Below are 72,089 nucleotides of genomic sequence, written 5' to 3' on the forward strand. Positions count from 1 at the left end.
ATCGGGCTGTTGGGAAGACTCGGTGCGATGACTCCTGGAGTGGCTTGTTCCTTCTTCGTGAGAACCGGAGGTAGATGTCTCCCGAGGCCGTTTTTCAGACCTGCGAGCTGGACTAGCTTCCTCACGGTTATCACGAACGGTATTACGGGTAGTATGTGATCTGGTATGCATTTTTTTGGGGTGGAAAAAGGGTCAAAAATTCGCTTTATCACAAATTTGGTTCTCTGTTTCCCACAGACGGCGCCAGTGATGGATCCGCGAATTTTTGATGGTGATGAATGCAGGAAAATGCAGATCACGACTCAGAGATTTTACGTGGTTCGATTTACTGAGGTAAATCTACGTCCACGGGAAGAAAAGAGGGCAGAGTTGTATTGCTTGATCTGTTTTCTTACAGCTTACAATACAGACTTGCTATTTGATCTTTTATCTCTAGAGAGCTTCTTAGAACCTTAACCCTATCTATCTGATCTAGGTTCTATTTATACATTGAACCAAGATCGTGGCATGCAGCACTATTTACTAGGCAGTGGATGTCGTGGAGATCGTGGCGATCTTGCATGGGTCCACTATCCTGCATGAGTTAAAGACTGCTTGACACCACTAAATAGATCGTGGGTGTAGTGGAGGTGGAAATCCTGCATGAGTCCACTATCTCCTAGTTCGGTCGAATACTGAGACCGAACTGCTGAATTATTGCCGAGCAGCTTTTGCCGATCTGAGAGTAGAGCTTGATGCCGACCTGAGAGCAGAGTTTGATTGGTTGGCTTTTACCGAGCTGTAGGCTGGGGCCGAACTCTTTGGTCGTGCCGAACTGAACTCTGATACTCTTTAGTCATGCCGAACTGATACTCATTCTTGGGCTTTAGGCTGATGGGCTTTACTGCTGTTGGGCTTGTTTAGTACGTACTCCATCACAGTTGGTTTTAGTTATGCGTTATATACTGCAATAAAATTATATTAGTTTTAAACAAATCTTAATTGTAAGAATGATAGGAGTAAAATAATTTACGTAACACTGAGAATAAGGTACTCACTCTGTCCGCCATTAGGAGTCTCATTTTTAGGCGGCACGAATTTTAAGACATGTTAAGAAAAATGAGTGGAAAAAAGTTAGCGGAATAGAGGTCTCACTTGTATATATTAGTTTTAAATGAAATGTGAGTGAAATAAGTTAGTGGAAAGTGAGACCTTATTACTATTTATAGTAAAAGTGAATCGGGACTCCTTTTCGCGGACGGACTAAAATGAAAAAACGGGACTCATATTCACGGACGGAATGAGTAAAATACATGACTTATAGATTATCCGGTCATTCCAACTCAAAGAAAAGGATCCTGCCAATCTTTTATTTCTAAATTTTTTTTGTTATGAAACGATCCTGCTAATGTGATACTTTTGAAAAAAAACTAATTAAGCGCAAGTATATTATATTATACTATGCATTATAAAAATCTTTACCTGTAAAAGGTAATTAGATATGAGGTCATATATTAATAGTATTAATGACAAAATATACTCTATATCCCTTAAGAGTATGCACTCTTTCTTTTTAATCCGTTGTACAAGAATATGAACTTTCTAATTTTGGAAAACTATTTTTCTCTTTATTGACGTGAGATTCATTTTCCACTAACAATACTTTAATTACTTTTTCTTTCTAGTTTTCTCATATTTTATCAATTGTGCACTAACTTTCGTGCTTAATCCTATATTTATAGGATGGAAGAAGAAAAGGAGTATAAATTATTTGATAATTATAAATATGTGCATGGCCGTGCTAGTATATAGTAGTAGAAGAAAACAATGTGATCTTACATGTGGTGTGGGGAATAAAAAGTTTAAAGAAAAAAGAAATAATTATAAAGGTGGCATTGTGTAGCATCATAATCTTAAGTGGGCTAACAACCGAATCCATGATGTGTGATTCATTATGAGATGTTGGGAGTTGAGCTGCCAATGAACCCTGTTCTATACAATAATATTATCATTACCACAATCAAATCAATATTATTTGCGCATTAAAATATTATCAGCATCACATTTTCATATTCATTTTTGAGATTCCTCTTGCATTGCGCCGACAAATATTAACTCAATCCAAAAATAGGCAAGGATGTTTACACTCCACATATTTTCAGTACTCTTCTTTTAAGTAAATTTACAATTTATGTGATCAAATTTTATATAATTAAAACTGATTTACTTAAGAAAAAATTAATTTATTTATGTATTTAATTAAAATATATAAGTGCATATATTACAGTGAACGTGCATAATCCTGTTATATTTGTGTATAAAATTTTTACTTTTTGAGAACCATAAAATGTAATTAATGAATATTTTAATTCAATTTTGAAAAGCAATAGAGAGACAATTCAAATATAAAAATTAAAAATGAGACTGAAGACTAATAAAATCTTTTTAACTTGTTCATTAACTATATTTATTATTTTAATATATAATTAATATATCAAATCACTAATATAATCTTATTTGGTTGTATAAAACTTGGTTGTTTATTATCGCTCCTTCTTTTAATGCCCCTAACTCTTCAAACCAAAATGAATCCGAAATCCTTTTGTTTAGCATCATCATTCTTCAGCCTACCGATGTTATTATTAATTAAACGGATAGTTTTGCATGTGAAAATATGAAATCTTGGTAACTATTTTTGGGAACTGCTGAGAATCTGATTATCAAATACTACTATCATTCTGTAATTTAAAGGCAATAAGTAAAAAAATTAGTTGGTAAAGAAGTTAAGAAACGGTACAAATTTACATGTAAAGAAAAGGTTAAAAAAAGTCTAGCGTTTTTTTTAGAAGGTAAATAAAAAGTAACAAATCAATTATCTTGATAAAGTTAGGTTCGAAAACTATTGGACTGAGTGATTGGGCTACTGTTGAGCGATTAGCCCAAATTCATAGCCCATTATCATATAGAATCCTCTAAACTTTTGTAGTGTCAAGCCTACTACTCCCTTCTTCTCATAAAAATAATCTTCATTTTCTATTTTAGTACGTCCCATAAAAATAGTTTCTTTCTATTTTTGATAAGTCTTTTTCCTCTCTTATAAAGTGGGCCTCATTATCCACAAACAATGAAAATATCATAGCTTTTTAAAATAAAGCAACTGAACAAATATACGCACATTATCATTTCTGTGGGCACATATGAACAAAACATACCCAGATTTGATTTATTGGGATATCCCAAATAGAAAGGTGAACGTGTGTTTGGAATAGTATTCCCTCCGTCTCATTGTAAGCGAACGATCTTTATTTTTTGGGTTGTCTCATTATAATGATTTGATTTCCATTTTTTTTAAAACAACACATTTAATCTTTCTTTTTTTATTCTCTCCTATTTTATTTTCTTTTTTAATTTGTCTCTCTACTTTTTACCTACTTTATTTTCTTTTCATTTAATTTAATAAATATCTTTTTTAAAATCTCATATCCAAAAAAATCAATCACTTATAGCAAAGTAGAGAAAGTATTACAAATTTAGTACTTCTGAACAATTATATTTCAACAAAATTTACTAGAAGGTCCTATAACCACATCAAAATCCAGATAATAGTTATTTATATTGATCAATCACAGACTCTTGGGTGCAAATTCGCTTATAAGAGCATCCACAGTGGAAGAAGGGAGCCACGACGCACGGAGGGGCACGGTGGGTGTTCCCCTCTACTATGAGGGAGCCAAGATAAGTGGGCGCTATAGGGTCGTACACACCACCCGACCCTAGATAGCATTTATGAGGCTCTTTGTGACTTCAAAATGAGTGACTGTCCAACAATACTCCAAACTGGAGTCAAGGATACGTCGAAGATGACCGAGGAGGAGCTCCGACTGAACAATCTCATGTTACGCGTATTCATGAAGAAGATCGAAAAATATTATTAGTTGATTTTATTTTATTTTCTATGTAGCCGTAATTTTATTTTATTTTCTATGAATTCGTAATTTTATTTTGTTATCCATGAAGTCGTTGTGTTATATATTTGGTACTCATATTTCAGTAATAAAGTAAATTAGTTTAAGAGGCGTGAGGAGAGGACATCCATTATAAAAGTTTTGGCTTGATGAAAAAAAAAGGAAAATGATAATATGACGGAGAGTTTAGCGTGACAGGAATTATCAGACCGTGAATGCTCTAATTTGATAAAATAACAGAATAAGTAAATTACTGCCCACAATTCAGCTACTAATTAATTAGTAAGTAGGTCATTTGACTATAAAGCAAAATGCCTGAAATTGCATCGCGATTAACACATGTCATAACATGTGTTTGGTTAATCTCCCAATACAGATTATCTTATTTCTGAGAATAGCACCTAGAGAAACCTATTTCTTTATTACACTAAAATTAGACTTGGCCAAACTAGAATATCTTGGAATTAGCATAAGTAAACTATTTAATACTCAAACACAATAAATATCCATAAAAAAATCCTCTCCATCACTCTCAAACATAAATTCCTGTTTTAAAGAGCCCTCGCATGCATGTGTCATGACAAATAAATCAACCAAAAACACATATTTTTATTCTATCTTCACATGGGTCTGGTAAAAGTTTTCAAAGTAAAAATAGGTAAATTTTTACCTCATGACAGAGGTGCAAATTATTAATGGTCTGTGGATATCTCTCTGGAATAAGGAAAAAGTAATGAAACTATTGGAATTTTGAGTCATCTCATTTTTTTTATCTCCATTTGTAGATAAGGAGTAGTAGGTCACAACATGTTATTTTTGTAATACACTGATTTACTTACTTTAGTACTCTATTAGGGCCTATTCAAGTAGTTTCAAATGAAATCTGCCCAATTAAATCTGATCCAGATTTAATACTGTTCCATAAAGATTTATTGTATGTGTTTATAGTGTTCAAGATCTCAGAAAGGGTTGCAGATATAGGCTTTTACATTTTTTTCTTTTTTGTTTAAAATTTGCCCATTTTCTATACTACCTAATTTGCCCTCATCGTTTTTGACGAGCTTGTCTGCAAATTGATAGCCAAATTGAGCTGCTATTGAACTTCATTCTCAGACACAAGCTGCACTCCATCTTTGTTCACCAACAAATCACCACCCTTAATCGCACCAGATCCCGTCCTATCATTCAGAAACCAACAATTATTCCCAAAATCAAACACGCAATTCACCAATCACCACCACATACAATTCTACGAGTTCATTCGGCTCGTCATCTGCCCACCTCGACTTCCGCTTCCTCCACCGGTTCCAGAATTTCCATCGCCGTTGGCAACGTTACCATCGTAGCTGGACTCGCTCTGGGGCGGGTCCCACCTAGCTCGCCTCCGCCTGCGGCTTGTCGTTTCCTCCTCGCCCCCGGAGAAATCTTTGTCAGTGCCGCTGTGCGTGTTCGCGAGACCATTCCCCGACAAAAGAGGCTTCGGGACGGGCATAGAAGCATCGGCGGCGGCAGCTCCGTTGTTGGAGGAGTCTAGGGTTTTTTCGAGGGTTTCAGATTGGGGTTCAGATTGGGGCTTAGAAGGGGAATCAGAGTAATTGGATTGAAGAGTATCCATTGAATTGGAGGGAGACAGAGCAATTGATGAGATGCAGATATTATGAGATGGAAAGGAAAGAGAGCCGTGAAAATTTCAAAGGCAAGTTGGTAAGTTCACCTACTATTCTGGATCCGAAATTTGATCCAGAATTCATAAAGTACCCCCTTTGCCTGAAAAGGATTAAGTGTATACCACAGATGAACAGTGCGGGCAGGGTAATTAACAACGGGCTTAAGGAGAATCCACCATGGAACTTGAACACCCACCAAGTCCAAGATATGAGCCCATATCTGCACATTTCAAGGTTCTTGAACAGGCCCTTAGTATGATATCTGATGGAGTACTAAAAGTTTATTTTTTTTTGTACGATTCAGTATACCTGTTTTCACCCTCGAAACCCTACTACCCTTAGGCCACCCGCAACGCGTTACGCGGGTGGCCCGAATCACGTTACGGAGGGACGAGACAAGCGCGGGACGCGTTGCAGCGTCCCGGCCCGTCACCAACCCGTCCCCAGCACGTCACTCGTTCTGTCTCTCCGAGACGCGGTACGGGACGGCTCCATGCGTGACGCCCACTCGCCGGCCCGCGAGTGAGATTCGTCACGTTGACGCAATAAATCATTTTTTTTTAAAAATTCGAATTAAAATAAAAAAAATTGGCAAACGGTAATGTTACCGTTTTTATAGCCGTTTTCAATTTTTATTTTATTTTTTAACTCTATAAATACTCCTAATTCATCCTCATTTCACACACAACTACGCATCTATTCTTCCCAAATCATCTCCATTTCCTCTCCAATTTTCATCTCAAATCATTTGTCTTTTATTCTTCCCCCAGATTTAATCGATCTCATGGATCCGTATGAGCAAATGCGTCCAATATTGGAAGAATCATTTGAAGAAGATCGACGCCGGGAGGCGGAGGAAGCCGCGCCGCCCCAAAGACGCTCCCGGACTTACATCCATCGTAACCGGGAGGAAGCCGCCGCAAGGTTAGTCCGCGACTACTTCTGCGATAACCCGGTGTGGGGAGATACCCACTTCCGTCACCGTTTCCGCATGCGGCGACCGCTATTTCTCCACATCGCAAATACATTGGCAGCCCGTGAAGAGTTCTTCCAAGAAGGGTTCGACGCCGTTGGCCGTCCCAGCCACACAACGCTGCAAAAATGTATTGCAGCAATCCGTCAGCTTGTGACTGGACAAAAGACGGATGCGTTCGACAAATACCTCCACATTAGAGACATCACTTAGAGAATGTGCTTGCTCCAATTCTGCAAAGGCGTCCGAGCAGCCTTCACCAACGAATTTCTCTGGAACCCAAGCACGACAGATTGCCAGTTCCTGCTCCGCCTTCACGAAGAAGTGCATGGATTCCCCGGGATGCTTGGCAGCGTCGACTGCATGCACTGGCAATGGAAGAATTGACTGGTGGCGTGGAGGGGGTAGTACACGAGCGGCCACAAAGGCACCCACCCTACCGTTATACTCGAGGCCGTTGCCGATTACCGGTTATGGATCTGGCATGCGTACTTCGGGGTCTCTGGCTCGAACAACGACATAAACGTGCTCCACCAATCCGACCTCTTCGCCAAAGTTTTGGATGGTAAAGCGTCGGCCATAAACTTCACTACTAACAAACGGCGCTATAAAACGGGGTACTATCTTGCCGACGACATCTACCCGAAGTGGCCAACCTTCGTGAAGACGTGCGCTAGGCCTATGAACGCAAAGCAGGCGCTTTTTGCACAGAAGCCGGAGGCTACTCGGAAGGATGTGGAGCGGGCGTTCAGGGTTCTCCAAGCGTGCTTCAACATTATCAAAGCCCCGGCTCGTACGTGGTTCATGGAGAGCATGGTCGACATCATGTATACGTGCATAATCTTGCACAACATGATTGTCCAAGACGAAGGACCCGAGGCGGGAAATTGGTTCGACCTCGACGCCCCCGGAAGCTCAACCGCCAGTATTCCGCCTCAAAGTGGAGTGCATCCGTCTATACAAGAACGGTTGTCTATTCGGGCAAGGACACGTGACTCTTCCGCCCACGCCCAACTCCAAGATGATCTAATGGAGCACATTTGGGCAAACTTTGGTGGATGAAATTAAATTATGTATTTTGTAATTTTTTATTAGAATTTTTAATTATGTTTTTTTTTTTTAATTTTTTACGAATTTTATGTTGTAATGTTATTTTATTTTTAATGAAGTGTGTTTTTTATTAATTGAATTTGTTGGAAAAAATAAAAAAATGAAATTGAATGAATAGTAATTTAAGGAACGGAGGGTTGCAGGTTCCGTCCCTTAGTTAAGGGATGGAGTAAAAAAGAATATAATGGAGCCTGCAAATAGTAATTTAATGGACGGTTAAATGACAGCATTATGTAGATGACCATACCGCTACAAATGCTTTTTTATTTGTTTAAATTATGTTCCCAAAGCTGCCGAGCAGGCTTATTTCCTCTCAGTGTCAGTCAATCTCTCTCTCTTCCCCCACTTTTTTGGCCTTTACTCTTTCTAAATAAATTTTAAAGTAATGGTAGATTTTACAGAGTTTAAGAAAAGCGTTTGTGTTAAGCTTAAAAACAGTTTCACTACTAGCCAACAAAAACTAGAAACTGTGTCTGAAACTGCAAAAATAGCTTTCCCAATGGATTTCAATCTGAAGCACTGGAGAGAGGAGTCAGAAGAAGATGAGCATCAATCATCAACTAAGCTACCAAGACTGGACTCATCATCTCCTGCGCCTGCGCTTCCCTTGTTTGTACCTCAACCTCAATCCAACCACTACTCCACCTCTGCCACCAAACTTCCCAGTACCAGTTCCTCTACATCTCTCTCTCTCTCTATATATATATATGTATATAATGGTTGATTCTTATTCAGGGATTAATTGATTATTGATTAGTGTTCATATAATTAATATGTACAGGAATTGGAATGGGAATGGGAATGGGGGGTGGTGGGAGCTACTTCAGTTGGGCTCAGTGGCAAGAGCTTGAGCTTCAGGCTCTCATATTCAGACACATAATGGGTGGCGGAGGCGTTCCGGCGGAGCTCCTGCATCTTGTCAAGAACAGCCTTGCCTCCTCTCCTCTCCATTATTACCATCCTTCTTCTTCTTGTAAGTAGCATTCACTAATTATCCTTGTTCAAGTTGAAACATTCCCATTGATGCATTTATGAGTGGCAGTGGGGTATTGGGGGGGCCAAGGAGGCATGGATCCGGAGCCGGGGAGGTGCCGCCGGACCGACGGCAAGAAATGGCGCTGCTCGAGGGACGTCGTCGCCTCCCAAAAATACTGCCACCGCCACATGCACCGCGGCAAGAACCGTTCAAGAAAGCCCGTGGAAACTCCCACTCCTTTCACCCTCTCCCACCCAAGGAGGTAGGAGGAGGAGTAGTGTTTTTGTATTTTCATCTTGAATACTATTCCCATCTATGTTTCACTATTTCCATTTTCTAGGCCCGAGACTCAACCCGCCGCCGGAGATCCCACGCTCCGGCATTTCATTGACGATTGGCCTACATCACTTGACGACCACGCCCCTCGCTCCGCTACTAACCTGTCCATCTCTTTAAAGCTCGGGAGCGATGCGGGCTCTACGGCTCAAATCAATTGGGATGGGCCTCTGGCTGAGCTCGTCCGCATCACCCATCACCATTCTGCATAGCTTGCAGACCTCCTCTGCCTCCCACACTAGTTTTCTTACCTCTTTAACTTTTCAAACTCTACCTAACATGTTTTCCTTTCTACACTTGTTATGTTTTCCCTTCTTTCTCTCATCATGTCATACACTTTCTTGTGTAAATGAGCTCTGAGTTTTATCTACATTATATTCTCAGCTAACACCATCTATTCAACCATATTTATTCAAATACTAGATCAGCAGGCTCACATTATTTAGGTGAGTCGGGCTTAACCAGAATAAATATCCTCTGAATACGAACAAGGATTTACATGGAGATTACATACATCATAGTTGGAATTTCCCATCTGAATTCTTTACAAGTGCCGAGCAAGACGCACAGTCGAGATTTCCATACACGTAACTACGGATTTTTTTTATTGCTCAGAAAAGCCTGAGATATAGCCACTTGGCACTGGGGATTTAAGCTATATCAGGCTAGCTCCAAGTGTTCCATCGTTTTTCGACTTCGTTTTTGCTTCTACGAGGGTTCTGATCCCCCTGGATTGTTGCAGTGGACAGAAAAGCAAGCTGGAGTCATAAACCAGAATCACCAACTCATTCACAAAGCTAGACTTCAATAATACTAGTTTCAACATCAACAGGTTCTGCTTTATCTGTTACTAACGAATACACCACTGCTGTTCTCGAAGGTGCGTAGGTTAAGAATGAGCGGGGCCGTTCATCATGCCACCCTTCCTGTTAACATCATTTTGAGGAAAATGCTATCACCACATTTGATTACGAAGTAGTATAAAATGTACTATTAATACCCAAATTTCCGATGAAGCAAACTTTTCCTCTGCTCCTTACAAGAGATTCTAAAAGCTGATATACTATTATGATAATTAAAACGATCTCATCATTTTTAAAGAGGTCCCAGGATACAAAACCTAATGTAGCCATATGTAAGTAGCTCATAAACTGAAGATATTACTAGTTAATCAAACACAGAACAAAGAAATGAAATGCTATGCTATTAATTGAAGAGTGCGAAAAAAGTGAGTGCCAAAGGTGATCAACTTACAAAGGTGAAATATTCTGCATCGTGACTAATTCTGTTGAATCCTCCAAATAGCGAATCATCTGAGTCCAACACAACCTGAAATGTATACCCATACTATAAGAATATTGCTTCTTCAAGGGCTAGACAACAACTGCATCAAAACAGAATTAAAAGTACAAAATAAAATGTTTTCTCAAAGTACCTTGTATTTTCCAGGCTTCAAGCAGCCTACTCGGTAATCTGAATAACTACTACTCCAATGAAAATTGAAGACGAAGACCAAGTCATCCCTCTCGAATACAATTATTCTGTCTCCTTCATCTTTCTTGGATATGTATTGATGCTCTGATGTCATGAACTGTAGACAACAATTTTTGGCCATTTACATCTATTTAACTATTTTACCTAAGAAAATCAACTCAGATGCATTCAAAACTGGAGACTTGAATGATAAAAATCTATTGAGGGCCTCAGGAAAACAATTACAAGCTCTTACCAGTTCCCAACTCTCAAGTATATCTACTGATTTCTAAAAAACAATTTGTTCATGTCCAACTCCGAGCTAAAACAGGTTTGGTATTATCAATACAACAGATGAAACAATCAGAGGGAGCAATTACAACTTGCATGTCTATTTTCCAAATCAATACAAGCAACATATATGCCAAATGCACTTGAATCCATAAACAATTATTCTAGATAATAATATCTATAGCTATCAGAAATACAATCACACCCTTAGTTCAACTAATGCAAGGAAACTCAGTGCAAAAAATACATACGCCATATGTTTCTTCAAGATGTTGCATCGCTCGGTCAAATTCTTGCAATCCACGATATCTCAAATAATCTGCATCACCCTGGATATACACCGATGTTCATTAAATAAAGATGCAACTGCTGCACAGGGCACTCCTCAAGATGATGTAACACAGACAGTGTTTTACAAAATATATTTGCACAAAGAATGTCTGCAAAATGAATTATTCAAGATAGGATCTCACTGTATTATACTGATTTCATTATTTACATTCAGCAAATATAGAAGGCAAAATAGATTCCAAAGAATCAAGAGTTACTTTGGGTCCTTGGGGCCATTTTCTTGTTATAGTATTCCTATTATAAATAAATATCAACTGTATAAGTTGTTGGTCGTCATAATCCAACAGTAGGAGAAGCTGAAAGAGCACAAGTTGCTCAAGGATCTAACAACATGAAAAAGTATTGAATTCGTTAAAACTTACCAGATCAAATCTACGCCTGCATTTGTCATAACTGAAGCCATTTCCTGGGATGACTTCGCCATTAGGAAGATATTGATCTGCTCTAGGAAAATCTATCCACTCTGATTCGAGTTAAAAGGACAGTTAGAGAGTGTACTTATAATTCATTTAGTGCAGCAAACATTTCATGTGCACCTACCAGGATGTCCAAATTCATTTCCCATGAAATTTAAGTATCCTTCCCCACCTAATCCCATTGTTATAAGCCTGATCATCTTGTGTAAGGCTATTCCACGATCTATTACAGGTGTGGATGGTCTATCTAATGCCATGAAATCATACATATCCTGAGACGGATTCAGAACAGAAGATCAAGTTTAGATATCATAGTGGTACACAATATCATCCTAAAGAGATGTGCTGGATATCTGTACTATTAACTTCTTGCGGAGAAGTATGGAAGAGGTTGCAACTATACAGTCAATTATATTGGTCTTTGTTTTCAGAACCCTGGCTTCTGAAGACATGGAAAATATACCATCCTTAGTCTAAAGAAGCTCTATTCCCATATATTTCCTAATTTTTGTGGTAGTGATAATTAGTTCTTTCAAACATAGGATTGGCAGTTACATCCAGGCAACTTTACAAATATGCCTGACCTTATCCATCAACCAGAATGCGATAGTTTTATCACCAACAAGAGCTTGGTCATGACTTTCTGCATAGGAGACGCATTTTTCCATCCACCTTCTGTTTGTTAATGTGTGTATAATATCTCCCATTTTCCAATCTTCATCCCTTTTCCTGAAACCAAAGAATAAGGAAAGAGTGACATTGGATTGTGACAACAATGTGGCCCCAATATTAAATTAATGTTATAAATTATCATCCAATGAGTTAAATGTCAATTTTTCATTTGAGAAAATGTGAAAGTTTAAAGAGGTCCTGTTCATAAATTGAGGTTATATAGTGGCAAATTAGATTGCATTTGACTCAAGTAGAAAATAGCCTTTTTTACCAATTAGTAGTTTGCCTTTATAAACCTAGAGGGAAACAGAAAATAAGTAAAACAGGCTAACTTTGGTAGAATCAAATCACCCAATATTATTGTCTTGTCACCAAAAAACAATGCCTTCAAGGAAGGGGAGAGCTTTATCAATTGATTGTCAATACATATATATGTATCAGAGTGTCAAGGGACACATACTTAAGCATCTCAATCCATTTATCAGCAATAGCCATGTGTAGACGATAGTCAAATCCAATACCTCCATCTTTGAGCGGAATACAAAAGGCTGGCATTCCACTGACCTAAAATCAAATGAAATTCCTAATGAGATAGTTCAGAAAAAAGAAGAAGGTATTTCTGTTAAGAGAATACTCCATATGATAAAGGACAGCTACGAGCAGACATCAACATCAACAATGCACTTCACAAATTCAGAGTATATACTGTCTTTTTAGAATAATGAAGATCATTGCTTTGACAAAGCATAGGTATATGAAGGAGATCATCAATGGTTTCTCAAGTTCAACACAATTTCTGCAACTTTAGCATAACAAAGAATTTTGGCAAAGCCGCAAAGGTTTACAGCTTGCAGGTATAAAACTAGTTAAGTGATTTTTGTTTGTAAACATGTAGATTACTAAGAAAAAACTGAAAAGCGAAGACAGGAAAATACTTTTTAAAGAAGTACTCTTGAAGGTTGGATCTTCACTTTACATATTTTACCACTAATCTTCCAAGTACAAGACAACGGTAAAGACCTTATTTCAATATATCCAGCTTCTCCATCTACCCAACCCATAAATAAAGATTCAGACAATCAAACAGAATAGATAAACGAGGCATGAAACACTTTGGCTTCATTACAACTACAAACTTACATCTTCACCTATCGACAACGCTTCAGGAAAAGGCCCATGAATCATATCATTGACCAGCATCAAATAGACCACTGCATCAACATCCGTTGGAAACCCAAAATACTCGTTGTAGTTCCCAGTAAATGCCACCTTTCATTAAAGAATACATTAGTCGGGATACAACTGATTAAGCACGGGATGTGATCATGTGAAAGAAACATATTATGTTCAAATGCTTTAGGAAACAGGATTCCATTGTGGCAATGGCAAACTCAACACATAATTAAGGGAGGCTAGTCTTATATTCATGCTGAGTTACACCTTAAGTTAGTTCATAATCTGTGATGGTTTATCTATACAGAATTGTACGTTATCAGTGTAATTTATACCATCAAACTGTGGAACAGAGGAAAGCGCATAAATGGAAAATGTTCAAAATATATGCTGTAGTTGAATCTCCATTTAGTGCGGAACACAATTGTTATTTGGTGAAAACAGAGAATCTTGTGAATCAAACATCCTACTAAAATGATGCATGGAAGAGAAAGTAGGGGAACCTCAGAGACCAAAAATGATAGATTAAGAAAGCCTCTGAAACAGAGTACCCTGTTTCATGAATGGTCAATGCGAAATATTTCAAAGAACAAGAAAACACAGTTGAACCAAAAGGTATTGTCAACATGAATTTTAATTTAATTTTCTTTTTGACACTGGTTTTCTGCATTAAAGGTGGCAGAAAATGAAAGAGCAAAACACAGATAAACATGTGAATACTTGCATAACTCACAGTGACAGAAGTTTTGGGAAAATTACAAACGGAAAGAATATTACCAGTAGAAAGCTTTGGTGGGTAGGGTACATAAACTAATTCATTTGGAAGAATTGCAACAGGTGTGAAAGATGTCATCAAAACAATACATCATAAATGCGAAAGAAATCAATTCCCAATTTAGTTTCTAAAAAGTCTTACGAAAATTCAAGAAAAAGAACGAGTTATCGAAAGCTTTTTGTTCGGTTAACAAAAATGACTTTCCGTTCTCATTTTTCTTCACTTAACTTTCATGTTGTTGTCCTAACTCTTTTGTGTTCCCTTCAAGCAACAAATATTGAACTGGTCACAGAAGGTAAGCATTACTAATTGCACAATCGACTACATTACTCAGTAAATAAACAGATACATTAACCAAAACGATATGCCTCTAAACCATGGTGGGTATACATCATTGACGTCACCCCATCAAATCTGAAGCCATCAAACTTATACTCATCTAACCACCATCTTGCATTAGAGAGAAGAAACCTTAAAACCTATAATTAAGGGCACATTAGAAAAACAGGATACAGTACATATTCTATTGTAACATTGATATCAAGGCAGTACATACTTCCCACTGTCCATAGTTAAAAAGACGAGAATCTCACATCCAATGATAACCCCGAGATCCAGAGTGAAAGTAACAGGCATCAGTGCCATCAAACATGTTCAAACCATCCAAAGTATTATTTGATGAATGACTGCAGGCATTAAATTATCAGTTAAATGACAAATGAGAGGTCAGATATTTAATTAACATATTGAAACAGTCACAAAAGATGCAACAGAAGTATGAACTGTGTAAAGTAAAAACATCACCCCAAAGAAAAACAAAAGAAAACAAAATTCTGAGACAAACAAAATATAGAGATGAAATTTAATACTCCCTCCGTTCCATATTGATTTAGTCATTTTTCTATTTTGGGAAGTTCCAAGATAATTGAGACATTTCTAATTTTTGGGAAGTTCCAAGATAATACTCCCTCTATTAACAAGGAACGGAGGGAGTAAGTATTTAGAAAAGACAGAGCTTGCAGAGAGAAATAATGCAGCAGAACATCCAGTCCAGGTTTCCCACATCCCATTTAACCCCACATGCTCTACACCCCAAATAAAGAAAAATTTTTATTCTCAAAACACCATCCAAACTGATAATCGTTCACCCATGACATCTCCCTGGAAAAATTTTGGGGTGCTGATACAGTGCTAGAATTTATGTAAGACCAACTAATAGATAGCAGAAATGTAATATCCAATTGAAATGAGCTTTTCCATTAACATCTCCATGGACTGTCCTAGGAGAACATGATTCTAGGCAGGTATATGTAATTTAGAAAGCTGTCCTGGTTATACTTTTAACTATTCTTATTTTGAAGATAATATACCTGTGCACAATATCCATGAGAACAAGCAAGCCTAACTCATGAGCTCTGTCTATTAAAGACTTAAGCTCATCTGGAGTCCCTAAGCGGCTGCTTGGTGCAAAGAAATTCGTCACATGGTAGCTGAGGCAAGAATGAGATTAAAATATTATCAACTGCCAAAATGCAGAAAATAGTCACAGACGAGAGAGGATAGAATTGACCGAATTATGTAAATACTGTATTGCTCTATATGAGCAAAATGCATAACAGCATTATCTGAATTGCCCATAACAGGCATATTACCCAAAACTTGCATAATACGAATGCTCCTGAATTGCCATTATCTGAACAGCATTATACCCTAGTTTCTTGATGCGAGGGAGAACTTCATCTCTGAAGTTTACATATGTATTAATAACAGGCTCCTGCATCCAACATCAATAATAAACATGAGTGTGCTGCATTTGAACATGAATCAGTATAATATAGGAAACCTAAAGTCTTCCAACTTATCTTTTACTTGTCCACAACAAAGGTTATATGTCCAAACTTATTGAGTTGGAACTACTAATCTAAAGATAAGAACACCGTCGTAATTCTTCCAAAAGTTTAGTGATTGTCTGTTGCACTTGAAGAGGAAACACTATGGCATAGGAATTTTTTTATATTACATTTTAAGTGCTAGGGTAATTTTTTATGCAACTTTTGTTAACCATTTCAAACCATTTTCAAAGGATATTTTGTCTTATACTCATATATTTTCCTTATTTTTTTCATCAGTAAGATACTAATGAAAAGAAAACCCACCAAATATGCCACTATATTGAACTTAGATACCATCTTATAACATTTGAGAGAATAGAAGCACACCTTACTACTCATTCCAACATGAGATTCATATATTCGCAGTGATTTTGGTTTCTTGGGACGGGGATGTTTAAAAACATGCTTGTCCTGCAAAGAGGATATTTAGAGCATCATTAGCTGAGAACAAAGGAAGGCTAAAACTACATAAATTAAATGACAACTCATCCCTAATCCCTAACAAATAGAAAACGGAAAAATGATCCGGCTGTAGCACGCATCACTCCAAAGTGGTAGCAATCCAAGGATAGCATGAAGCTGGATTTATTCCTTCCTGACTTTTCAGGAGAGTGAAACATTTAGTGCAACCCTTAAATTTGTTCATGCATGATCACTGTATCTATTATCAATATACAGATGACAAACAGCGTTAGGAGTAAAGGCCACTGAAATTGATTTAGCACGAGCTGTGCTAAAATGTAAACACTGATTGAAAGGAAGAGGAACTCGGATTATTATTTCTGGAAATGAATGGAAAGAAACATAATCCTCACAAGCAGGCCCTACGACAGAGTCGTCCAAAATATAATCTGCTTCAGAGATGATGTCCTCTCTTCGCTTCTCCCTATTTATAGACTACTCTATAACTATGAATTCAAATTACAAAATTCGAAATACTTAAAAATAGGAAACTGAAATAACAGCCTAACTAATGGAGATATTCTTGCTAACAACTTCTCTCGAGAATTCCTCTAGCTGTTGGAGCTCGGCCAGACCACTTCCCTTTCTCCCCTCTTGTAAACCTTCGATTCTCTGACCGTATCAAACAGTTTAGAATGGAAGGAAACAGCAAACTACTCAGATTTAGATTATGATAGTGTCCGCAAGATAGCTGGGTTAGGAATAGTTCGCTTATCCTTCCCTTATTTTTCTAGTTCCCCAGTCATCTGTACAGGTCAATCAACTATCTAATAGCCTATAAATATTACAACCACGACATAGAAAATATCATGAATACCTCTTCAGGAGGATCATAATATATTCCATTGTATGGAATTTCCCCAGGAGCCTGTACAGAGAACTTGATCCAAGCTGGAATAGAATCTTTAACACCAGATGGAGTATCCATACGAATCTACATTGAGTATTAGATAGCATCATCTTGTCATAAGTATCACAAAAAGTAATAAGCACAAGAGACTGATAAAACAATTTAGTGATTGCAATAGATTTCAGTACTGTTATCTAGGTGAGAGATACTATGGCAAGCTTAGATTCTGCAGGGAACTGAAGTTCATAATTTAGACCATCACACACCATTCAATTTGAATTATTTGGAAAATACATTAGCAGAATATCATGAACTCATATCAATGAATATTACCTTCACATGGGAACCATGCGGAATAACAGGGGATCCATCAGCATTGTTTGGTAAGAAGATCTCCCAAACACCAAATTCGTTCTGTAAATAACTCTGTCAGACTAATCACGTGACAAAATATCATAAAGTTGATTTTCATGCAACATGTAAATGAGATAACAGCCTTGACGATGAAAAGTACGTTCAACCAAGATATTGTAGTGGTCTAACAACGCTAAGGGATAGCTAATAAAAGGAAATAAAAATCAAAGAAAATGAAAAGCAACTTTACTTTTAATGAGAATTTTGAACTAGTAGAAGGGGTAAGAAAAGCTTATACAAGTCATGACCTCAGTATTAGCATTCCAATTGTTGAAATCTCCAATAAGTGCAGCTGACTGCAGGATAAGAATGGTCAAAATATAGCAGCCATAAAACAAAATGAGATAAAGTAGAGAGTTGGCAGATATTTAAAAAATGCAATAAATGAAAGAATCAAGCATGTTTCATATGTGGCCACTTCAGGCAGCAATGGACGACAACTCTTATGACAGTAAACTAAGAAACTTGAGCACGAGCAAATTATGAGGGGTTTCATTAGCTGTTTGTCCGCTTGTTTGTTATTAAATTATAGCAGAGAAAAGAAGAGGACCGGTTGAACTGAAAGAAATATATACCAACTTGTCACAATAGTGAACAGCACCAACCTTAGCACCAGGTGCCCATTCGTGGTAGGTAATACCTGTCTCACTGTCAACAAAGGTTTACAGGAAGTTAGTATAGGACTATCATAACAATCGGGTTTCTTAAATCAAGTAAAATTTGCATTTCTTTACATAAAAAAAACAACCGGATTATAGTGACTGGTACACTGGTTCAATAGAAAGTCTGCAGCTTCTCAAAATTCTATATTAAAGCATCAGCACTTCAAACATGATCCATAAAACTATGGACTAAGTTTCTGCTCTGAGGAAATATCAGTTGTCAGCTTTCAACGAACTTCTGTTATGATATTGCTGCCAGTACTCAATATTTTATACTCCTTGCACTTCTTTCTAAGAAAATATGTGGAATGGTTTCCCAAGATATTTTCTCCAAGCGGTAACTTATCATGATGGAAAAATTATTCAATTGCAATGATCTGAACCATAAGTGGTTATATGAAGACGCCTATATGAAATATAGATACGCAAGCCTTCTCCAGAGTGATTATGAATGGTGGACGAAGAACTCCTTTTAACTTCCTATAGTACAAATATTACCCCAAGTCCATGCATGCATTCATACACTTCTGAAACAATTAGTATGTATAGAGGCGTGAAAAACACATGAAATGAACCTTCAGATTTTCTTATTCCATATGTGCAAGCATATTTTAAACCGCAATTATCTCTGGATGGCTGTCAACATACTACCTCCGTCCTTTAAAAATAGCAACTATTTCCATTTTGGCCCGGCCCTTAAAATTATGCACTTTCTATTTTAGGAAGCTTTTTTTCTCGAATGAGGTGGGACCCATTCTCCACTAACAATACTTCAATTACTTTTTTATTCTATCACTTTCTTACTTTCAATTGTGCACTAAACTCCTGCCGTTTCAAATATTAAGAAATAAGAGAACCAAATAACAATGTCCAGCGCACAAACCTGCGAACAAAACCAAATTTCTCATAACCACGAGAAAAGACCTCCAATCCACCTTCATGCTTGTCAATTGATGCACGCAATTTTCTATACTGGTCATAACTAGAAAGACAACATGTTTGGTGAAATCATCAAATTGAATAACTTGCAACATGCAGCTCCGTAGATAACTTACAACATGCAGCTCCGTAGATAATTTTATTTGTTACCACTCAATACTTCTATCAAACTGATCTTTCAGCAAAATTACCTATAATCAAGATGCTGGCAGTGACTGCTCAGCATTGGATCTATTTTATATATTCTCTGACCAGTACCAGGAGGAGGAATGATCTTCCCTCTTATCCTCATAGATTCACTGCTTATTGTTTCATATGTTGAGTCTGATGTTCCTTCAGCTTTTCTTTCAACATCTGCATCTGGTAGTCGTACAGAAGCAGGATCTTCCCCTGTAATAACTTCACTGGAACTGAGATCAACTATATTTTCTTCATCTTCAACGTTTAGACCGCTTTTTATTTCGGAACTTTCTATATCACCTGATATCTAGAAACAAAAATCACATGGAAACATATCAATGAATAGAAAGATAACAATTTAATGCAGACCCATTACATAGGCACAACAGGTTCCATCCATTAAGAAGGTTTTAGAGCATAGTAATGGATAGTCAAGACTATAAGGCAGTTCAAAGATTAGGCCTAATTGGATCTTATAACTTATAGAAGCTCAAAGAAGTCCCTAAAATGCAATTGCAAACTTGGGACTTTATAGGTCAAATAGAATAATATGTGCCGTGTGTTATTGTTTTCTACTCTTACACATTTTCTTTCTTCCGATTTAGTCATTTACATGGTCTGGTGGTTTGAATTAAGTATTCATAGTCTTTGTGGGGGTTATGTCAACTTTCAAGTAAGGCTTTCAAGTAGACATGCCTCAGGATTATATGAAACTGTGTCATGGACCTCCAATTCCTCAGTTGTAGATGAGAACTCATCATCTTCAGTGCCTGGAACAAGAACCTTCTTTGATTTAGTTGCCATAGATGATTAGGAACCAGACTCACTTGACTTCCCTGTGAAAATCTTCCCTGTAAAAGAGCAAATACGTTAGAGCATCTCCAAGGGGGAAAGGTATATTGAGAAGGTATATTTCTCATTTACCTTCTCAAAAAGGTTATTATACCTTCTTAAAAAGTAATGGACTCCAAGGAAAGAAGGTAAATTAAAAAGGCAAACAAAATAACTAACTTTTTACCTTTTCTATCAAGAAGATGTAAAGATACCTTCTCAAAATGAAAGAAGGTATAATAACTCCTCAAATATCCTTTCCATTGGAGCATGAAATTTTATGAAGAGTTAAATATGGTAGTTATTTCTCTTTACCTCTCCATTTACCCTCTGCCTTGTAGATGCTCTTAGCTAGAATATGATTGTGCAGCCCTATTTATGATTAGCATGGCTTAAAAACAAAAAGGCTCAAAGAAGCAATTAGCTTCACTGTAGTCCAATATGACATATTAATGCAGATTTTATCCTCTCTTCAGCAATTTTCTTCTCTTACATTGTCTAAAGTTGTTCTTCCACCTGATTTACTAACTCCAAATCCATTTACGAGCGAAGAGTAGAAAGCAACTTCGTAGAATTCTCTAAATACAAATTATTCTTCATTTCATTCATAATACAACTCAAATTCACCCAAAAAAAGAGCAATCAATGCGAAACCACATTAGACAGTAGGACTTCAGATGGAAAACGAAATGAAAACATGTACGAATAATATGATCCCACAGAATATCAATTGCAGATTCAGAAACTTCACCGTTAAATCAAAATGCAGAGGCACTAAGTCTAGTGCACAAAATGTTCACCAAGCCTGATGGTGATCCGAAAACAAAAGGAATCATACATTTTTCACCGAGAACCAAAAAACAATAAAATAAACAAGCACAACGGGAATCAACAAAACGAAGAGGGGGATCCACACACCACAATCACGAGAATTGGATTTATTCTTAAGAAACAACGAGACGCGAGCTGTCCTATCAGCGGCGCGAGAGTTCCTGCCATCGGTCCCGAGGTTGCACGGCGATGGAAAGCGCACGCCGGAGAGCGTGTAAACCATTTTCCGACGAGCGTTGATTACAAAAGAAGCAAAACCTATAATAGTCTAGTGTAGATCTACACGAAATTCGAGAATCGCCATGAAATCCGTGTGGAGCGAGAAGCAAGTATAATTAGTAGGAGTAGTATTACACTAAACAATAAAACCAGAGAAGAGGAGATACATACGTGTGAGGATGAGCGAATGCATGGGGGAGTGGGGCCTGTGCAATTCGCATCCTCCTTTGGAGATGGAGAGGGGATTGGATCGTGGGCCTTTTGATTACTTGGGCCTCTGTCTCTATTCTAATTGAATTATGAATATGTCTAAATTTATATTTCAAAACTGCTCTCTTCATACTTTATTTATTTTTATCATATTTTTGTTAATTTTTTCTTTTCCTTTCTTATTTTATTTTTTTTCTCTCTTTTATTTTATTAACTTTTCATTAAAATTCAGATTTTTTACAAATAAAATTATTTTTTTTGGACCGATGAAGCATGAATATTTGAGAGTCAGTTTTAATGTTATTGCATTGCATTTTCTTACTTTCCTCGTAAGAGGATCTATTACCATAGAATGTTCTTTTAATATCAAGTTCCTGCATATTTTCCCTTTCTATTGGCTTTCTGGCGTTTTATTAATTTTGCATTTCATCCTTATTTATTATAGCCCTTTCTAATTATCATGTTTCCCAAATTAATTTTGCATTTCATCTACATCTACATCTACATCTACATCTACATCTATATCTACATATACACTAATATAAAAGGAGAGTTTTATACTTCCTCTGTCCCGCTTTAACCGTCTTAGTTACTTTTGAGCACTCGTTTTATAAAAATAACAATAAATAGTTAAAATGGAGAAATGGTAAAATAAGAGAAAGAATAACGTAGAGAAAACAACCAATCATGCTAAGATCAAACCATAGCCCAGGTGGATCAAGTATTCGACCTTGAATTCCCGACTATATGCCCAAATCATTCTTAGTTACAAAAGAAGATCTAATGCTCTATGTGACTTTGGGCTTTTTTTTTCTTTCTTTAGAGTTAGAGTAGCAATTAAACAGACGAGCTACTAAGCTAGTTGATCTGATCCAAGAGTCAGGCTTTGCTATAGGAGGAAGGAAAGCCTCAAGAAGAGCATGCCCAGCGCTACATGCCGGTAGCAGCTATGCTTTTAGCGACATTCAAGATAGAAGAAGCGGGCATCTACTCTTCTCTACATTATCCACTCTCTTACTTTACAATTTCTCCACTTTAACTATTTATTGGGACTGCTATAGCTGGACGGAGGGAGTAATTATTTACGAAAATGTTATTTCGAAAGAAAATTATGATTAGGCCATCCGCAATGGAGCCTAGCGCACCGCCTAGCCGAGCGCCGGCGCTAGGCGGTCCATTGCAACCGCCCAGCGGATTTCGGAATTAAAAACCGCCGAGCGTTGGGCGGTTTCGCGGCGCTAGGCGGTTAGCTGGGCGATCCGCTCGGTGCTATTGCAGCGCCCAGATCGCCTAGCGCACCGCCGAGCGGAATTTTTTTTTTTAATTTCGAAACACTATGTATACGCGGTTTGCACGTCATTTTCATTCGCCTTGTTTTAACGAGTACTCTCTCTATCTTAATTTCTGTATAAGATCAACACCGAGAAATGAGTAACGTCGGTGGTAGTAGTGGTGGGGATGCTAAGGAGTACGATCGTATAATGAACGAAGCGCTAGAGGCCTATACGAACCGTGAGATTGATCGATGGATGCAGAGGGCCTTGCAGCCGGCGGTACATCGACCTCGCCCAGTGGTCCACCGCCGAGAAGTGATTGATCGTGATCACGTAGTTGTACATCAGCGCCTATACGAAGACTACTTCGCACAGGAGCCGCGGTTCAACGCCAACCATTTCAGGCGCCGTTTTAGGATGAGCAGGGCCCTGTTTATGCGTATTGTTAACGCTTTGGAGCATCGATATCTGTATTTCCGCTTCAGGAAGATGCGGCTGGCAGACCCGGCCACACACCTATTCAAAAGTGCACTGCGGCAATCCGGCAGTTGGCCTACGGCGGCGCGGCAGACATGTGGGACGAGTACCTCCACATCGGTGAGTCGACTGCCCTTGAATGTATGAAGTATTTTTGTCTAGGCGTGATTGAAATATTCAGTGATCAGTACCTTCGAAGCCCTACCCCCGAAGACTGCCAGGATCTTTTGCGGATGCACAGGGAACATCATGGGTTCCCGGGGATGTTAGGCAGCATAGATTGTATGCATTGGGAGTGGAAGAACTGTCCCGCTTCCTGGAAGGGGTTCTACACGACCGGCTAAAAGGTAAAGAATCCCACGATGATCCTCGAGGCCGTAGCTGATTACCGGCTGCAGATTTGGCATGCGTATTTTGGGATAGCCGGTTCGAACAACGACCTCAACGTCCTCAACTCGTCGCCACTTTTCAACGAGCAGTGTCAGGGTGTCGGTCTGACCATCAGTTTTGTCGCCAACGGCAACCAGCATGATATGGGCTACTACTTGGCGGATGGGATATACCCTAGGTGGCCCGTCTTTGTGAAGACGATCCGATGCGCATCAGATGAGAGGAAGGCCTACTTTGGGGCACGGCAGGAGTCGGCGCGCAAGGACGTGGAGCGCACATTTGGTGTGCTCCAGTCTCGATGGGCGGCAGTTAGGGGTCCAACGCGTTTGTGGCATGTCGACTGCATTGCTGATATAATGTACGCATGTATTATCATGCACAACATGATTGTCGAAGATGAAGGTGCACAACTGACTAGTTGGACCAACGACGATAATGAAGCCGGTCCAAGCCACGGCGTGGCCGCCCCCAACGTACGGAGTGGGGTACCTCACGATGAAGCCGGCCGCCTCCAAGCACATGCCGACATGCGCCAAACGGAGGCTCATATTCGACTCCAAAAGGATTTAATTGAAGAGTTATGGGCGCGGAGGACTGCACGGCGTTAGTTTTTTTTAATTATGTAATTTTTTTTAATTAATGTATTTTTTTAATTATGTAATTTTTTTAATTAATGTACTTTTTAAATTTGTAATAATATTATTGAATTTTCTCGTATCTGTGTCGTAAATTTAATTCCGTATTTTGTGTGATTGTTAATTATTTGTTTTATATAATTTTGAATGATGTGACTAGGCTATGACTGGACTATTTGGTTGTTTTGATGATGTGACAGGAGGATTTTTAGTGTTGATGATGTGGCAGGAGGAGTTTGTGGCTAGACTATGGCTGGACTATTGCTGGGCTATTCCTATTGTGGATGGCCTTATTGGTCAAATCTTAAAGACAAACTCAATTAATAAAATGTTGAGAAGTTAGCTTTTCAAATAATAATTAAACCTCTATGATTTAATTTATTCATATACACCCTCCGTCCCATAAAGATTGTCCCATTTTTCCATTTCCGTCCGTCCCACAAAATTTTTCTCATTTCACTTTTTACCATTTTTGGTAATGGACCACATATTCCACTAATTCATTCATACTCACATTTTATTATAAAACTAATTTATAAAAGTATGACTCACATTCCACTAACTTTTTCAACCCACTTTTCATTACATTTCTTAAAACTCGTGCCTTGTCAACTCATGCCCTGTCAAAGTGAGACAATCTTTGTGGGACAGAGAGAGTATTTAATGTGAGTTTGTTTAATTGTTTGTTTCATGTTATTAATAATCTATTTTTAAATTTTTTTATTAATATGGTTTGTTGACATATACTCCCTCCGTCCAGCAATATGAGTCTTATTTAGTTATAGCAAAAGTTTCAAGAAATGTAAAGAAATGTGGGTTAAATAAGTTAGTGGAATATGAGTCTCACTCATATATATTTGTTTTATGATGAAATGTGAGTGGAATAAGTTGGTGGAATGAGGAGACTACTTACCGTTTATGGTCAAAGTGAAATATGACTCTTATTATGAGACGAATCGAAATGGCAAAACAGGACTCATATTGTGGGACAGATGGAGTATTTATTTTAGATTTTATTTATATTTAAAATAAAAAGTAACAATAATATTTATAAAGTAATAAATAAAACTATACTATGATAACAATGCTTTATATTTAATGAATTAAAAATAAAAATATTTTTGAAATACTAAAATTTTAATACACACTAACTAATTGAATTATACTTCCACTGTCTCCAATAATTTGTCATCATTTGATGGTCTGACACATATTTTAAGAAATGTAATAGAAAAGTTGGTTGAAAAGGTTAGTGGAATGTAGGTCCCCTACTTTTATAAGTATAATTTTTACAATAAAATATGAGTTAGAATAAGTTAGTGGAATGTGGAGTCCACTACAAAAATGGTAAAAGTGAAAGATGATAAATTTTTGGGATGAACAAAAATGAAAGTGTTAATTTTTAGAGACAGATGGAATAATAGAGGTTATAATCCTGATATGATCAGAAAATTTTGGGTAATAGATACCTGAATATCCAAAAATCAGGTACTGGTTCGGATATTAGGATTTGTCAATTTTCAAGTATACCCGATACCCGATCGGGTATTGCCCAAAAATTTAATTTTATCTTAAATTTTTAAGTGACTTTAGGGTTTAGGATACCCTTAACAGAATTAGACTTTGTCTCTTCTCTCATAGTCTCACCTCGCATGCTGCACAGACTCATCGTCTCTCTTACTCTCACGCCACCGCCGCCACTATAAAATTTGCGGATATTTTGCTTTTAATAACTCACAAATTTATGATAGATTTTGATTCCTCAATCATGGGTTAACAGCGTATATAGCAAAAGATTGATATTCACCGATAAGTAGCAATGAACAAATGTCGCTGGTAATAAATTACTAACAATATTGCAGCGGATTGATATTCACTAGTAAGTAGCAACAGACGAATGTTGTTGGTAATAAATTACCAACGGAATTACAACGGACTAATTTGCACCGCTAAGTAGCAACAAACAAATGTCATTACCAACGGAATTAGTGAAGAATCCCCTTTACCAATATGAGCTCCCCATCCTTGCCTCTCAAAAATAAAGGATTTCAACCAAGGCCAGCAATGGAAAACAGTAGTAATTTTCATATATAAGTATAAATCAATGGTAAATTAGTTGTATATGTAGAATGGATGAAATAAAGCAAAGAAACAAAATAGTAGTAGTACATTTTAGTACGTAGAAAATGAAGATTTACCTGTTACATACTCAAGAATTGAATCCAAGCAAACAATACCAGCGGAAACTACAGAGTAGCCTCCCCTCCATCTAAATTTCCACTAACTATTTCATAATTAGTCATTGAGCCTCCCCATACCCCAACTAAAGCTCTTTCAACAGCCTGAATGACAAATAGCAAGTGAAATTCAGATGATTTCGTAACATACGCACTAAATGATATTGTCAATCTTTCTTGACCAAGAATATTGGGAATTCACTTGACCAGCCAGCTTGGGAAGCTAACTTTGCTTGTTTTCCTCGTAAACAGATGCACTTTCCAATGGCCTTCTGGTGCAAGACGATAAGCTTGATGTAGAGATCCAATCCTCTTTTTGTGTGGGCATTCCTAACAGATACAGCAGAGTTAATTGAATGTTGATACTGGTTTTCAGTAACCATCAGCAACGCACGAGATGCGTAATCCAAAAATGAGAAAAGTGCAGCTCTAGCTTCGAAAGCGGCATCCTCGGGGAATGCATGGCAAAGGAAATAAGCAAAGTGATTGACTCCCATTCATATTATCTTTGCTAGAAGCTACAGCTAAAATCTGAAGAGCCTTTCGCAATCGAAATATCTGATAAGAATTGAGGGACCCTGTTTGGCTGTGCTCGCCCTAACAAGCTCCCAACCAGAATCCTGAAAAATAAATCATCAAACATAATAGAAAATGTGAAGCAAGCCCATCACAAAAATAAATCATCAACATAGTAGAAACGCCCAGTTGAATATGCCAAAACTTCCTATTTAACAAATACAGCAGTACATTGTAATACAATTATTAGATTTTGTCTACTGAGAAATGAGAGATTATCACAACCATTAAAAATCTCTGCAAGTGGAGAGAGTAATCCCAGCAAGTTTTGAGGCATTTCTGGCATCCATCATCTTCCTAACTCTCTCAGAATCTCCAAACCTACCTGCTGCGGAGAAGATGTTTGACATAAGCACATAATCCCCGCCGTATCTCCAATCGATCTCCATTATCCTCCTCGTCACTCTCTCCCCCATCTCAACGTCGCCATGGAAGCTGCACGCACCCAAAAGCGTCCTCCACACCACAACATTACCCGTCTCATCCATGGTGACGCCTAGGGCTATCTTCTCCGCCTCCTCCAATCTCCCCGCCCTCCCCAACATGTCGATCAAAGCTCCGTAATGCTTGATTTCGGGCATAATCCCATAATCAACAACCATTTTCCTGTAGTACTCGAGCCCCTCGGCCACCAATCTGCCGTGACTGCAACCGCTCATCACACTAAGAAACGTGATCGAGTTAGGCACGACGCCCTTGCTCTCCATCTTCTTGTAGCAATCAGAAGCTTCTCCAGCCATTCCATGCATTGCAAAAGCAGATATCACTGAAGTCCAAGAAACCAAATTCTTCCTCTCATCATTGACTTCCTCGAATATCCGCCACGCGCTTCCTATGCTACCGCTCCTCGAGTATGCATCAATCAGGCAATTCACAACCCGAACATCCAACATATTTAGTCCACTTTTCTCTCCGTAGCCATGAATCATCCGGCAAAACTCAAGCGACCCGACGTTCCATATGGATGGGAAAACTGCGAGGAGAGTCACCTCCGTGGGCCGGATCCTTTCGTCCGCAACCATCATCCGAAACAAATGTAAGGCCTCGTGAAAGCGGTTCGCACGGGTGTACACGTCGGTTCTTCTCTGGCATGGCGTCAAAAATAGCCCTTGCAGCCGCAATCTCATCCCATTTAAGAAACCCGGTCAGCAAAACATTCCAAGTCACCATATTCCTGTCAGGCATTCCATCAAACACCTTATTTGCCTCAATCAAATACCTAGAATCAGCATACATATTCACCAACGCGGTCTGCACATGGACATTGCTATCAAACCCTGCTTTAGTGCTCAGGGATTGGAGCTGGCTCCCACATCTGTTCTCTTCATATTTGCGCATGCTTTGATGAAATAGGAGTAGGTGATACTATCGAAGGGAAACGGGCTCCTTTGATTGCTGAGATGTTTGAAAAGAGAAAGAGCATCTTGTGGGAATCTACTGAGTGCGTAGTCCTTGATCATGGAGTTCCAAAGAACGAGAAGACTAATTATGTTGCTGAAGAGTGGCTTTGTGAGGAGAAGGTGGCAGTGGATTTACTGAATGCCGCGGCGGCGACGGCTGTTCTTGTGGAGCAGGGAGAGAAGATTGTTGTACTGGTTTTGCCTACTCGACATTTTATCGAACACTTGGAGGCCATAATTCTCTATGATCTCATGCCTGAAAATAAAAAGGCACAAAATCAAGCCCTTTGGTTTTAGGATTGAGCAGCTATATCAACAAATATTCAGCTGAAAATATATCAAATTCATTTTCAAAGGAAGTTATCAATTAACCTCTAACTTAAAACTTATGTTCGTTAAATATTTTTTAAATTTCTCATCCTATTTTCGCCAAGTTCAACTAGACATATTAAGCATTCTCGATCCAAAACACTAAGTTACATATTTTGACTAATGTTGATTAATTCTGTTCTTTATCTTACACAATTAACTAAATTAATACTAACAAATAACCACATGCATCAAATAATCTCAGAAGAATTACCGGTAAACAAAAATCAAGGGGAATCTGCAGCTACCAAATCACTATAAAGATGACCATCTATGTCTGGAACAAATCCCTTTTCCATCATTTCCTCCTTAATCAGATCATAAGTAATCCTGTTTGGTATCAATCCTTTCTCCAGCATCTCATTAAGAAATCTATTCGCCTCTTCAAGCTTCCCGCTTTGCGAAAAACCCTTAATCAGCACGTTAAATGTCACAACGTTTGGCCGCTTCCCTTCTTTCTCCATTCTTTTCTTCACACCCAAAGCTGCCTTCAGGCTTCCCTGCTTGCAGTAGCCATCCATCAAAGTATTGTACGTAACATGACTCGGATTCAGACCCCTTTTACACATTTCATCCACTAACCTAACTGCCTTCCTGGTTTCACCGCTCTTGCACATTGTGTCTATCCTAATATTATAAGTAACTATATCATATTTCAACCCCTTCTCCTCCATCTCACTCAAAAGCTTATGCCCTGCTTCCATCTCTCCATCACGATAATAAGCACCGACCAAGCAATTGTACGTTGATACATTGGGAGAAACCTTGTTGTCCAACATAAGATTGAATATAGCTACTGCTTCTTCCAATTCACCCACTCTGCAGTACGCATTTATCAAAGCGTTGAATATCATTACGTTCAATGCAATCCCTTGGCTGATGATAGTATCAAACAAGTCCCTGGCTTCCTTCAACATATTATTCTTCGAATATCCATTGATTAATGTGCAATGAGTAACAATGTTTGGCTCCACACCTACTGTCACCATCTCATCCCTTAAACTCAATGCCTCATCGACTTTTCCATCACCACAGAGGCCATTAATCAACGAGTTAAATGTGAGCACACTTGGTCTCACACCCTGGTCTTTCATTTCCTTGATAATCATTACACCGGCACCCACATTACCATCCTTGCAAAATCCGTCAATAAGAATGTTATACGTGATTACACTCGGAAAAATCCCCTTCTCCACCATATTCTTCAACAGTGCATCAGCTTTGTACAGTCTCCCCTCACCGCCCCTCTTGCAGTAGCCATCGATCAAAGTGTTGTAAGTAACCACATTGGGTGCCACACCATGAATACTCATGTCCTCCACGACATCACGCGCCTTGTTCAACTTTCCAGCCTTGCAAAGCCCACAAACTACCGTGTTAAACGTGATCACATCCATCCAAATCCTCCTCCTAACCATCTCCTTATAAGCAAACTCCACATTTCCAGTCCTACCATCTTTCACCAGCATAGCCAACAGCAAATTACACAAACGCACAGACAGCTTAAACCCATAATCCCCAGCCCGCATGAAACCCTCAAATGCTAAATCAACCTTCCCATTGCTCACAAGAGCCGATATCAGCATATCAAATACAACTATATTTGCACACACATTATCACTGACAATCAATAGGGAGTGACAAAACGTGGAAATTGAAAGGGTTTCTGCTTGTTTCAGAAACGTGTGGAGTAAAGACCGAAGCTTGGGGTACTTCTTCTCATTCACTAGCAAGATAAAGAGTCTTACGTGATCCTCAATAGAGAAGGCGGCCTCGCATCTCTTCTGTGACCATTTGAAGAAGGATACAACGAGGTCGGTGTCGAAATTATCGAATTGGAAGAGCTGGCGTAAGAAATCCGCAGGAGTGGAGGATTGTATGATTGGTTTGAGCTCCGTCCACTTTTGGCGGGAGATGGTGGATGCAATTCGGGACTGGAAATTCGGATCAGCGAGTGTATGAAGGAAGAGACATGGCTGTGAGCGGAAGCGGAACATCGAAGCGGGTACAAATATCGATTATGCTAGGGCTTAGATATAACGATCACTTGCAGCTCTTATGAGCATTTGGCCTTGGGCGGTGAGGGCAGAAAGTTATCCAATTAAATACATTCTTTCGATCTTTACCAACCATAACAACATCCTCTCTTTATGAAGGGTTCATGGTGAAAACCTCTTGCCAATTATGGAGCTGCAACAAACACCAAAAACAGACTTAGTATAAGAATATATTACTTCAACTACATCAATTGTATGCACGTAGTTTTACTTTTACAAGAAGAGATGGAAATCAGTAAAGAATAACTGAAAATATTCAAGCCAATAACACCCAAGTATCTCAGCAGCAAGTAAATTAACAAAACGTACTAAATTTAACCCCACTCTCTGCACAAATAACATAATCCCTCAGAAAGAATGTGATATAAGCATAGATAATCAAACCTATACCCTAACTTCCATCCAGCAACTGAACACCAAATAATCCTTAGGCAGCAACACGCAAAATACCTAAAAAAAATCAGAAACAGACCATGTGGATATATATATATATATATATATATATATATATATATATATATATATATATATATATATATATATATATATATAGATATCAATGACTACAGAACATAGACTGAGCCCGATTTTTGGGGGAATGCAATTGAGAAATTGAAAACCTATATTAAATTGGAAACGTGCGGCAGAGGAAGCCAAGCGGGCAGCCATGATGAATTAGGAAAGGAATTGGGGGTGGGGGTGATAGGTTTTTGTAGGGGAAGGGAAGAAGTGAGTTGGTAGGTAGATAGGCTTTTCGTGTAATTGTACGATAACTGATACTTAAGCAGAAGCATTACAACACAATAATGTTGAGTTTTGCAGAATCACAATGAATGAATTAAAAGAGCATTGCAGAGTCACTGATATTCAATTGGGATTGGGTTTAATGGTGTTTTAGCTGCTATATTTGGTGTTGGCACTGCCTTTACAGAATACAAACACAATGAATTACAACTTCAATAAACACACTAATTTTGAAAGACGAAGTATAAAACAGCCACACCACATTCAAAAGAAATTTGTATACAAAACAGCTAAAATGGAACACAAAATTTTACCTTCAAGTGGGCGTGCAGGTGGTCGGCGTCGGAGAGGGCGGGCACTGGCCTGGTCGAGTAGTGGACTACCAGACGCCAGGCGGCGGCGTGAGAGACAGAGGGTGACTGTGTGAGAGAAATGTGTAAATCCTTATCGGGTGTTCACAATGGCCTGCACGAGCTCAAGCCAAAAAACTTGGCCAAGGCCAAGAAAACCCAGGGCCATAAAAAAACTTGTCTACCCTAAACTGAACAAGTTCAAGCCACAAATTAATTATTTTTTTTCATTCTTAGTATATTTTAATTTTAACTAGAATAAAAATTGTTAGACTATAATAATTATTAAAAAAAGCATAATTTAAGAAAAAAAAATTAAAACCAAATCTTCCTTGTACTATAGAAAGGAAAAAATTATACAACTAAAATTATCGAGATAAATTGAAAAGAGTAGAGATTGGAATGGAGTAAAAAAAATTGAGAAAAATGAGTATATTTATAAGAAATAAATAAGAAAATAAAAAAAATAAGAAAATAAAAAAAAAAATCGAAACTTGGGCTGAGCCGCGGCTCTCGGCCGCCACAATAGGGCGCTGCGGCTCGCGCCCAAGAGCTTCGGCCAGGCCGACTGCTCGGCGCGCCCATGGGCTACCCCCCCCCCGGGGGCTCTGCATGTCCTCCACTATAGGGAGCCGCAGCCCGGCCAAGCCCCTACCCGCCGCGGCTCCCTATTGTGGACACTCGTATTTATATCTATCTATACATAAGGGGAGTTTTGGAGATATTTACAAGAATGTTATTTTAAATTTAAAATTATAATTTAATTAAAACTAATTATTTTAATTAACAAAAAATAACTTCCACAGTTATTGCGTATTAAATACACACATCTCATCCCAAACGTTTACAATATTTAAATTTAAAGGTTCAGTTTATATGTCATGCATAAATTTGAGAATTTGATGAAGAAGTATATAAACTTATTATTTCGATTGTTTTAGCAAACAAATAAATAGTACATCTATTCTTTTAATTGTTTGAATAAAAGGAAAAAAAAGTAAATTCATTATTTTAAAGAAGTAAAAGGCTATAGAACTTTTAATTGTTTGAATAAAATAAAACATGAAAAAGTAAACAAACTGTATTAACAAAACAAAATAGAAAAAGATTTGAAATAAGTAAAATGATATAGAAACTTTAATTTTTAGAATAAAAGAATTGAGAAATAAAAGAGCAAGTGCGATGTATTCCCATTTCTAATTCCCCTCTTCTTATTTCCCACCCCTAGTCACGGTTGCCCGGCTTTGCTATCCTTAGCAAAGTGCGGTCGTGACAATATAAAAGTTTGATCAAAGATTTGGAAAGGAAAAAGAGAGTTTATGAGACCGTGAAGGAACAAGATATGTGTAGATGATTAATTTGCCTACAACAGTTCCACTAGACATAAGATTGATAAGGAGCATGAATCGTTATTTGTTATTAACTACTCCCTCCGTCCCTCATAATTCGTCATCATTTGACCCGGCACGAGTTTTAAGAAATGTAATAGAAAGTGGGTTAAAAAAGTTGGTGGCATATGAGTCCTACTTTTATATATTAGTTTTATAATAAAATGTGAGCGTGAATGGATTAATGGAATTTAGGGTGCACTACCAAAATGACAAAAGTGAAAGGTTGACAAATTTTCAGGGACAAACGTAAACGGAAATATGTGACAAATTTTCAGGGATGGATGAAGTATTTTTTAGAATTTGCACTAGTGCTCAATATTATTAAATTTTGGTCTTATGATTAATTAACAAGTATTTGTGTATCTATTGTTAGTTTTACCATGAAAAATGTATTATTTTTTGAAAATATTATCGTAATAGGTTGAGTAAATAATAAAATAAATAAAATCAAAATCTCTATAAAAATATAGTGGCGGATTCATTCCTGCCACTAAATAGCATTGCTCGTTAGTGGCGGAATTTCAATGGAGAATACTAATTCTGCCACTAATAATGGGGCCCCAAATCCGCCACTATTTCAAAATTTTAGTGGCGGAAATTCTCTAGCGGATTGTTTTCCGTGGCTAATCCGCCACTATATTTCTGTGGCGGAAAATTTTATGCCACTGATATTTTAGCGGCGAATATATTGCCGCGGTTCTGTTCCGCCACTAACTCCTTTATTCGTGGCTACTTGGTGTTCTTATTTACCGTGGAATTATATGAGACTGCAATTGTTTCTCAATTTTAGATTACACTCAAGCAACTCTAAAATGGAATAAATATTAGTACTCCATCCGTCTCATGCTACGCGCACTTTTCACTTTGACAGCATAAATTTGAACATGATTAATAAGTGTAATTAAATTAAAATTTTAAGTGAAATAAAACAACACTTGATAAAGGAAATGAGAACTAACTCTAATATCTTACTTAAATACCATAATATTTATCTAAAATAGAAACAGTGCAAATAGTTTGGGACATATCGAAAATAAAATGTGCAAGTAGCATGGGACGGAGAGAGTATTATTTAATAATCTTAAATTAATTTTTACTGAAACTTATGAAAATAACAAAAATAAAAAAAAATATTTAATTATAAATTTACGAAAAGAACAAGACATAAAATACAAATTTCCCACTTGTTAACATTAAAGTTTACTAAATTATAAGAATACTACTCATAACAAAAGTAAACATATGAAAACTAAACAAAGTTACTTTATACTTTAAAATAATGTCATATATAAATTAATGTCATATATAAATTAATTTTGTCTCTGATATTTGTTCTATACTTCAATTGTATGAATAATGCATCGCACGAGTCATACTGGTTAACATACATTTACATAGTGAATGATTATCTGAAAAGAGGCTATTTCCCATTCAGGCCGGCCCATTATCCAAATTAGCCCATATTTAACGGGCCGAAATGTAAGTGAAAGATGGGCCACGTGTTTGCTTCGAGTCCAAACTCTCTCAGATGTTGAAACTTGACATTTAAACAAATCCAGGAAATCTCTACAGCAGTTTCATCATCTTCCAAACTCAACAAAAAATCTAGGTCTGATTGTTCAGCACCAGTTCTGCTTCCAAAGCTTCGGATTGTATTTCCGGCAGTTCTGCTCGCTGCTTTTGGGTAGAATCCCCGCAGTTTTCCGGCCAGGTATTTACTACATCAGTCGATTATTTCGAGTTTTTCATCGAGATTTAACTGCTGTATATGATCTTCTAATTCCGTATACTTTTGGATCTATTGGTTTGATTTTGTTGAACACTACATGCATCCGTTTGCATAAAATTGGTCAATCTTGAAGTTTGTGATTTGCAAAATTGGTTTGGTTAATCAATCTACTAGCTGTTGTATGTATACTATTTTCATAATCTAAGAATTTTAGGTTTTTTGGTTATGCATATGACTCGCCATTTGGATTATCTGTTACTTGATCTTGGTTTATTGAAAACAAAAATTTAAGTGATGTTTTGTATTGGATTGAAGAATTGCAGTTCGAAGTTAGAAGCTAAATATGGCTGCGGCTGAAGAGAATAGTGCGCTGTTCCCAATTTTTGTGTTGACGATGATTGCACTGCCTCTAGTGCCTTATACCTTTGTCAATTTATACCTCACCTTCAGAAAAAAGAGCCAGAACATTAATTGCCGATGTTCAGTTTGCTTCCACTCCGGGAAGTATCGGAAATCCATATTTAGGCGTGTAAGCATCTAACCTGACTACGCCTCCTCCCAATGCTGTTGATACAGTGTCAGTTGATCCCGTGTAATGTAATTTTATGTCGTATACTTAACCTCTTCTGGTCCTGTCACATTTCAGATTTCAAACTTTTCGACTTATAGCAACTTGACGGTTTTGTTGCTCTGGGTGGTGGTTGTGCTTTTGAGTTTCTACATCAAACATATTAACACTGAGGTACATTCTGTTTCTTACTGTTCTACCCTCCATCAAAGTAGTAGGAGTAATTATTAATGACATATCTGAACTGTAAGATCTTTGAGGGGCTGTGAGCATATTTATTGAATAAGCAACAAGAAGGGGATCAAAATATGTATTGAAAAACAATCCAGCTTGTTAACAACATTTGGTGTTTTTTCTTTAATGTTCTTTGACTCTATAACATATCTATTCAGAATCTAATGGATCTTCATTTTGCAGATCCAGATATTTGAGCCATTCAGCATACTTGGATTAGAACCTGGAGTGTCAGAACCAGAAATAAAGAAGGCCTATAGGAAACTTTCCATTTTGTACCATCCTGATAAAAATCCAGACCCAGGTTGAAGGTGTTTAATGACTGCAATTTATGATTACTGTTTAATGTATAACCAAGATGGAAACTGGCTGTGTCCTTGTTCCAGTTGCTTACTGTATTTTAATCCTTCTTGTGCAGAGGCTAACAAGTATTTTATCGATTATATATCCAAGGCTTATCAGGCTCTGACTGATCCTATATCCCGGGAAAACTTTGAGAAGTACGGGCATCCTGATGGCAGGCAGGTAATTATATATACATAGACCTTTTATTTGGCATCATCACCTTTTCTGACAGTTTTGCATGAGAAATCAGCTCAGTGGTTTTCCTTTCTGTAGGGCCTTCAAATGGGAATTGCTCTTCCTCAGTTCCTTTTGAACATCGATGGAGCATCTGGTGGAATTTTGCTTCTAGGAATTGTAGGAGTTTGTATCATTTTACCCCTGACAATAGCCGTCATATACTTGTCAAGGTCATCAAAATATACGGGGAATTATGTCATGCATCACACGATGTATGCTTATTACCACTTTATGAAGCCTTCATTAGCTCCGAGGTAAATAACCGTTTGCTGCATTCAGTATTCTACCTCTGACACTACATGTTTACATTGCTGTGATGCCATGTTTTTATAACTTGGTTGTATCTATTAGACACATGGACCTAAATATGGTACTCCCTCCATCCCACTATAGTAGAGGCATTTCATTTTGAGCACTCTTTTTGAAAAAATGATAATAAATACTCCCTCCGTCCCTGAAAATTTGTTACTTATTTTCATTTTCGTCCATCCCTAAAAATTTGTCACCTTTCACTTTTACCATTTTTGGCAGGGGGCCCCACATTCCACTAACTCATTCCCATTTCCCACTCACACTTTATTATAAAACTAATATATAAAAGTAGGACACACATGCCACTAACTTTTTCAACCCACTTTCTATTACATTTCTTTAAACTCGTGCCGGGTCAAATGGGAACAAATTATTAGGGACCGAGAGAGTAGTTAAAGTGGAGAGAGAGTAAAGGAAGAGAGTTAATTATGTAGAGAAGAGTTATTTGGAATGATTAGGATTTTCGAATCAATTTGTACCAGTTTGGAGTGATGAGCGTGTAATACAATGTAGGGTTATAGCATATTTTGCTGTTTATATCTTTGCAATGATCCGGTGACAAATTAGTGTGTATCTAATAACTGTACAGCAAGGTGATGGAAGTTTTCATTAGAGCTGCTGAATACATGGAGATCCCAGTTCGTCGAACGGATGAAGAATCACTGCAGAAGTTATTTGTGTTGGTCAGGAGTGAGCTAAATCTGGACCTTAGAAATATCCGACAAGAACAAGCTAAATTTTGGAAACAGCATCCTGCTTTAGTAAAGGTAATGAATTATCTGTTGAGAAGTGCATTGATATATCATATACAGTTCCCTTCTAAAAGTGTATGTTTTGATGTTCACAGACTGAGTTATTGATTCAAGCACACCTGACCCGTGAAACCGCAGAATTATCTCCACATCTGCAGCGAGATTTTAAGAAAATGCTTGCCCTTGCACCTCGTCTTCTTGAAGAGTTGATTAAGGTATCAGCAGTATATCATCAGCTTTATTGTAGCCGTTTAGTTTGTAGCTTTTATGGGTATTTGATAGAGGAGTCTGATTATATTAAAAATGATTTGTGATTTTACACGATATTTTTTGTTTAGGACAACTATCCAGATGGCCTCCTGAAAGATAATCACATTTTTTTTTCATTTTGCTACTTTGTTTTAAGTAATATGTGTGGTTGAAAATAGAGATATATTCCACCCATTTTTATTTACTACTATTTATATAACACTTCATGAATCAGTTTCTTGATACAAATCTTTGTTCCACCTTTATCTAAAGAATTTATATGGAACAACTGTCCTTATGTTCCTTTATGCTGTTGCACTGATGCTTCTCAACTTGCCTGGTTATTCTGAGGTGACTTCACAAATCATATGATACACAGATGACTAAATAGAAATTATCTTCCTATACAGATGGCAATCATACCACGAACCCAACAAGGACATGGATGGCTGAGACCTGCAATTGGAGTGATTGAGCTATCCCAGAGTATGATCCAGGTACTTCCAGAGTTCCAAAGTGTTATATAGTGACTTACTGTCCTACTTATTTGCTGTATAAATGGTACCTTTTTAACCAGCAATTGATTTGGGTTCATATACTTCCGGTTATTTGCATCTTTTTAGCTCATGCCATTTAGGGAGATATCCTCTTTCTATTGAACGAGAAATTGGTCATCTTTTCTCTGATTATTTTGCCATACCCTCTCATTCTGAGAATAAATCAATTCTAGTTTGCATTGGATAGATTAAATCAATCCCCACTCTGTTAGATCAGAATGAAACTGGAATTTGTCCCATTAGACTCATTATTCTTGTATCATGAACATAAAATTCAAAAATTTCATAAACAGGGAAGCGTTTGACTGGTAGCTTTTTACCTAATCCTGTAAAGTAGAAGTCCTTAGAGACAATAGTTAACGAGCTTTGCTGCAACCTTCTGGAAAAATATGAAATAGCTGTCTTCTTCAGCATTTCTGAACTGTATTGATTCCTTTTTATGTTTTGTCAGTTTTTTCTTACTTCTTTGAAAGATCTACAACTTCATTGGAACTAAAGTGACAGTGTACGTGTTCTTTATGCAGGCAGTCCCCCTTAGTGCAAGAAGAGCAACTGGGGGTTCAAGTGAAGGTTATGGTCCATTTCTCCAGCTGCCACATTTTACCGAAACAGTGGTCAAAAAGATTGCCAGAAAGGTCTCTCTCTCTCTCTCTCTCCCTCTCCCTCTTACCCCTCTCTGCTTTTTGTGTAAATATTTGAGTGTCCCAATGTCAAAATACTAAAGTGTGCATGTTGGTTTTGCAATTACATAGTTGAAGTTGCCGACACCTTGGTTCTATGGCCATAACCTATTTGTGGAAAGTACTGAGGCTCAGTGCATAGTTTTCTTGTTTTTTAACCAAATCTCTCAATGGCCTCCTAAAACTTTTTTTGGCAGTGTTGGAAAATCTTTCATTGTATACTCTGTTATGGGTATTGACTTCCTAAATCCTTGTCTTTGTTTAGAAAGTTCGCTCATTCCAAGATCTTCGTGAAATGAAACAACAAGAGCGTGCAGAGCTGTTGACTCAGGTTGCTGGCTTTTCTGATGCTGAAGCCCAAGATGTGGATATTGTCCTTGAGATGATGCCTTCCATTTCAATTGATTTAACATGTGAAACGGAAGGTGAGGAGGGAATACAAGAGGGTGACATTGTGACCATGCAAGCTTGGATTACTCTTCGGCGATGGAATGACTCAATTCGTGCCTTCCCACATGCTCCCTACTTCCCCTATGAAAAAGAGGAGAATTTTTGGTTACTGCTTGCAGACGCATCGTCAAATGATGTATGGATGTCTCAAAAGGTTAATTTCATGGATGAGGCGACAGCAATAATTGCCGCGTCTAAAGCAATTCAAGAGTTGAAGGAAGGGTCTGGTGCTAGTGCAAAGGAAATTAAGACAGCAGTAAAAGAAGCAATCGATAGAGTGAAATCGGGTTCGAGGCTGGTGATGGCCAAGTTCCAGGCCCCTTCAGAAGGAAATTACAACCTGACCTCCTACTGCTTGTGTGATGCATGGATAGGTTGCGATGCAAAGTCCAATGTTAAGCTCAAGGTATTGAAACGAACTCGTGCTGGCACGAGGAACATCGTTTCTACAGATGAAGTGCCATCATTAGAGGATGGAGCTGAAGACGAAGACGAGGAAGGCGACGATGATTATGATGATGATTACGAGAGTGAGTACAGCGAAGATGACGAGGATGTAAGGGGCCAAGATCCTAAAGGAGCTGTGGCAAATGGCTCGGTACATGATGATGCGAAGGGTTCGAGTTCTGATGATGGTTCAGAAAGTGATGAAAATTAAGCTTTTGTACTGTCGATTATCCTTTTGTTACTGAAGAGTGTCACATTAAAATGACTAGATAACAAAGCTATTTGTTCCACTTCTCAATACTGGTAATTGGTTTTCGCCATTTTTGGGAGGGAAAATAGAACTAGTTAACGTAGTTATAGAGATGGAATTTGAGTTTAAGGATTTCTATCAAGTGCCGTATATTTCCTCATAACGTTACATAGCATAATTTCTTACAAGCTTATAATTAAATAACTTCGGTAACTTGAGCGCTTTTTTTTATAATTATTTTGAGCTCCATAGTTTCTTGTCACCTACAATCAAAGTTTTAGGTCAGGTACATTCTACTTTGGGTTGGTTATACAATTGAGTTTCTTGTTTTGGGAAGCTCTTTTTTTAAAATCCAAGTTTATGAGAGTCGCATGACCTTCTTGTGTCTCGATTTATAGAAAGAGGTATGATGAGGCTTTTATGCGTCTTTCCTAGAAGCACATGAGACTCATGTGTCTTGGACTGGACTTATATATATTCGGCAATTTAGAAGTGTTAGGGTAAGACACATGAAGCTCATGCGTCTTTTATTAAAGAGAGACACATGAGTCTCAGAAACTTGGATATAAAAAGGTAAGTTAACTTCTCTATATGGCTGTCTTGATCCTCAACAACGAATCTTAAGAATGTTCCCACACTTAAGGTATGAGCACCAAACAAAAGGTTTAATTTAAATTTGGATTATTTTTTTGCTTCTGTTGATTAATTTGACATTTCTGTTTTTTTGATGTGGAGAGGTCATTTATAAAGATGTGGAGAGGTCATTTATAAAATCAAACTGGCATTCATCATTCACGATATGCATCTATAATGTGTTTAATGCTATGTTACAAAATTTTCTTTTATTGTTGAACTTGAATGTGGTGACAATGTTATCCAATGTACACAAATATAAAACATGTATATATTGAGTACTGCTCCTATATGGTTTAAGCAGGGGATGAAAAAAAGTCTTTGTACACAACCTATACCATAAATAAAACATGTTCACAACCAAACAAGGAGAAGAAATGTTTTCAATGGTATTCAACCAAACATTCACAAGTCACAAGTTGAATAATTTTCTTTCCATGAATTCTTGAAAAGCATCCAATCAAACCTTTCTCATGTTTTCTAAACCATCTTACCAAACAGTATTTTTCTTTTTGGAGGGGACTGAGAGAATGTGCAAGTACTCGAACTTTCGGGTTCGGCCCAACTCAACTCGAGATGGGACATGCAGTAGCAGCGACCGGCAAACTACTAGTTCAACCGACACAGTAGTATCCAGTGCATGCATTTCTCCGCATGGGACGGTCTGATGGATCAAGATGCGCATCACCTGCACCGGACTTGTTTCAGACGAGCATCTTCTTACTATTTCTAGAACAACTCGAATTCCAGATGTTCTTCACCGGCACTACAGTTGACAAACTTCGTCCCCTTGTCATGAGGGGGCGCCATTTGCTGATTCCAAACATCGTGAAACTCGGGGATTTGGGGCGGAATGGCGCAGCGAATCAGCGCCCAGTTCAAGCCCTCGAAGAACGGGTGCCTCTTGATCTCAGCAGCTCCGGTTTCCGTACCCAGCCTATGCTCTGCTTCCTTCACCAAAAGCCTGCGGATGAGATCCCTGGCCTGAAAACTAATAATAGGGGAATCGGGAAACCTCAGCGGCTGTAGAACCACGTTGGCCAGCGTCTCCTCGTTTCCAGCACCTTTAAACGGAGTCTTCCCGTAGAGAAGCTCGTACAGAAGAACACCAAATGTCCACCAATCAACAGCACTGCCATGACTCTCGCCTTTGATGATCTCTGGAGCCAAATACTCGTGTGTGCCAACAAAGGAGTTGGACCGTGCCTCTGTTGGCTCGGCTACAAGCTGAGGCATCAACTTAGCATGAGCTGCAGCATCAGCTTTTAGCTTCCTCGCTCCAGCATTGCTGGGAAATAGCCCAGCAGGGGTAAAGCACGAGACTTGACATGAAGGTCCATTACAGAAGGGATCGATGCAGTTGGATCCTGCACAAGGACCAGAAGCTCGAGGTGGCTCCATCCCCAGCGCTGAAGATTTAACGAGCATCGGGTTGACAGAACATCTAAGTGACAGGTCAAAATCTGTCAGCATGATGTGACCATCCTCACGAACAAGAATGTTTTCAGGCTTGAGATCTCGGTACACAATACCAAGCATGTGTAGATATTCGAGAGCAAGCAGGACCTCAGCAACATAAAATCTGTAAGGACAAAACGTTGGAAGAAAATGATTAACGAGATAGCAATATTTAACGAACAACCAGTCATATTTTCAAGTTCCTGAGCAATCTCTTTACAGCAGAAGCTCTAGTTGTACTTGTCTATATTTTGTTTGCTAGTGCCATCAACTATGTTGCTTTTCAGGCATCATCCTCTCATATTGATTCATATACAAATAAATGAGGAAAAATAAAGAGTAATTTCATAGTGGATTATAGACATATGATTGAGGACAATACAAGAAGAGTTGAAATATTATAATGCTTTATATGTAAATATATGAGGACAATACAAGAAGAGTTGAAATATTAATGCACGGCACATTTCATAGTGGATTATAGACATATGATTGAGGAGAAAACAAGAACAGTTCACACATTTCATTGCACAATGCAGAGCATAATACTGAATTCCATACCTTGCCTCTTGCTCTGGGAAATATCGGCCAGGCTGCCTCTGTCGAAGTACATGTAAATCTCCCCCCGGAGAGAACTCCATGACCAAGCATGATAAATTGTCTGATGTAAATTGTGCATAAAGTGTAGGAAGAAACGGATGATCAAGCATTTTTAAAATTTCTCTTTCTGTTTGAGCCCTGGGCATCTTCTTCCTTCTTGCCAAGAACTCGTTATCCATAACCTTTATTGCAAATGGGCAGTTTGTTCCTATCAGCTCAGCAAGATAAACAGTGCCTATATCCCCGGATCCAAGTTTTTTCAGCAAATTAAAGTGACTCAGCCCAAGGAAACCGAATTGTTTCATTATACGGTTAATTGCTCCCCATCTCATGTCCTTCGACATGTGTGGCCTGTTTCCATAAATCGACCCACTTATAATACCGCTCTCTTCACTGAGGCTAGTGGTGCTACTACTCAAATCACATATGCTGCTCGAGCTTTGGGAGATGTCCCCTTTCTCATTCAGTTTCATGTTTCTGTTTGTTTTATTAACTGTAGTAGCCCTATTCTCCCAGCTAGAAGGAATTGAATCTGATTTGCTTGCCACCAATGCCGTGTGGTTCCCACCACCTGTAAAAGATTCAGTAGTAGTAGCTGCCAGAGGATTGTCACTGGAACCCACATTTGTATCCTTTAAAGCACATTGACACCTCTGACAGATTAATTGTCCAGAACCACGGTCCAAGCTACTATTTACTTCATCAGATGATTTTGAACTACCCTCAGCCGATGCAGCTACTTTCTTTGATTTCATTATGATGAGATTCTTGTTCCTCGCGCCTGTGCTCACATTATGAGGGGTGATTTTAGCCAATCTAACGTCTTTATTGCTTCTCGCTGCACCTAACAAAGGTGCAGTCTGTAACTTTGATTTTCGTCTCAATCTAGGTCCTGCCCTCTTTACCACTTTTAAGGAAGAGGCAGAATTCTTAATTGGACCACTTGCTACATTTTTTTGGCCATCATGAGAGTTATGATGAGGCACAACTGACAATAAATTATGTTTTTCTTCAATTGTATGAGCAATTTCCACCTGTGTATCAACTTCTGAAGCTTGCGCAATTTCCTTACAAACAGGAGACAACTTTGATTCCTCGAGTACTGAAGTAGAAGGAATTTGGGAAGAAGAAAGGGCACTCTGATTAGGCTGCTTACTGGAATTACATTTGACATTTTCTTCATTCGTGATAGATTTTTCAACGTCATATCCATCACAATCAGCTACTTGATGGCCAGGTTCAATAGATATGCTTAATATACTCTTCATATCTTGTTTAATGCTACGACCAGGAGAAGAACTGGAACTTTGAACAGGTGAACTCTTGCAGGAACGATGGCTCCAAGTCAAACTCCTAGAAGAAAATGAGATACTTTCTTGAGTCGGAGAGCATCCAGATCCACCAGCCTCAGTTACAACAGACCTGAACAAGTTTGTGTGCTTTCCAGCTTCCGAAATCCTAGGAGAAGCAGATGTCATTGACAGTCGTTTTATTGCAGCCGTCTCTGCTGCCTGAGAAATGCAAAGACCCCTGAGTGCCTGCTTCAGCGAAACTGGTTCTGAAAATCCAGTTCCCGGAGAGTTAGAACCAGGAGACCTCATTGACCTCTTTGAACCGTTCCTCCACGACTCTGACTCTGACAGATCTAAACTCTTGGATGTTCTCACGTTAACAGCTTCGAACAGCTTATTGATATCATCCTCTACGCATCTGCTATAGCATTTTTTCAGCACGGGCTGTGCTTGTGGCCTCTGAGCTGTACTAAACTCATTCTTCGACTCAATTGTTTCACAAAGAGCACGTGAAGAGCCCATTTCAACGTCTTGCTATGTGACTAATCACACGAATCTAAACCCACAACCACTGAAGCCTACAGAAGAATCATAACAGTGTATTCATTGTGACCAAATCCTGGCTATAATATAAAGGTTGCAAGAATTACACAAACTCCAATTCTCTTACAGCTTCACCAGCACCTTAATCCCTGATTCAATATTCAAAATCTTGATCAGGAGTTTGCACCAGCAATTAACATAACTGAACGTTTCAAAACATAAAGATGAATGTTTCAAAATGCATCTGAACACATGAACTTAAAAAATAAGCGACAATGAGTTGAAGATTTTGACTGGCTCTGTAAAGAGAAGCAAAGAAAGCTTATAGCATTTGCTCTAAAGTCATTATCTTTTACATTGATTTATGCACAATTCAGTTACAAATCAACAAATACAAGCAGTAACTAGTCAATCAAACAGTAGGGAAATCATGAATATCCAGCAAAGCAATAAAAACTGGACCATCTCCCATTTCACTTATCCATGGGAATCCAAATTGGTATAGAAAAAACAAGAAAGTTTCAAATTAGCTAATGGTTTTAGACAAAAACTAAGGCACATTATGAGCTCAAGTAAAATCTCTGGAAGCAGAAGAAAATCAAGTTTTAAAAAACGATCTTTTTGAAATAATGGGGAAGAAAGAGCAGAGATATATCATAAATGAAGAGATGAGCGGTAAGAATGTGGCACCTGAAGCAACCATAGATCTACTCCCAGCCGGTAAAATACAACGTAATAATCCAATTGATTTGTTACTTTTTGAATAAGGAAAAGGAACACCCTAAAGAAAGTGGAGGCCGGCAACAGGAATGGAGGGAGATAGATGACATAACACTACTGTCTCTTTCACATGAATCTGTCTCTATCTCCACTCAATTGTAGAGACTATTTTGTACTCCCTAGTCCCTAGTACTGCGGATGGTAGTCTAATTTTTAACCCGAGTCTCCATTCACTTTTTTCATAAATAGTAATAAGATTTCAATTTTCTTAACCTTTCTTAAAACTTGTACTGCTAAAAAATGAAACTACTAATGACGAGTGTTACTCACTTTAATTTGAATTGTATTTCTTTTATATCCTAATTAAGCTAAGTTATTTTTTAATAAAAAAATACAATATCAAATCACTTCTATTTTATTTCATCTAACTATTTAATTCCCTCCTTATTTACTTTATTCCTCCCTCCTGTTTTTTAACCATTTTTTAATTTTGGTGTCTAAAATTTTAACTCGACGAGACGGAAGGATACAATTTTTAACATTTTTTCTCTTTCTGTGCTTTTTGAATACAACATCTGGTCCGGCTGAATGTGGTAGTGGGCCCGCTTAACGTCTTTGGATTCGGTTTTGAATGAATCTTAGCTGCGATATTGGATATAAGTAAACCAATAAAATACAAATTAATGTATACGAGATTGCATTGGGTGGATGTTATCATATTAATGTGGGAAAACGTAGAAATGGAGCAATTTAGTTTAACATAATTACAGCAACGTTACATACAAAAACGTAATGGGCGTACCGTAGTTGGCAACGGAGGGGCAGATCTTGATGTAATGAGCTTGGGTTCGAATCCTGCTGCTGTCGTGTAGTTGCTTCCATCTCCCAGACACAAGTGTGAGGCCTTGGGAGATGGGCTTCTGGCAGCCAGTGAGTTAAGGCATCCCCCTTAACGGGCTACTGCGTAGCCTGATTGAACCCCCTCACATGATGTCGGGACGGAGTGTGGGGGCCGCCAAGGCGACGGAATCGCCTTTTTTGCTGCAACGTAATGGAGAAAATATGGAGCGTTTCTGGTCTCCTATAGGCTTTATCACGTCGCTGTCGTTGCAAAGTTTGAGGTATTAAAAGGAGTGGATTTGTCAATAAAGAAGGTAAAAACAGAAATGCAGAATGATGCTTTTTGACATAACATTAGAGCATCCCCAACCCCGTCCCAAGTTCAGACCTCATGTCCTCTCCACGTCATCATTCCCCTAAACTTGAGTTTCAGGCCACAACTCCTCTAACCCTGCAGGTCCCAACCCGAACCACAACTATTAAGTTGCACTATTCACAACTCCAACCTATTTTACTCATAAAATAGAATACGTTGAACAATTAAAACCGAGAAAATTCATTGTTCAGTCGAAAAATAGAAATTACAACATTGAAATTTAAAAATTCCCAAAACAAAAAAAAATATTAAAACATAAAATCAATGCTGGAAAACGATGGTGTGTGTCCAAATTTCTTCAATTAGATCCACTTGGAGGCGAGTGTGCAGTTCTTCTTGGCGCATCGCCGCTGAACGGGCCATGACATTGCGCACGTCGGGAGGAACACCCTGCACGGGTGGGTCGGTGACAGTGTAGCTACTGCTGGTGCTGGAGAGTGGATCGTCGCTCCACAAAGTGATATTTTCTCTCTCGTCCTCAACGATCATGTTATGCATTATGATACATGCATACATGATGTCGGCGATCAGTGGATGGTGCCAACCACGGGCCGCTCCCTTCACCATATCCCATCATGCTTGGAGGACTCTGAATGCACGCTTCACATCTTTCCGAGCCGCCTCTTGCTTTTGGGCAAACAATGTCCTCCTATCCGTTGTCGGACATGTGATGGTCTTCACGAATACGGGTCATCGAGGGTAGATCCCATCTGTCAGATAGTACCCCATACTGTACTGACGGTTGTTGGCCGTGAACTCTACGTTCGGCGCTCTCCCGGCACATAAGTCGTTGAACATACTCGTTCAACACATTGAGGTCGTTGTTTGACCCAGCTACACCAAAGTAGGCATGCCAGATCCACAATCGTTGGTCGGCAACGACCTCCAACACAATCGTTGGATGTGTGCCCTTGTGCCCGCTAGTGTATTGTCCTCTCTAAGCCATTGGACAATTCTTCCACTGCCAGTGTATATAGTCGATGTTGCCTAACATCCCCGGGAAGCCGTGGGTTTGCTCGTGCATGTTTACCAACTTGCGAACATCATCGGTCGTTGGCTTTCTCAAGTATGTATCTTTGAATGCTTCGACCACTGCCCGACAGAATCTAGCTAGGCAATCGCGTCCAGTTTGCTCACTCACATGGAGGTACTCATCAAACATATCTGCAATCGTTCCGTAAGCGAGTTGGCGTAGGGCGGATGTGCATTTCTACAAAGTTGATATACTTTGTCGCCCGACAGCATCGACGCTTTGCATGAAATACGAGTCACGAGCTACAACTGCATTGACGATGCGCAGGAACAGAGGCCTCCGCATCCAGAACCGTCGGCGGAACATCTGATCACTCCATCGAGGATCTCTAGAGAAATAATCCGTGAAAAGCCGTAAACCAGCTTGTTCACGGTCTCAGTGGATATACATCCGAGTACGTGGTACCTGGACGTGTTGTTCGTTCCACGCTTGAATAGCAGCTTGGTAGCGTTCCACCTCGTTGTTCATTTCTTCTTGGATTGCGGGCATCGTCGTCTCTAACATTCGGGTCATTTGAGCTTCGATTGCTAGTTGACCTTCACGACGAGAAGGCATTTTTCGAATTTTAAAGTGTGAGAGGGAGAGAAATGAAGTTGAGTAAAAATGAAAATGGATGGAGGGGTATTTATAGATAAAATTTTGAATTAAAAAAAATTGAAGTTCCGGCCTGATCCGGCCCGAACCCCATATAATGCCGGGCCGGACTGCATCGCGTCACGTCCCGTCTCGCTTAACCCTGTGTCGGGCCGGACCCCAAGAGCGGCCCCGGGACACAACTGCAGCACCGGGACCGTCCCAGACTGCAAATCTCCTCCGTTTAACGCATGGCCCTGGTTGGGACTCGCTCATTGCGGCCCGTCCCCAAGCGTTGGGGATGCTCTTAGAGTGGCCACAATAGTGTTTGGCCAAGTCCAAGGCACAACCACAAAAACTTGTCTACAGCCATAAAAAAAACTTGTTCAGTCCAATAGTGGACACGTCACAGCCACAAATCACATTATTTATCAATTGTTAGTATATTTTATTTCAATTAGAATAAAAATTATCGGATTATAATAATTAGAAAAAAATGCTTAATTTAATAAAAAAAATTAAAACCAAATCTTCGATGTATTACATAAAGGGGAAAATTATACAACGCAAATTATCGATATCACACAAGCAACACCGCGGACGCATATCACGATGTGCCCCCTTCCCTACGTACCCAGATCTCTCCAACCAAATCGGCCTGGAGTGCCGTATGTGTTGTTTACCTCCGCATATCGGTGAACCGTTGGATCAAGTATTGATTAGTACGTGGTACACCCATCTGCATGGGTGCAGTGGCAACACCGTGGCTTTTACTAGCACCATCTCCAGTGCCCAGCTCTCTGTAGCAAATCCTTCATCATCTATTATCATATTGTGCAATATGATACATGCATACATGACGTCAGCGACATCATTTTCGTGCCGAACTCATGTCGGGCACTGTATAATGGCCCATCCCGCTTGGAGCACAACAAAAGCTCGCTCAACATCCTTCCTAGTAGCCTCTTGATGTCGCGCAAAATAGGATTTCTTCGAACCAACCGGTTGCCAGATTGTCTTGACAAACACGGGCCAACGAAGGTATATCTCATCTGTCAAATAGTATGTCATGTTGTACTGCGTGCTGTTGGCTACGAATCTGACCTCCGGACCCTCACCCTGCACTTGTCATTGAAGAGATGCGACGACTGTAGAACGTTGATGTCGTTGTTCGACCCTGCGACACCGGAATACACATGTCAGATCCGCAACCGGTTGTCAGCAACGACTTTCAGGATCATCGATGGGTGTTTGCCTATGAATCAGAAGTGAACTGCCCTTTCCAAGCCACCGGGCAGTTCCTCCACTCCCATTTCATGCAATCGATGCTACACATCATCCCTGAAAAACTGTGCACCCTCCTGTGCATATCTATCAGTCTCTGGCATTCCTCGGCGCTTGCCTTTCGTAGATACTCTGGACCGAAGATGTCCTGGATGTCCCTACAAAACTGCCTCAGCACATGTAGGCTAGTCATCTCACCCATCTGTAGGTATTCGTCGAACATTTCAGCCGACTCGGCATAGGTAAGCTGCCTAATTGCAGCGGTGCACTTCTGAAATGTCGACGGTCCGAGCCGGCTGTTAGCATCATGTCAGGGGGGGAAGCACCTGTACCGCCCCACCAATGACGTTGCTATATGGATGAAGAGCCGTTGCAACATTCTGAAACGCCGACAGAAAATCTCTGGCGGATAACGGGGGTTATTGCCAAAGTAGTCTTCCATCAGCCGTTGGTGAGCCCCGACATGGTCATGGCGGATTCTCTGCCGGTGATGATCGGGCGAGGGACCGCCGCCCCCTGCTCTGCTTCCTCCTCAGCTTTCCGCTGCACCTCTTCAACCACTGCATCAAACGCCCCATCGATCAATTGTTGATGCTCCTCGTCGCTATCCATTTTTTGAAAGTGGATAGAGAAAAATTTAGAAGAGTGGAGATTGGAATGGTGTAAAATCTATAAAGAAAAAATATCTGAAAATTCAAAAATAAAAATAAAAAAGGATTTTCGGCGCCGCGGCACTACTCCATGCGCCGTGTCCCCGCCGAGTAGTCGGCCCGCGCCATTCCCTGCCGCTGTTTCCACCCCTATAGGGAGCCGTAGCGCCGCCGTGTCCTCGGACGGGCGCCTTAACCCCCTATTGTGGTCACTCTTATAATAGTATCACGTTAATAAAAGTAGTAACTCGATTCTTCTTATTTATATTTTCTTTTCTACTCACTAAGGTATGTTTCAGCAAACCCTTATTTCTGATTTTTATAAATTTCGATAGCACACATAATTTTACTAGGATCAACTATATCGAGGCAATAAACTATACCTGCTGAGGAGGGGAAGAAACCAAACCGACTGTGGTGGATATGATGAAGTCGAAGGGGGGTTAGTTGGCGGATATGCAGCAGAATTTGGAGGATAAGAAGCTACAGGTGGAGGGAGGAGGTGCTGTGTAACCAAACTGATGAATCCGCGAATTTCTGATGTTAGTAAAAGCTGGTAGAGAATGAAAACTACAACACACAGAATTTACGTGGTTCGATTTACTGAAGTAAATCTACGTCCACGGGAAGAAAAGAGGGCAGAGTTGTATTGCTTGATCTGTTTTCTACAGCTTACAAATACAAACTTGCTATATGGTGTTTTATCTCTAGAGAGCTTAACATTTTTCTACCAGATCTAAGTTCTATTTATACATTGAACTAAGATCGTGGCTTGCATCACCACTAATGATGGTTGTGGATGTCGTGGAGGTCATGGAGGTCCTGCATGTAGCGTAGGTCATGGCCTACGATCGTGGCCTGAGCTGACACCACGTGGTAATGGGTGTGTTGGAAGTTGTGGAAATCCTGTATGGGTCCACTAACTCCTTGTTCGGTCGAATACTGAGACCGAACTGCTTTGGTTGCCGATCTGAGAGTAGAGCTTGATGCCGACCTGAGAGCAGAGCTTGATGTTCGGTCGAATACTGAGACCGAACTGCTTTGGTTGCCGGTCTGAGAGTAGAGCTTGATGTTCGGTCGAATACTGAGACCGAACTGCTTTGGTTGCCGGTCTGAGAGTAGAGCTTGATGCCGTCCTGAGAGCAGAGCTTGATTGGTTGGCTTTTACCGAGCTGTAGGCTGAGGCCGAACTCTTTGGTAACGCCGAACTCATACTCTTCCTTGGGCTTTGGGCCGAACTCATACTCTTCCTTGGGCTTGTTTAGTACGCACCCCATCACTACCCCCCCCGAAGGACGAAGTGAATCACTTCGGCGAAGTGAGTCACTTCGGCATTCTGGATGAAGGCAAGGGGGAGGCTGATGTCAGGGGACGTGCCTTGCACGTGACTGCATTAAATGCGACAGTAAAATCCGGCCGTTGAATCCTGAAAAGGTGGGATTCGAAACGGTGCGACGATTTTGAAATCTTCGCCGAACCTGATAAATATGCTCTTTCTTCCTCATTCGAACACCTTTGCTGTTGCGTCTTCTATACTCTCTCTTTTTCGAGAAATTTTCTTCCGCTTTCACGAGCTTCTTCAGACTTTCTTCACCTTCAAAAAGTAAGAAAAATGTCTTCTTCTTCTTCTTCGGAGTCGGGTAGCGGTAGGAGAGGGGGCAAGGGGTCTTCTAGCCGGAAAGAGTCCGGGGAGAAGACCGTAGAGTATTTCCATAGTATTTTGAGTAAGGATACTGTGGTATCCCTACCCGAAAAATACTTTTTTCCTGGGGGAAAGGCGGTGGTACCTGACGGTGATCATAGGGCTGACTCCCCGCCGGAGGGGTACGCCACCGTGTACGAAGCCTGCTTAGAATGCGGGCTTCGTTTCCCCCTCCCTTCTGCCTTTATAGATTTACTAGATTTTTTTCAGCTTCCTTTAGGCCAAGTGACTCCGAACTCTTGGAGGCACTTGTCGGCCTTCGCTGCCGAACTCCGTAGGTTAGGAAGGGATTTGTCTTTGAAGGCGATCCTTAAATTCTTTCAATTTAAGAGGAAGGGGTCTTGGTTTTACTTGATCCCTTTACAGCCCTTTAGGGCCTTTTGTAAAACGAAGTGGCCGAAGTGGCAAAATCGCTTCTTCTACTATGATAGGACCGCGGCTCCTAGTTTTCCCTGGAGAGGGCCGGAGTCCGTTATCCGTCATCCTCGGCCTGAACCGTTGGACGAGCTCGATGGCGAGCTCAACAAGATTCCCATAGTTAGGAAACAATACACGGAGTCTGAGCTCGTCAAGGGCGACGTCGTGTTCGACATCTCGTCTTCGGACGAAGAGGCCGAGGGTGAGGATTTCTCTTTATCTTTATGCTCTACTGCTTTAACGAAGAAAATCTGACTTTGCTTTCTTGCTTTTTGGCAGTGTACATGCTGAGTAAGGCTAGCCGCAAATCTTCGGAGTCCAAGGAGCCGGAGAGGCCGAAAACCACCAGCTCGGCGTCTGATGCCGAGAGGACTCCGAAAAGGCAAAAAACCTCTTCGGATCCGAAGAAGCCGGAGTCGACTTCGGCAAAGGGGAAGGGGAAGGCCCAGAAGCCCCCGAGAGCGCCAGAGAAAGACGTGGTCTTGGCGCCTCCTTCGGAACATATCTGTGAGCCGTTTTTGTGGCCCACGGACTTCGCCGAGGTGAGTTCTCTTCTTGATTTTATGGCCTTGCTTTTTTCCTGTATTTTTTGTGGCCCCTTTGTTGACTTTTTTCTTTGTCCATTTTCAGAGGAACGATATGCTCTCCAAGCTCGTCGCCGTCGAACTCTCCAAAGCGTCCAATGACTATGCTGAGATGCAGAGGAAGTTGGCGGCTGCTTGTCATCGGGCCGAACAGGCTGAGGCTAACTTTGAGAAGGCCAGAGCTGCTAGGATTTCGGCCCAGGATGAAGCTCAGTTTGCCAAAAACCAGCTCGTCATCCAGCGAGAGCAGACGAAACGGAGTGATGCTGCCGCCGTGGTTGCCCAGGGGGAGGCTCTCCGTGTTTACACGGAGAAACTCTTTTTGAGCAGCCAGTTCTCGGCTTTTGTCGGTAGTCTGGTAAGGCTAATTACCGATAAGGGCGAGCAGGGGGCCGACGTCGTGCTGCCTCTGTACAGCCGAGAGATAGCAGCTCGGCTTCAGAATCTGCCGCTCCTTGAGGAGCTCGCTTCATCCTCGGTCCTGCTTTCTGCAGACCGAGTCCGGAGTTGTCGAGCTGATCGGGACGAGAACCTGGAGGCTATCTTTGCCTCCGTGGGACCCGTTTCACCCGCTTCGACTTACAACGGAGAGGGTGAGGCCGAGCCGCTGGAGCGGGAGGCCGAAGTCGAGCGGGCCGGGCATCCGGAGAAGGAAGCCGATCAGGAGGCGGAGGCGAGGCCGGCAGGATGCGAGGCCGAGGCTGAGGTCGCTCAGGAGAAAGAAGCTGAACCAGACCAAGGAGCCGGAGACGAAGCTGGCGGAGTATGATTTCGTCTCCCTTCTCTTAGTCTAGTTTCTTCCTTGTACGGTGGCCTTGAAGCCCTCTTAGTGTAAAAAATTTTCCTTGTGAATGAAAAATTCTCTACATTTGTCTTCGTATAGCTTTTCGTACTCGCCTTTATTCCTGTTGTATTTTACTATCTGCTCGGTACAGCTGCCGAACTAATATAGCTGCTTTGTACTCAAGGAGATGGAGATACTTCACTGGAAACGGCTGTACTCTTCGGCTTTAGACGAAGCTGAGAAAAGAGCTATAGCCGATCAGACGAAGAATGACGAGCTTCTGGCTCGTTTAGTGAAGCTGGATGCCGATAATAAGGACTTAGAGTCCGATAAGAATGATCTGGAGGCCGAGCTGAATACGACCATTGCTGAGAGGACTGCGTACGAGGATTACATCCGTGTGCGCGGGGGAATGACCATATCAGATGTTCAGAGTCGAGTTGACGAACTGTGGGAGGAATATAATGTACTCCGGAGGAACAATGCGCTGGAGAGCTCGGCTTGCCAACAAGTCGTGACATCATTGCGGCGCTGGGCCTCTCGGTACGACATAGTTCTTGCCCGGCGTCCCTCAATTGAGAGATTCCTCCGGCATTTCCCGCCAACAGATGTTAGTACTCCAGCTCAAACCTCTGATTCACTTGCTCAAAACCCTACTCCAAGTCAGCAACGAACTCAGGGACAACCGGAGACGTCAAGTCGAGGACGGACTGAAGTTCGCAGAGGAGCTGTGGTTATGAGTGAGCAAGATCGGCAAATGCTTCGTGAAGAGACTCTTCGCCGCCGAGGTGCTAGGGCTTCCCGGGCTCAGAGAAGAGGTGGCAGGTCGATTAGAGCATCTCGTCGACCTGCTTATTCTGCGGCTGCCTGGAACGCCCGAACTCAGCTTCACGAGGATTTTGTGAATAGATGGCTCAACTTTAGCAACCCTGGACAGTAGAATAGCCCTTTGTAATAGCGTAACGCCATCTCGTAGGGTAGCGGAGTTGTGTGCCGAACAAGATTTGAAAAATGAAATTTTGTTTTCGCTTCTAACACTGTATTTACAGCTTAGCGAAAAATTTCATCGTACTTGTCCTCGGTCTTATGAAGTAAACTTCTTTGACCGGACTTGGTCCTTGGTCTGATGAAATAAACATCTTTGACCGGACTCGTCTTTGGTCTGATGAAATAAACATCTTTGACCGGACTCGTCTTGGGTCTGATGAAATAAACATCTTTGACCGGACTCGTCTTTGGTCTGATGAAATAAACATCTTTGACCGGACTCGTCTTTGGTCTGATGAAATAAACATCTTTGACCGGACTTGGTTTGTGTTCTAATTTGGCGATTTTTGTCGCCGGGATCGAACTTTCCCTTGTCCTAATTCGGCGAGTTTTATCGCGTGGATCGGACTTTCCCAGTTAACCGAAGTGGTCTTATGCAGTAAACCTCTTTGACTAGACATGGTCGTCCTCGGTCTTATGAGGTAAACTTCTTTGACCGAACTTGGTCGTCCTAATTCGGCGAGGTTTATCGCGTGGATCGGACTTTCCCTTATCGCAGTTCGTTTCAGACGAAGTGCTTGTTAAAGCTGAATTGTGGTCTTGTATCCTCTTTAGAAGCTTTGACTCACAATCGTTGGCTTGTTGCAGCTCGTTTCAGACGAACTGCTTGTTTAAGCTGAATTGTGGTCTTGTATCCTCTTTAGAAGCTTTGACTCACAATCGTTGGCTTGTTGCAGCTCGTTTCAGACGAACTGCTTGTTTAAGCTGAATTGTGGTCTTGTATCCTCTTTAGAAGCTTTGACTCACAATCGTTGGCTTGTTGCAGCTCGTTTCAGACGAACTGCTTGTTTAAGCTGAATTGTGGTCTTGTATCCTCTTTAGAAGCTTTGACTTACAATCGTTTAGCTTGTATATGTTCTAAGAAGGGGATCAGCCTTCGAAGAACAAGATACCTCAGTAACATTTGTAAGAGACGACACGCACATAGACAGACAAAACGCACAGATAAAACGCACAGAGACAAACAAAGACCAAGCAAACCAAAGAAAGCACATTGACCGAACAGAACTCAAGACTGACTGACCGGACTGTCTCTTACAAATGAAACTTTTTGAGGTTGGAAACGTACCATGTTCGGGGTACTTGTGCTCCTGACACATGAGTCAATTTGTAAGACCCTTTGCCGAGGACTTCTGACACCCGATATGGACCTTCCCATGTGGGTTCGAGTTCGCCCAGCTTTTCTGCTCGGCTTGCTTCGTTGTTTCTCAAGACGAGATCTCCCACTTGAAATTGCAGCTTCTTCACCCTTTGGTTGTAATACCGGGCTACTTGCTCCTTGTACTTGGCTGCTTTTATGCAGGCCAATTCTCTTCTTTCTTCGGCAAGATCTAGTTCGGCTCTCAGTCCGTCACCATTCATTTCTGAGGAGAAATTGAGTTCGGGGACTGGGTATGCCGATCTAAACCGGAATCACGGCTTCAATGCCGTACACCATTGAGTTCGGCTCCGGTGTGACTTCGGTCATTTCGCCTGCCTCTGACTCCGGCTGCTGTGATTGCTATGCTTGATGGTGCCGAACTGATTGCTCGACACTTTTAAGCGCAATCTGCGAACACACTTGCTCTTTTTCGATCACCTCGGATGACCGCTATCCCTCCTTTGGTGGGGAAGGTGTTCGGCGAGGAAGCCTCTGATCGCTATGATCGGGCTTCTTTTCGTCTCCTCTAGATGAGCTGTCTAAAGACCGTTTTCGACGGTCTGCCTCATCGGCTCGGGAGAACTGGTCCGCAATGTCCCACATCTCTTGAGCTGTTTGCGGACTGCATTCCACGAGCTTTCTGTAGAGAGCTCCGGGCAGGATTCCATTTTGGAATGCCGAAATGACAAGTAGATCATTGAGATTATCTACTTGTAGGCATTCCTTATGGAATCTCGTCAGGAAGTCGCTGATCTTTTCGTCGCGACCTTGACGTATAGAAAGCAGCTGAGCCGAAGTATTCCGGGCTTCCGCTTTCTGAAAGAACCTCCTGTGGAAAGCATCCATCAGATCTCGGTAGGATCTAATGCTGCCTTGAGGAAGGCTGTCGAACCACCTTCTGGCGTTCCCGATGAGCAGCTCGGGGAACAGCTTGCACATATGGACCTCATTGAGACCCTGGTTCGCCATATTATACTGATAGCGTCCCAGGAAGTCATGAGGATTCACCAACCCGTCATAAGTCATCGACGGAGTTCGGTAGTTCTGTGGAAGGGGAGTTCGGGTGATATCGTCCGAGAACGGAGTCTTCAGTGCTCCGTACATGGCGAACCCGACATCTCTTCGGTATGGAGGAGATCGAGGTCTCCTGTGATTCCGGTACCGAGGAGGAACAGGAACATGTCGGGGTTGAGGATTCTTCTTCCTGGAAGACACGGTACTACTGCGGTAGTGACTTTCATGTCTGGACGAGGAAGGAGAATCTACCGTTTTCGTCTTCGGCTGTTGGCTCTTTTGCAGGAAGGCTAAGAACTCATCCTGCTTCTCAGCCAAGAACAGCTTGACAGCCTCATTCAAATCAGGCTGCTGGGAAGACTCGGTGGGACGATTTTTGGAGCGGCTTGTTCCTTCGCCATGAGAACTGGTGGTGGATTTATCCCTAGGCTGTTTTCCAGACCTGTGGGATGGATTGGCTTCCTCCTGGTTCTCACGGGCGGGAATACGGGTACTCTGCGATCTGGTATGCATTTTTTGGGTGGAAAAAATGGATCAAAAATTCGCTTTATCACAAATTTTGTTCTCTGTTTCCCACAGACGGCGCCAGTGATGAATCCGCGAATTTCTGATGTTAGTAAAAGCTGGTAGAGAATGAAAACTACAACACACAGAATTTACGTGGTTCGATTTACTGAAGTAAATCTACGTCCACGGGAAGAAAAGAGGGCAGAGTTGTATTGCTTGATCTGTTTTCTACAGCTTACAAATACAAACTTGCTATATGGTGTTTTATCTCTAGAGAGCTTAACATTTTTCTACCAGATCTAAGTTCTATTTATACATTGAACTAAGATCGTGGCTTGCATCACCACTAATGATGGTTGTGGATGTCGTGGAGGTCATGGAGGTCCTGCATGTAGCGTAGGTCATGGCCTACGATCGTGGCCTGAGCTGACACCACGTGGTAATGGGTGTGTTGGAAGTTGTGGAAATCCTGTATGGGTCCACTAACTCCTTGTTCGGTCGAATACTGAGACCGAACTGCTTTGGTTGCCGATCTGAGAGTAGAGCTTGATGCCGACCTGAGAGCAGAGCTTGATGTTCGGTCGAATACTGAGACCGAACTGCTTTGGTTGCCGGTCTGAGAGTAGAGCTTGATGTTCGGTCGAATACTGAGACCGAACTGCTTTGGTTGCCGGTCTGAGAGTAGAGCTTGATGCCGTCCTGAGAGCAGAGCTTGATTGGTTGGCTTTTACCGAGCTGTAGGCTGAGGCCGAACTCTTTGGTAACGCCGAACTCATACTCTTCCTTGGGCTTTGGGCCGAACTCATACTCTTCCTTGGGCTTGTTTAGTACGCACCCCATCACAAACCAAGACGAATGAAATCATCGTCTGTATCACAAACGACCATATGCTGGCGGACTCCCAATATCCAAGAATCATCTTCGGCCTGCCCATGCACCACACTCATTCCAACCAATCATCATCTTCGGATACATTGCTCTTCCATTCTTACTCACTCTATCTTATTATTATTAAGATTTTAAATTTCAAAATTAAAAAATAAAAAAATCTTATATATTTCCCTCAAAATGATTATATTTTTTGAAATATCAAGTTTTATTGTGAATTGATTTTGTAAAACAAATAAATGTCCTCCCAAACATCTAATTTGAGTGATAATAGTAAATAGAATATATCGATAAAACAATAATTAAATATTCAGATGATGAAGACCATCAAATTCAAAAGTAAAGTAATCCATCCATAAAATTAAAATATAGATTAAATTATAGTAGTATTATTTTGTTATGTTCGTAAACGGTTTGCTATTATTTGACCACACAAATATAGTCAACCTTGTTCGCATTTATCAAAGGTTATCCTATACCAATAAGAAAGCATAGGAAGTGGCTACACATACTATTCACCAATAAATATTGATCATATTTTTTATATATTCTCTCCATTTTTTCCTCAAATTTTTATCTATATTTTATAATTTTAAGATTTCTATCTTGATTAATTATTAATTTATAATAAAACAATAATAATAATAATTACTACTCCCTTCGTCCATAATTAATTGACACCAATTTCTTTTTTCGTTCGTCCAGAATTAATTGACATCCTTACTTTTCTACTTTTAGTAATGAACCCCATATTTTATTATAAAATTAATATATAAAAGTACAACCCACATTTCACTAATTTTTTAACCCATTTTTCACTTTATTTCTTAAAACATGTCAAGTCAAAGGGTTCAATTAATCGTGGACGGAGGGAGTACTATTAAAAATTGTACTTCATAATTTAAAATAATTATATTATAATTACTTAATAACTTTTTACTCATCCGTCCCATAAAAATATAGACACTTTCTTTTTCCATCCGTCCCAAAAAATAGCTCATTTCCACTTATAGAAAGTTCTTCCCATCTCATTACCCATATATATCAATTTGTTTACAACTTATACACTAGAATCTGCCATTAAATACTAATAATGTGAGTACAACTATCCACTAACACTATTTTAACAACTCTTCTCATCATTTCTCTTACTTTACCAATTATACATTAAATCATGTGACGTCCCAAATACCTTTATTTATATAGGACGAATGGAATATTTAATAGTATAATAATTAGATATTATTATAACTATAATTATAGTATGATATATAATTTTAAATTATGTTACAAAATGAAATTATTTATTCTATTAAATACTTAAATATGTAAAAATTCTAAAATTGGAAAAATAAATATCTAGACAGTAGAATAAACTAGAAATCATGTCCTAGAAAATTACTACTCTCTCAATTCTGTAGTAGTAGAGTCATTTTGTTATTTTGATACGCTCCATATTAATGGAGTCATTTTCCATTTTTAGTAAAATGCTTAACACATTTTTTCTCTTTTACTGTACTCCCTCTTACTTTATTTTCTCTTTATCTATCTACCCTTTTCATTTCCTACTTTATTCCTCATTTACTTAGAGCATCCACAATAGGCAGGACTAACCGATAGCCTAGCACTAGGACTAACCAAAAACACCTCATGTCACATCATCAGGACTAACCACAACCCAGTAACAGCCTAGCATTAAGACTAGCCGACGCCCTACCCAATAAAACAAATTCTGCAAATTCATAAATACGAAATTAAAAAATCGACACGAATACGGACGGAGAAAGCGCAATAATAATTCCTTTAAATAAAAAAATTAGCATAGTACAATTCAACCAAAAAAAACAATGATTCAAACAAATTACATTATAGATATCAATGTGCACTCCTCCGCGCTCATAACTCTTCAATTATATCTTGCTAGAGTCGAATATGGGCTTCTTGTTGTTGAAGATGGGCAGATGCTTGGACCCTTTCGGCATCCCCTGAGGTATCCCCAATTCGTACATTGGCGGTGGCCACGTCGTGGCTTGGACCGACAGCATCTTCATTGGCCCAATCAGTCAGTTCTGGACCTTCATTTTCGACGATCATGTTGTGCATGATAATACATGCGTGCATGACATCAGCAATGCAGTCGTCATACCACAACTGTGTTGGACCCTTCACTGCCGTCCATCGAGTCTGGAGCACACCAAACGTCCGCTCCACATCCTTGTGCACCGCCTCCTACCATTGCGCAAAGTAAATCATCTTTGGATTTGTTGGGCATCTGATCGTCTTCACAAAGACGGACCACCTAGGGTATATCTCATCCGCTAAATAGTAGCTCATATCGTGTTGGTTGCCGTTGGCGACGAAACTGATGGTCGGACCAACGCCCATGCACTGCTCATTGAAAAGGGGCGACGACTGGAGGACGTTGATGTCGTTGTTCGACCCGGCTATCCCAAAATACGCATGCTAAATCCATAGACGGTAGTCAACTACGGCTTCGAGTATCATCGTGGGATTCTTGCCTTTGAAGCTGGTCATGTACATCCCTTTCCAAGCGGTGGGGCAGTTCTTCCATTCCCAATGCATACAATCTATGCTGCCCAACATTCCTGGAAACCCGTGCACCGTCCCGTGCATATCCATCAGACCTTGGCGGTCTTCAGAGGTAGGCTTTCGAAGATACCTCCTCCCGAATATGTGAATGATGCCCCGACAAAAATGTTGCAGACACTCGCGGGCAGTCATCTCACCTATGTGAAGGTACTCATCGAACATGTCGGCTGCACCTCCGTAGGCCAACTGTCTGATTGCGGCAGTGCACTTCTGTATAGGCGAGTGACCGGGTCTACCACTTGCATCCTCCCTAAACCGAAAATACGTGTACCGACGCTTTAAAGCGATCACGATACTCATAAATAGCGGCCGGTGCATCCTAAAACGCCGTCGGAAAAAGGTCTCCCCAAACCGCGGCTGCTCAGCGAAATAGTCGACCATAACCGTTGGTGGGCACCGAGGTGGTCGCGGGGTACTACAGTTCGATGATGGATGGGGAGAGGGACATTCGGCTGCAATTGCTACTGCTGCTAGCGCAAGTGCTCTTGCACCAATCGATTTATCTCCACGGACGTACATGCCCGCAACTCTTAATTAATTCGCCGCGAGTCGTCAGCATCCCCAATGCCCCATCACTAGCCATTTTTTATCTACAGATCAAATGAGAAATGAAGAGAGAAGAAAGAGAAACTTGTTAACACAAGTGGTGCGAATGAAATGAAGTACAACAAGACGCATATATAAAATTAAAAAAAATTGAAAAAATATGTTAGCCGATCGCTCACCGATCGATGCCGCACAATAGCGAACAAACAATCAGCGAGTGATAGGCTAACGCCCTTTCGCCGCGCCCGACCATTCGTCAGCCCCGCGCTAGCCGACTCCAATAGCGGACGAACGCGACGCCCGAGCCGCTAGCCGATCGCTAGGGCGTGCGTTTGTCCGCTATTGCGGATGCTCATAGAGCATCATTAACCCTGACCCGGATTCTGGCCCCAAGTCCCCTCCACACCATCATTCCCTTAATTTTCAGGGCCAAACCACAACTCCTATAACCCTGCGGACCCCATCCAGGCCCCATCCAGACTTCAACTATTAAATTGTACTATCCACAACTACAAGCTATTTTACTCCTAAAAATTCATTGTTTAGATGCAAATAAAATATTACAAACCCTAGAGAATAAAAGTTACAAACCCTAGAATCTAAAAATTACAAGTCCTAGAAAATAAAAATTACAAGTCCTAAAAATGAAAAAAGAACTACTTCATTTGTGCGCGAAGGATAGAAAAATAAATAGAGGATAGAAGTGAGAAATTGGTGGAAGAATATTGAAGAAATGAGATATAAATAAGCTAAAAATTGAATTTTAAAAAAAGAAAAAATTAGGCCGTGACGCCCCATAACGTCCCATAACGTCAGGCCGGGACGCAAAGAGGCGCGGCCCCGGGCTACTCCTCCGTCCCCAGGCGCGGCTTAGGCCGTGAATCCTCCCCCTCCAACGCGGCGTTAACAATGCTCTAACTCACTTTAACATAATTTTCTTAAATCGTGTGACGAAAGAAACGCCTCCACTATCACAAAACGGAGAGATAGTACTTTTCTTGTTTTGAGAATTTTGATTACTTTTTTTAGTTTCAAACAAACAATAGTTTTAAAATTTTTAAAATTGGATTATTTTTCCATACAAAATCCTACCAAACTACCAAACAAATATGATCGCAACGAAGGAAGTATTAATTTTTGATTAATTTGCAAGGATCTTTAGAGCATCTCCAATGGCGGCGAGCGGGCCGGCTAGCGATTTCCGGCGCTCGCCGGTCCGCTCGCCGAACCATTGGAACCGGCGAGCGCCATTTCGATGAAAAAATCGGCTAGCGCTGGCCGATTCGCGAGCGCTCGGCGATGCGCTCGCCGGTCCGCTCGCCGCCATTGCAGGCTCAGGACCGGCGAGCGTTCCACGAGCGAATTTAATTTTTTTTTAATTTTTCAAAACACTATATATACGCCATTTGCACGTCATTTTCATTCACACCACTTGTTTTAACGAGTACTCTCTATCTTAATTTCTGTACAAGATCAACAACGGGAAATGTGCAACGTTGGTGGTAGTAGTGATGGTAGTGGTGGGGATGATGAGGAGTACGATCGTCGAATGAACGAAGCATTAGAGGCCTATACGAACCGTGAAATTGATCGGCTGCTGCAGAGGGGCCTTGCAGCTGGCGGTACCTCGACCTCGACCACGACCAGTTGTCCACCACCGAATAGTGATTGAACGTGATCACGTAGCTGTACATCAGCGCCTATACGCAGACTACTTCGCACAGGAGCCGCGGTTCAACGACAACCATTTCAGGCGCCGTTTTAGGATGAGCAGAGCCCTGTTTATGCGTATTGTTAACGCCTTGAAGCAGCGATATCCGTATTTCCGCTTCAGGCACGATGTGGCTGGCATACCCGGCCACACACCTATTCAAAAGTGCACTGCGGCAATCAGGCAGTTGGCCTACGGAGGCGCGGAAGACATGTGGGACGAGTACCTCCACATCGGTGAGTCGACAGCCCTTGAATGTATGAAGTATTTCTGTCAGGGCGTGATTAAAATTTTCCGTGATCAGTACCTTCGAAGCCCTACTCGCGAAGACTGCCAGTATCTGATGCAGATGCACGGGGAGAAGCATGGGTTCCCGGGTATGTTAGGCAGCATAGATTGTATGCATTGGGAGTGGAAGAACTGTTCCGCTGCCTGGAAGGGGTTCTACACGACCGGCTACAAGGGAAAGAATCCCACGATGATCCTGGAGGCTGTTGCTGACTACCGGCTATGGATTTGGCATGCGTATTTTGGGATAGCCGGGTCGAACAACGACCTCAACGTCCTCAACTCGTCGCCCATTTTCAACGAGCAGTGCTAGGGCGTCGGTCCGACCATCAGTTTTGTCGCCAACGGGACCCAACATGATATGTGCTACTACTTGGTTGATGGGATATACCCTAGGTGGCCCGTCTTTGTGAAGACGATCAGATGCGCATCGGATGAGAGGAAGGCCTACTTTGCTGAACGCCAGGAGTCGGCGCGCAAAGACGTGGAGTGCGCATTTGGTGTGCTCCAGTCTCGATGGGCGGCAATTAGGGGTCCAACTCGTTTGTGACATATCGACTGCATTGCTGATATAATGTACGCATGTATTATCATGCACAACATGATTGTCGAAGATGAAGGTGTACGACTGACTAATTGGGCCAACGACGATAATGAAGCCGGTCCAAGCCACGACATAGCCGCCCCCAATGTACGAAATGGGGTCCCGCACGATGAAGCCGGCCTCCTCCAAGCACATGCCGACATGCGCCAAACGGATGCTCATATTCGACTCCAAACGGATTTAATTGAAGAGTTGTGGGCGCGGAGGATTGCACGACGTTAGTTTTTTTTTTAATTATGTAATTTTTTTAAATGTACTTTTTTTAAAACTTAAATAAAATAATTGGATTTTCCCGTATCTGTGTCGTAAATTTAATTCCGTATTTTGTGTGATTGTCAATTATTTGTTTTATATAATTAGGGGTGATGTGGCTAGGCTATTGCTGGGCTATTTGCTTGTCCTGATTAGGCGTGCACAAACCGAACCGGCCCGGCGGTTAACTGCCGGTTCGTGCCCGCCGGTTCATGAACCGGAACCGGCGGGTTGCCGGTTCTAACGGGCCGGTTCAGGGTCGAAGGATGCGTGAACCGTGAACCGGCGGTTTACCGGTTTGAACCGGCTGTTCAACGGTTCAAACCGCCGGTTCAGGGTCGGCGAAATCGTGAACCGTGAACTGGCGGTTTAGCGGTTTGAACCGCCGGTTCAACCGAATTTAAAAAATATATATAAAAATTGATTTTTATATTTAAAATCAATTTTTACAAACAAATGAATACAAGAAATTCGTAATAGCCCATATATATTTGATGGGCTTGCGAATTTATGAAACCATTCTTGGTTGTTTCTCTTTTATAGAGACATCCTTGAATGTTTTATATTCCACTTTCGATGTGGGACAAACTCATTCTTGGTTGTTTCTCTTTTATAGAGACATCCTTGGATGTTTTATGTTCCACTTTCGATGTGGGACAAAATAATTCTTGGTTGTTTCTCTTTTGTAGAGACATCTTTGAATGTTTTATGTTCCACTTTCGATGTGGGACAAAATCATTCTTGGTTGTTTATCTTTTATAGAGACATCCTTGAATGTTTATTGTTCCACTTTCGATGTGGGACAAAATATGTTGAAGTACTTTCTTTTATAACTACATGTTTAGAGCATTCATTCATCTTTTTCCAATGTGGGATACAAAACTTTCTTTATGATATATATAAACAAAATTATTATTCAAATATATTCTTGATTGATAAAAATAAAGAATTATTGAGAAATATGATTTGTCTATAGAAAATATTTATTTGTATAATAATTATTGTTAGGTTTATACAATTTGTATAAGAATTATTCTTTCAATGTGTATAATATTATTTATTAGTTAACATATACATAAATTTATAAACATAAGCAAATCCTTAATGATAAATAAAATATTAAGTAGTGTTTATTATTTTTTGTAAATAAAATATATTCATTATAAGTTGAAATACACTCTCTATAATTCAATACACTATAATTCAAGTAGTGTTTTCCCTATAATTCAATACACTATCTTCCAATTTAAATGCTCAAGTCCAATATTAAGTATTGATATTTTAAAAATCAAAAGGTTTAACTTTAAGTAGTGTTTATTAATTTTTGTAAATAAAATATATTCATTATAAGTTGTAATTTTTAGTCTTATTCAAATTTATTATCAATAAAATTGTAATTTTCACCTTATTGTTTGAAATTTGTTTAAGCACATTTTATACATAATAAAGACTAAAAAGACAAAAAAAATACTTCATACTTAAAGTTGGATTTGATTTTTAAAATGCCAATACTTGGATGAGAGTATATTGGATTTTATTTAATTTAGAAGATAGTATATTGAATTAATCTCTTTTATAGTTACACATTTTGGATGTGTTACTCTTTATTTCAATGTGGGATAAAAGTCTTTATTTATAAGTATATTATAGATCGTAGATCATTCTTCGTCTATATTAATACTCTATCTTCTATTATTATAATTTAACAATAAATATTATTACATAAACTATTATTCATTAGTTCTTTATCATTAATTATTTGCTTATATTTATAAATTTATGTATATGTTAACTAATAAATAATATTATACACATTGAAAGAATAATTCTTATACAAATTGTATAAACCTAACGATAATTATTATACAAATAAATATTTTCTATATACAAATCATATTTCTCAATAATTCTTTATTTTTATCAATCAAGAATATATTTGAATAATAATTTTGTTTATATATATTATACAAAACATGAAGAAAAGTAGAAGATAAAAGAAAGTTTTGTATCCCACATTGGAAAAAGATGAATGAATACTCTAAACATGTAGTTATAAAAGAAAATACTTCAACATATTTTGTCCCACATCGAAAGTGAAACATAAAACATTCGAGGATGTCTCTATAAAAGAGAAACAAACAAAAATGATTTTGTCCCACATCGAAAGTGAAACATAAAACATTCAAGGATGTCTCTATAAAAGAGAAACAACCAAGAATGATTTTGTCCCACATCGAAAGTGAAACATAAAACATTCAAAGATGTCTCTATAAAAGAGAAACAACCAAGAATGATTTTGTCCCACATTGAAAGTGAAACATAGAACATTCAAGGATGTCTCTATAAAAGAGAAACAACCAAGAATGATTTTGTCCCACGTCGAAAGTTAAACATAAAACATTCAAGGATGTCTCTATAAAAGAGAAACAACCAAAAATGATTTTGTCCCACATCGAAAGTGAAACATAAAACATTCAAAGATGTCTCTATAAAAGAGAAACAACCAAGAATGATTTTGTCCCACATCGAAAGTGAAACATAAAACATTCAAGGATGTCTCTATAAAAGAGAAACAACCAAGAATGATTTTGTCCCACATCGAAGGTGAAACATAAAACATTCAAGGATGTCTCTATAAAAGAGAAACAACCAAGAATGATTTTGTCCCACATCGAAAGTTAAACATAAAACATTCAAGGATGTCTCTATAAAAGAGAAACAACCAAGAATGGTTTCATAAATTCACAAGCCCATCGAATATCTATGGGCTATTATGAATTTCTTGTATTAATTTATTTGTAAAAATTATTTTTAAGTATAAATATCAATTTTATAAATAAAAAGTATTTTTTTAAAAAATTTTCGGGTGAACCGCCGGTTCATGCCAAAAACCGGCGGTTTTGAACCGCCTCGTGATCCAACAGTTTTTTGAACCGGAACCGGAACCACCGGGACCCTTGGCGGGCTGGTTCCGGTTCATGCATATGATGAACCATGAACCGGCGATTCATGAACCGGAACCGGCGGTTCTGAACTGTTGTGCATGCCTAGTCCTGATGATGTGGTAAGAGGATTTTTAGTGCTGATAAGGTTGCAGGAGGAGTTTGTGGTTGTGCTATTGCTGGGCTATTACCGGACGAAAGTCATTAGAGATGCCCTTACTACAAATCAGAAACCACCATAAATAACGTCAGCATTCACGAATGATGAGTCAATTGTAGGAATCAGCTAATTATTTATGGATTTTTTTGAATTAACAATCACCAAGTTTAGGCTGCTGCTGGCCATTTCCTGCCAATGAGCAATGTCAAATATTTTTTTCACACATACCACCATTGATTTAGGGGCCCATTTTGCTTACTTTATGTTCCGTGAGGTATTTGCTGATTTAATTCTTCCTCCCTTAATTCAAATCATATTTTTAAAATAATTTAATTAAAATTAAACTATTTATTTTTGTTTTAAAAAACAAAATATTTAAAAATACTCACTTTATTCTCTTATTCTATAATTTGTGTGTTAAAAAAATGCATCAATCTAAGTGAGACGAAGATTCACTTTAATCTCAACTTTATTTATCTCAATCATAAACTTTGAATTTATACTGAAGCTTCACATATTTATTTCGGTTGATATAACATTGAAGAATATCAAATCCTCGAGCTTTCCAAATTTTTATAATTCCAAATCTTAAAGATGGTGATCGAGAGAGATATTTGAAGATTGATAAGGCATTTTGGATATGGAAGTAGAAGTAAAGATATAAATTGTTTGTATTTGTTTTTCTTTTTGATTGATTTGAGAGACTCATCACCCTAGTATTTATAGGGATTTTGAGACTCTTCATATACACCCATGAATGAGGATTGGAACCATACAACTAGGAACTCTACAACATTAATAATGTTCTAGGTACCCTAATGTAATAAATGATGGGCGGCTACTTGTTTTTCCAACACTCCCCCTCAAGTTGAGAAACGGTATCTCCGATACTCAACTTGCCGAGAAATTCTTTGAAGACTTTAGGATGTAGCGCTTTGGTCAGTATGTCCGCAAGTTGCTCCTCTGATCGGACAAATGGAAATTCTATAATGCCGCTTTCAAGCTTTTCCTTGATAAAGTGACGATCGACTTCGACATGTTTAGTTCTGTCATGTTGCACTGGGTTTTCTGAAATGCTGATTGCTGCTTTATTATCACAAAAAAGTTGACTTTTCCGTGTGGGTGGAAAGCCAATTTCTGTTAATAATCTCCTTAGCCAAAGTATCTCCATCAGGCCACTTCTGATCCCCCGGAATTCGGCTTCAGCGCTTGATAGGGCTACAACTTTCTGCTTCTTGCTCCTCCAAGTGACCAAGTTGCCGCCAATAAAGGTAAAATATCCTCCAGTGGATTTTCTGTCAATTGGATTGCTTGCCCAATCAGCATCAGTGTATCCATCAACTTCCAAGTCATCATTTTTCTCTAAGAACACTCCATAACTAGTTGTCCCCTTTAAATATCTAACAATCCTCATAGCAGCATCCATATGATCTTCCTGAGGCTGATGCATGAATTGACTGACAACTCCAACTGCATACGTGATGTCGGGCCTAGTATGAGAAAGATAGATAAGTTTACCTACTAACCGTTGATATCTTTCACGGTCTGTAGGCTTAGCTCCATCCACAATCTTCAATCCATGGTTGGGTACCATTGGCGTTTCAGCAGGCTTGCAGTCCAGTAATCCCGTTTCTGCTAACATGTCAAGAACATACTTCTTCTGCCTTAGGAATATTCCGTGCTTGGATCTCAACACTTCAATTCCTAGGAAGTACTTTAAAGCTCCCAAGTCCTTCATTTCAAACTCCCTGAAAAGATTCTCCTTTAGATTTTGGATCTCCTCGGCATCATCTCCTGTTATGATCATGTCGTCAACATAGATTATTAGACATGTCATTTTGCCGTTCCTTTTCTTTAGGAATAGTGTGTGATCTGAATGGCTTTGTTTGAAGCCATGTTTGAACATTGCCTGGCAAAATCTTCCAAACCACACTCTGGGGGATTGTTTTAACCCATAAAGAGTCTTCCTCAGTCTGCACACCTGTCCTCTTCCAAATGAGTCAGAAAAACCTGGGGGGACCTCCATGTAGACTTCTTTGTCTTTCTCAAGTTCTCCATGAAGGAAGGCATTCGTAACATCAAACTGGTATAATGGCCATTCCTTACATGCAGCTACAGATAGAAGCGCTCTTACTGTATTTAGTTTGGCCACAGGGGAGAAAGTTTCTTCGTAGTCTACTCCATATACCTAAGTATATCCCTTAGCAACCAATCTTGCCTTGTATCTCTCGATTGAACCATCTGCACGCCTTTTTATGGTGAAGATCCACCGACATCCTACTGGTTTCTTTCCCGGAGGTAGAGCACACTTTTCCCACGTTTCATTTTTTATCAAGGCATCAATCTCCTTCTTCATGGCTTCCCTCCATTGCTTGTGTTTCATTGCCTCTTCGAACGACTGCGGAATCTCTTCTTCTTCATAAAGTGCAGCTTCGAATGCCCTAGCCATTTCGGTAAGGTGTCCCCGGGTGAGATTGGCAATACTGTATCTAGATTTCCGCCCTTTCCAGTCTGGCGAATATCTCCGAGGAGGAATGCCCCTTGTACTTCTTTGGGGCAATCTGTCGTGCCCTGTCTCTTGTTCCGTTGGTGGCTCATTTGTATCACTTCTGTTTTCCCTGTCACTGTTAGTGGTTTCAGGTAGGGTACCAATATTGGGATCAGAAGTGTTTACCTCAGGATTCAAAGACTGGTCGGATAGCTCGGTGGGATCCTGAAGCGACACATCATGTTCTTGGGGATTTGACTGCTCGATGGTATTGCTAACTTCCTCTGTTGGACCAACTTCTGTGACAGGATTTGGGTCTGACTCATTTGTTTGGTTGTTCTCTCCCTCCCCCTGAATGGTTTCTCCCCAAAGAGGTAGCCAATTTAGTGCGTCACTACTCGAGTTTTCTAACTTACCCTCCCCCTGACCGCTAGATTGGCTATAGAAATACTTGCTTTCAACAAAGTCGCAGTTCATAGTTGTGTACATACGATCTGTCGAAGGGTCATAGCATCGATAACCTTTTTGATTTTTTCCATAACCCAAGAAGACACATTTTACTGCACAAGGTGAGAATTTGTCCCGGTCATGTTTGGGGATGTGGACAAACACGGTACAACCAAAAATTTTGGGGTCGAGATGGAGGGACGATGGTACCGAGTTTTGGGAAGAGAAGACCTCTAGAGGAGTTTTGAAGTTAAGGATCCCTGTGGGAAGACGATTTAAGAGATAGACGGAAGTTGCGATGGCTTCTGGCCAGAAGGATTTTGGGATGTTTGATTCAATGAGGAGGGCACGGGTGATTTCTAGGATATATCGATTTTTCCGCTCGGCTACCCCATTTTGTTCTGGTGTATAGGCACATGAAGTTTGGTGGACAAGGCCATTTTCAGTGAAGAAAGATGTCATCTTAGAGTTCACGTATTCCCTCCCATTATCAGATCTAAGGATTTGAATTCTAGAGTTATATTGGGTTTGGACAAGACGATAGAACTCAGTAAATTTCTCGAAAACTTCTGATTTTGTTTTCAAAAAATAAATCCACGTCATACGCGAAAAATCATCAATAAACAACAAAAAATATCGAAAACCTTGTCCTCCAGTAACCGGAGCAGGGCCCCACACATCAGAGTGAACCAAAGCAAAAGGTGATTTTTCTCTAGTGTTGTTTAATTTGAAGGAGTGTCTGTGACTTTTTGCTAAAACACACGTTTCACAATTCAAAACATGCGTAGAAGAAACTAACTCAGGAAAGAGTAGGCGAAGATAACTTATGGATGGGTGCCCTAACCGGCGATGCAAGAGCCAAATCTGTCTGTCAATTAGTCCGTGAGTTAGCATCGCAGTACTCTGTTGGGCAATCTCATCCACGTAGTACAATCCATGTCGTTCAGTGCCACGCCCAACTATCGTTCCCGTCTTGATATCCTGTAACATACAAAATTGAGGCTGCATTAGCAATTTGCAGTTGAGATCTCTTGTTACATGACTAACAGACAGAAGTTTGTGGGACAATGAAGGGACATAAAGACAGTTCGAGAGGCGAAGGGTTGGTGAGATAGTGACAGTTCCCGCCCCCTCTACTTGTGCTAACTCCCCACTAGCCGTTTGGACAAAATTTTTTGTGGATTGAGAAATATCGATGAAGTCCGATGCATCAAAGGACATGGTATCGGTTGCCCCACAGTCAAAAATCCAATGGTAGTCTTTAGGTCCTATTTGGGAGGATGATGAGTACGCAAGAGGCTGGAAAGAATTTATACATGGGATGGATGGCTTAAATTCAAAAATATCAGATGTAATTTTTGAATTTTTTAAAGATGAAGGCATTTTTTCGGAAATTTTGACCATTGGGGGGCTTTTCTGGAATATTTTGGACATGGGGAGTGGTTTTTGATATTTTTGGATTGTTTGGGGGTGCATAGTGGACGAAAGGTAGAGGTGGGGTATATTTTGGGAGTGTCTAAGAGTTTGGGGACCAGTTTGCAAAGTGAGAGATGAGTGGGGTAATATTTTAGAGGGGCTTGGATTTGGGGGGCCATTTG

General features: G+C 39.9%; 4 protein-coding genes and 2 pseudogenes across 7 annotated transcripts; 2 read left to right on the forward strand and 4 right to left on the reverse strand.

The window, feature by feature from the left end:
• Positions 1-8,000: 8,000 nt before the first annotated feature.
• Positions 8,001-9,394, forward strand: LOC121799058 (growth-regulating factor 3-like). Of its 2 annotated transcripts, none has more exons than XM_042198379.1 (4): positions 8,001-8,365; positions 8,476-8,667; positions 8,737-8,932; positions 9,011-9,394. In XM_042198379.1, the coding sequence occupies exons 1-4, from the start codon at positions 8,080-8,082 to the stop codon at positions 9,216-9,218; spliced, it is 882 nt and encodes a 293-aa protein (XP_042054313.1). In that variant the 5' UTR covers positions 8,001-8,079; the 3' UTR covers positions 9,219-9,394. The 2 variants fall into 2 exon arrangements, with proteins under 2 accessions (XP_042054313.1, XP_042054314.1); XM_042198380.1 differs by having other exon boundaries at positions 8,001-8,359.
• A 69-nt stretch (positions 9,395-9,463) lies between these two features.
• LOC121799059 lies at positions 9,464-21,600 on the reverse strand (annotated as a pseudogene).
• Positions 21,601-26,603: 5,003 nt separating this feature from the next.
• LOC121799061 lies at positions 26,604-28,849 on the reverse strand (annotated as a pseudogene).
• Positions 27,328-32,299, reverse strand: LOC121799060 (pentatricopeptide repeat-containing protein At1g09820-like). The gene is made up of 3 exons (XM_042198381.1): positions 32,121-32,299; positions 29,220-31,195; positions 27,328-28,892 (listed from the first exon to the last, which is right to left on the reverse strand). Exon 2 carries the CDS (start codon positions 31,000-31,002, stop codon positions 29,233-29,235), a length of 1,770 nt encoding a protein of 589 aa, XP_042054315.1. The 5' UTR covers positions 31,003-31,195; positions 32,121-32,299; the 3' UTR covers positions 27,328-28,892; positions 29,220-29,232.
• Positions 32,300-35,111: 2,812 nt separating this feature from the next.
• Positions 35,112-40,405, forward strand: LOC121799062 (dnaJ protein ERDJ2-like). 2 transcript variants are annotated; one of them, XM_042198383.1, is made up of 11 exons: positions 35,112-35,258; positions 35,592-35,805; positions 35,923-36,018; positions 36,262-36,382; positions 36,497-36,603; positions 36,697-36,914; positions 37,562-37,739; positions 37,820-37,939; positions 38,384-38,470; positions 39,055-39,165; positions 39,476-40,405. In XM_042198383.1, the coding sequence occupies exons 2-11, from the start codon at positions 35,620-35,622 to the stop codon at positions 40,316-40,318; spliced, it is 2,067 nt and encodes a 688-aa protein (XP_042054317.1). In that variant the 5' UTR covers positions 35,112-35,258; positions 35,592-35,619; the 3' UTR covers positions 40,319-40,405. The 2 variants fall into 2 exon arrangements, with proteins under 2 accessions (XP_042054317.1, XP_042054318.1); XM_042198384.1 differs by having other exon boundaries at positions 35,116-35,258; positions 35,600-35,805.
• Positions 40,406-41,310: 905 nt separating this feature from the next.
• On the reverse strand, positions 41,311-45,717 carry LOC121799063 (protein kinase G11A-like). Of its 2 annotated transcripts, XM_042198385.1 has the most exons (3): positions 45,574-45,717; positions 43,010-45,032; positions 41,311-42,572 (listed from the first exon to the last, which is right to left on the reverse strand). In XM_042198385.1, the coding sequence occupies exons 2-3, from the start codon at positions 44,860-44,862 to the stop codon at positions 41,720-41,722; spliced, it is 2,706 nt and encodes a 901-aa protein (XP_042054319.1). In that variant the 5' UTR covers positions 44,863-45,032; positions 45,574-45,717; the 3' UTR covers positions 41,311-41,719. The 2 variants fall into 2 exon arrangements, with proteins under 2 accessions (XP_042054319.1, XP_042054320.1); XM_042198386.1 differs by lacking the exon at positions 45,574-45,717 and having other exon boundaries at positions 43,010-45,544.
• Positions 45,718-72,089: the final 26,372 nt, after the last annotated feature.

This window comes from Salvia splendens, chromosome 4 (assembly GCF_004379255.2).
Source record: "Salvia splendens isolate huo1 chromosome 4, SspV2, whole genome shotgun sequence".
Taxonomy (NCBI): Eukaryota; Viridiplantae; Streptophyta; class Magnoliopsida; order Lamiales; family Lamiaceae; genus Salvia; species Salvia splendens.

Excerpts from the sequence above, each read along its gene's own strand:
- LOC121799060 (XM_042198381.1), bottom strand. The coding sequence starts at position 31,002 with ATGTTCCGCTTCCGCTCACAGCCATGTCTCTTCCTTCATACACTCGCT.
- LOC121799063 (XM_042198385.1), bottom strand. The coding sequence starts at position 44,862 with ATGGGCTCTTCACGTGCTCTTTGTGAAACAATTGAGTCGAAGAATGAG. Across the intron at positions 42,573-43,009 it reads TTCCCAGAGCAAGAGGCAAG|ATTTTATGTTGCTGAGGTCC; the intron begins GTATGGAATTCA and ends TTGTCCTTACAG.
- LOC121799062 (XM_042198383.1), top strand. The coding sequence starts at position 35,620 with ATGGCTGCGGCTGAAGAGAATAGTGCGCTGTTCCCAATTTTTGTGTTG. Across the intron at positions 35,806-35,922 it reads GGAAATCCATATTTAGGCGT|ATTTCAAACTTTTCGACTTA; the intron begins GTAAGCATCTAA and ends GTCACATTTCAG. Across the intron at positions 39,166-39,475 it reads TCAAAAAGATTGCCAGAAAG|AAAGTTCGCTCATTCCAAGA; the intron begins GTCTCTCTCTCT and ends GTCTTTGTTTAG.
- LOC121799058 (XM_042198379.1), top strand. The coding sequence starts at position 8,080 with ATGGTAGATTTTACAGAGTTTAAGAAAAGCGTTTGTGTTAAGCTTAAA. Across the intron at positions 8,668-8,736 it reads TTACCATCCTTCTTCTTCTT|TGGGGTATTGGGGGGGCCAA; the intron begins GTAAGTAGCATT and ends TATGAGTGGCAG. Across the intron at positions 8,933-9,010 it reads ACCCTCTCCCACCCAAGGAG|GCCCGAGACTCAACCCGCCG; the intron begins GTAGGAGGAGGA and ends TCCATTTTCTAG.